At 34.5% G+C, this 72089-nt stretch overlaps 1 protein-coding gene, 1 non-coding gene and 1 pseudogene across 2 annotated transcripts; all 3 read left to right on the forward strand.

Annotated features, from left to right (window-relative positions):
- The first annotated feature begins 18789 nt into the window (after positions 1 to 18789).
- LOC126703769 (uncharacterized) lies at positions 18790 to 19571 on the forward strand (annotated as a pseudogene).
- Positions 19572 to 35366: 15795 nt separating this feature from the next.
- Positions 35367 to 37270, forward strand: LOC126702297 (uncharacterized). The gene is made up of 3 exons (XM_050400964.1): positions 35367 to 36078; positions 36165 to 36643; positions 36722 to 37270. Exons 2-3 carry the CDS (start codon positions 36176 to 36178, stop codon positions 37235 to 37237), a joined length of 984 nt encoding a protein of 327 aa, XP_050256921.1. The 5' UTR covers positions 35367 to 36078; positions 36165 to 36175; the 3' UTR covers positions 37238 to 37270.
- Positions 37271 to 56683: 19413 nt separating this feature from the next.
- LOC126704489 (small nucleolar RNA snoR86) lies at positions 56684 to 56784 on the forward strand. Its single transcript, XR_007648201.1, has one exon. It is a non-coding gene; the product is annotated as a small nucleolar RNA snoR86 (small nucleolar RNA).
- Positions 56785 to 72089: the final 15305 nt, after the last annotated feature.

The following is a 72089-nucleotide window of genomic DNA, read 5'->3' on the forward strand; positions in this document are numbered from 1 at the left end:
AATTTCCCAGCCAATCAGCCACAAAACACCCTAAGGACTCAGGCTCAACAGACCAGGGGCAACACAGATGCTAGAGGGGGCAATGTCAAGTCTCAATTTCATGTCCCTGATCTTAATTTCCCACTAGTACTGTATGAATGTTCCATTTGCCAAACACCTTTCCATTCGGAAAAGACTTTAGATGGCCACCTTCGTAAGCATCGCAACCGTTCATGGGTAGGGAGATATCCTCCTCCAAATGTGGTGAGTTTTAATCTGAATGAGACCCCAAAGAATGAGGATAAGTGAAATTTGAGCTGATGGTGTATGCTACCGCTTTTGGTTCACAGTATTCGATTTGGCTTGTTTTCAGTATGCTATGTGTAGTAAAGACTTAAGACTCTTAATAAAGTTCAGTCATGTTATCTACTCCTTTATAAGGATAGTTATGATTTAAATCCTTCTTTTACTATCTAGTTTTTAAGTTAAAAAGAATTCCATGTGCACAAAAAGACGATGTATTTGTTTCTTATTAAATGTTTGATTTTTTTTTTTTTTTTTTTTTAGGAAAATTTAATGTTTGTATTAGTTCTCCCCAAGGATGCTTATAGTATATTTTGTATTGTATCTCTAAAGGTTGTGGGTCATTCTTTTTATATTTTCCATCAAATTATGAAATTAACACATTAGGTATCCTACAATATTCATTCAACTATAACTAAGTAATAATATTCCTAAATCCCAAAAATATAAGAACTAAGTTAACTATAAGGGCATCATATTAATATCACATAACAACGTTCGTACGAAATAACCAAAAAAGAACACAATACAACTAGTTTCCTTCTAAAGCATTACAATAAGTTGAGTCTGCACCACTGAGAGAAATCCAGATGCAGGCACTGATGGAATGGATTGGATTTCCTCGTTGAAATAAGGATCTTGGGCATGAATTGCTTTAGTACGTCGCTGAGAATGAGGAACGTCCTTTCCCCATTTTCTGCTTTTTTCCTTTTTCTTAGAAGCATATTTATAAGGGTCGACTGTGTTTCAAAGAATTAAATTGTCAGGCACTTGAGGGTACTTTGCCTGGGAAACTTCCTTTTTGGACACATCAAGGATGAGGGAGCCTGCAATTAAAAAGAACTATACTTAGGAACCTATCATCATCACATGTGGATGTGGATGCGCCATGTGCAAGATGGGATGAATGAATCAGTTAATAACATACATTCTCATTCCAATGGAATAATCAAATAGGAAATAGCAAGGCAGACTCCTAATTGCAATTCTACAATTTAGTAGGGTTTAAGTGAAAAGGAAATGTTTAATTAACTTGATAGCTAGGTATGTCAAAAGAGTTCAGTATCATGCCTCATCATGCTTCCTAACATACAGCATTGAATTTCTAATACATCAAAGTTGAAAGGGGGTAAATTTGGTGACAACTAACTTAGATATACTAGATCAATTGAATTTTTAAGATCTTTAGAGGCAATTATTAGCGTTTCCCTTAGATCCAAGACATACCAGAGGAAGAAGAAAACTTTAGAAAAATAAATGGTGTTTCATCTGTAATTTAACGAATCTAAGAGAGCAAAGAAAGCAAGACCAAAGGAGAAAAAGTGGGGGAGAGGAAAGAAAGAGAGAACTACTTATGGCTGAATAGTGGTGAGTGGCAGTCCAATGAGCTCTGTCTGCAAATTTGTTTGCAAATTTTCCTTTCCTTTACTTTCTCTGGCTTCCCTTTTGTTAGGTTTTAAAGATTTAGATGTAAATGTTTAGAATCATATTTTTATTGTGTTGGCAAACCGAGAACAAAACATGTCTAATCTAGGTGTTAGGCAATGCTTAAAAGTGTGCGTTTCAAAATTTCAAGTCCAACTGATTGCAAAACAAGCGACTTTCTGCCTTTTGCTCGATCGATCGAGAATTAGATTCAACTAATATCGAAAATCGTAGGAACTGAATTCTGCAGAATTTTTAAAATAGGCTCAAGCCTGCAAAAACGTTTAGGGTTTCATTCCAACTTCCATATATAAAAGGGAAACCCTAGCCACATTCTGAAGACTTTAGAAGACTTGTGTGTTACTCTTTGTGAGATCTGAGAGGTTTTGTACCTTCTAACTACACAAGAATCTACCGAAGCAAGAACCACAATCAAGCGTTGGTAGAACATGCATCAAAATCATTACTAATGGTGATCTAAAACCTTTGAGTGAGATGTTAAAGTCACAAGCAAGGTGGCTTGTGTTAGTGTAATTCGGAGCTTGCACATGGTCGTGTTAGTAAGTTACTTTATCCAGGTTTTTTCCTGAGTCATCATATCGTGGTGTTATTTACTTTTCCACTGTCTTACATGATATGATTTATTTGTATTTAACCTAGATCTGAATAATTAATCTAAGTAATCACTTGGTTAATATATTATGTTAAACAATCTGCTTTAAAGGGTCTAATCGAACAAACAATTGTGAGGGAGGGATTGTTGGGGGATCACGATTTGACTCCCTACAACCACTCTAAAAACAGGTCCACGTGGCGTGATGTCGAATGCCATAAAAGATTTGAGTGTGTCTTCCTCATCACCAATTGGTTTTGAGATGGAATAACAGAGCTCACAATCCGACAAAAGGTATCAGAGCCAAGGTCATAGGTTCGAGTCACGGGAGTGTCATTGTAAGGGAGGGATTGTTGGGGGGACCACAATTTGACTCCCTACAACCACTCTAAAAACAGGCCCGTGTGGCTTGATGTCGAATGCTATAAAAGATTTGAGTGTGTCTTTCTCATCACCAATTGGTTTTAAGGTGAAATGGCATAGTTCACGGTCCGACACCTTTATTTCTCCTCTTTTCAATTGTTTTCTCTGCTTATATCGGCTCATTAATAAACAAAGACACAGAATTTGTGGCCTTGGAATAAAATCATAAATTCACTTTTGTGTATTTATATCTCTCATTCGTATAGATCTATATCTATAAGATACTATAATTTTATTTATTTTTTTGAGAAAGAGATACTACAAAAATTTAAAATGTCAAATTTTGTTTAAATTGGGAGAAAAAAAAAAGAAAAAAGAAAAGAAACCATAATACATGCATGATAAAATACATATTGTCTTGGAGAATTTTTGTTTTTCTTTTTGTTTTTTAATCTTTTTGGGATTTGCTAACCTGTGACCTTAAAGCATACATTAATATACAATTTTAGGAATTTTTTTATGGAAAACTGAAAAAGTAATTTACTATTTTGACAGTTTTTTTAATTTTCCATAAAAACTTTTTCAAAATGGATAGTTAATATGTGCCTTAAGTACCTTTTATTTTTTACAAGTTGATTTATTGATGAAACCAAAGCAATCATACAAAATAGTTTGTAATCACTAGAGAATGGAGTGAGCATTGCCATATATTGTGGTCCAATTTCTTTGGCAAAAGCTTGTAATCATTAATGGGGAGTAAGAAATGATTCTCTATTATCATATTTCTAGTTTAGGAGGAAGTACATCCGATTATGGGTGTACGTATTTTTGTGGTCCCACCAACTTTGAGGGAAGGAAACATTCACCCAAAACAAGGTGTATTTTTCCCTAGTTTAAGTTTGTTTTTATTCAGGCGGTCTCCTATGCCTTTTGTTATTCTCTAGATTTTTATTAATGTATTTCATCTTCTACCAATTTTTTTTTTTAAAAAGAAAGAATAAAAGGGAAAAAAGAGTCTAAAGTGATGTGATTTGAGTTCTTTATAAAGGAGTGATGTCTGATTGCCTTCTACTCCTTTTTTTTTTTTTTTTTTTTTTTTTTTTTGTTTTTGTAAAAGACTTTTTTTTTTTTTTTGATGAATTTTTTGTATAAGACTTTCTTTATGAAGGATCGGATCTTTTTATAATGATGACCTTAGCCGTTAGACCTAGGCTCACCCTACTCCAATAATGCAAGGGATTCAACACATATTCGCATGTAGCTATTGGATTATTTTTTATGAGGATGAAAAGTCCATTCATTAAAGGGAACAGTGGGCAATCTTCCTTCCGGGAATTCTAATATTTTACTCTTATTTTAAAAAAAATTTAGCAATATGTCCTTGTTTTGAAACTATTTAGATCCATGCCTTTGTTTTGAAACTCGATTTTAATAAAATCAAGTTTCAATCAAAAACTCGATTGGTTTGAGATCGAGTTATGCCAAATGAAACTTAAAAATAAAAATAAAAAAAAGATTGTGGAACTCGAGTTCATAGAGATCAAGTTCCATACCTATAACAGCATTCAAGGAGTCATATAGTGGCGTTTTAAAAGGAACTCGAGCTCCATGAACTCGAGTTTCATGCAAGTTTTTTATTTTATTTTATTTTTTTAACTTTGATCGCCCCATACCTATAGCTGTGTTCAGGGAGTCCTATAGTGGCGTTTTAAATGGAACTCGAGCTCCATGAACTCAAGTTCTATGCAATTTTTTATTTTTTTTATTTTAAGTTTGATTGCCCCATACCTATAGCTGTATTCAGGAAGTCCTATAGTGACGTTTTAAATGGAACTCGAGTTCCATGCAAGTTTTTTTTTTTTTTTTTTTTTTTTTTTTTTTTTTTTTTTTTTTTTTTTTTTTTTTAAGTTTGATTGCTCTATATCTATAGCTGCATTCAAGAAGTCCTATAGTGACGTTTTAAATGGAACTCAAGTTCCATGCAAGTTTTTTTTTTTGTTTTTTTTTTTATCGCTCCATACTCGATTTTCTACAAATCGAGTTTCTAAATAGAGACATAGACTTAAATAGTTTCAAAACAATAACATATTGCTAAATTTTAAAAAAATAAAGGCAAAATGCTAGAACACCTATTCCTTCCATGTAAATATTCTAAGGACTGACAAGATCCACTGAAAAAAGTTTTGTTTTAATGAGGGCAACAGTCCACGTTAGAACAGACTTCTTTAATGTGTATTGTCCTCATTAAAAACAAAAATGTTTGGATGGGACGTTGATCTTATGAATGGCCATTTTGTAAAAAAACAAAAATGCTAGTTTGTCAAAAACGTGAAAAATACATCCCATAAATCTCCCGCATGTTTGTTTCTCCATGTCATAACATGTCTTGCAATCAATCAAGTACAACTATCAATCAAGTACCGTATGTCGGTAGGGCCCTCCATTCGGTTCGGTAAATCATAAAAAAAATTAAAGTCATTGTCTCAAGAAAAGAAAGATCGAAGACTTCGAAGTCATATATATAAATGTCAAAAATATTCGAATCTCTCACCTTTTGTCATATAATAATCGACCATTGACTACAATTTGTGACTGCATGATACTGAGGGGTCAAAAACTCCTTGGATACCGTAGCTTTGATTGCACAACTAATTTATAAATTATGGGAAGAAAATTGTGCAAGGGAAAGCACTAAATGGTAGCAATTTTGGTAAGAGAAAACTTAGTATGTATTACGTGACATACAATTATTGTTGACAAATATCTTTGCTAGGATGTCGTTGTTGAAGCATGGAAACAAAAGGGATAACTATTGTGGAGACATAACTCATGGACAATCTATTGGGTAAGCAAATTTCATATATGCCTTATAGAAGAATTGCAAGTTTTAATGGTTATTTTTATTAAATAGATTTTCTTGATTGGTTACTTGATCTAAATGATTTATTTGACTATGAGAATATTTGTGATGAGGAAAAAGTTAAACTTGTTTTGTATAAACTTAGAGAGTATGCTCTATGTTGGTGGGAACGAATACAGACTAATAGAATCTAACAAAATAAAGACAAAATTCTTTCATGGCCAAGGATCAAAAAGATGCTTGCTATCAAATATTATCTTTTGGATTGTGATGAACTTTTGTCATACACAAAACAAGATTATTATTGGTCAAGAATTTCACACTTGAATTATTTTGAAGAACCATATATTCCACCATAAAGAGAAGAATTGTATGTTGAACAACATATTTTTCTTGAAGAAAATATAAAGATTTTTGAGGAAATTAATGAAGACATTGTTATAGAAGAAGAATCTGAAGTAAAGATTGTGGAGGAGGCTAATGAAGATCCTATTATAGAGAAAAATCTTGAAGTCGAGATGGCAAAGACAATTGAAGAAGAAATTGAAGATGAAATTTTCAAGGATCTCAATGAAATCAAATCATATGACTGTCAATCTCAAGATCCTTTTATTTTAGTAGTAAGCAATACGCTGAAGTTTATTGAATTTATTGGGGTTGATAGATTTGATTCAATTGTTAGTTCTTATTTGGTAAATCTCTAAAATTACATGAAGACCAAGGAAAAAGAAATTCAAGTTTATTGTTTATTCCATTGATGAGTTGCAAGTATGGAAAGAAAATCAAGGGGCTCAAGCATTCGAAGTATTTGTTTATTTGGAGCGGAAGATTTCAGATTTCAAAGATGAACTGAAGGACGAGTTTGTTTCAAGTGAAGGGGTTTAATGTAGGACAGAATCTTCAAATTAATTTATGCAATTGTTTATTTTTGGAATTTTTATGGAATTTTTGTTATTTTAGGTTTAGGACATTTATTTCCTTAATTTTAGGTGTTTTTAATATTTTTTTTAGGTTAAATTTGGTTCCTACTATGGTTAGGTATTATTTAAGAGTCATTTTAGAATATATTTTCTTGTTTGTCAAGTTTTATGGGGTCCTTACATAGGCCTCTAAGTCTATAAATGTTTTTAAAAAAAAACAATTATTCAATCAATAAAATTCAGACTTTTTTCCAAACTCTTTTTTCTTGTGGATTCAAGGAAATATTGTGGATTCAAGGTTATTTTCAAAAGAAAATGTGTTTTTTTTTCTTGTTTTCTAGAAGTAGACGTGTTCTGCTTCTTGATGCTTTCGCATCCCACATCAAAATTTTTTAAGTGGTTGGTTGTTTGTTTTGAGTAAAATTGGTTAATTGGACTTAAACTTTTTTAGCTTTGCTATTGGTAATTTTTGTTGTTGTGCTTATTTTGGGGGGGGGGGGGGGGGAGATTGCCCCCCAATGCCAATGAATAGTTCTGTCCCTGGCCTTGATAGTTGACGAGTAATGAATGAATTCTCCCCTAGTATGCTGGCACTACAACAAAATGTATTTTTAGTGTCGAAAATTAGTGAGGAAATATTTTTCGTCACTAAAAATATAGCTTTAGTGACGAAATATGAATTTCGTCACTAATAATGAAAAAAATTATAACATTTAGTGACGAAAAATAAATTTCGTCGCTATTGTGATCTGAAAAATGGGCGCCAATGGTGGGAAACTTTGGCGCAAGTTTAATTAATCTATAGTGACGAAATATTTCGTCGCTAAAAGTTGAAATTTTTAGTGACGAAATATTTCGTCACTGTAGGTATTACTATGGATAGTATTAGTAATGAAAATCCTTTCGTCACTATAAGAAAGAATTAGTGACGAAAAATATTCGTCACTAAAAATAATAATAGTTTTGCACTTATATGTTTTTAGTGACGAAATCACAATTCGTCACTAAAAGTATGCTTTAGTGATGAAATATGAATTTCGTCTCTAAAAATCTTAACAAAGCCGGTCTTTAGTGACGAAACTGGAATTCGTCACTAAAGACTTATAAGCCTAATTACAATACCCAGCACACCAAAAATAAAAACCAAGAGCCTCAAACATTTCAATACCATTTCACAAACTCTCTCTGAGCAACCAAAAAAAAAAACCCAAACAAAAAAAACAAAGAACCAACCAAAAAACCTAAACCACCATCATCGTTGAGCTTAGTCGTCGCCGATTAAGCTCAACGGTGACGCTTCAGATCGCCGTTGCAAATACCCACTCCAAATCGCACCGGCGACGCTTCAGCTCGCCGTTGCAAATACCCACTCCAACGGAGCTGAAGCGTCGCCGATTAAGCTCAACTGTCGCCAACGGAGCTGAAGCGTCGCCGATTAAGCTCAACGGCGACGCTTCAGCTCGCCGATCGCAAATATTCAGCTCCGTTGGCGATGATTTAGCTCGCCGTTGGCGACATTTCAGGTCGCCCATCATTGGCGACGCTTCAGGTCACCGATCGCAACGATTCAGCTCCGTTGGTGACGATTCAGCTCCGTTGGTGATGATTCATCTCCCCTTCGCGCCGGCGACCCTTCGCCTCCCCTTTGCACCGGCGACGGCGACGTTGGCAAAACCCTCGTCACTCGTACTCAGGGAACTAAGGTTAGCTTTTTTTTATCTTTTATCTTTTTGTGGGTTTTATTTATTAATGTTTTATTGATCTTATGCTGTGTTTGGTTAACGAGAAACTGTGGGATTAGAAACCAAGTTAAAATTTGCATCTGGGGTTTTTGTTGTTTCCATTGCTGTTTTGTTGTCAGCTTTCTCTGCAGCTGAAATATTGGTTTTTTATTTTGATTTTTGTGTTTGTTGTTGCTAGCTTGATTGGTTGATGTGGTTGGTTAAAGCTAATAATCTAGATGGGTTCTTATAGTGGTTTGGATGGTAATTGTTGTTTAATTTAACCCTGCTTTGTTTATAAGATGATCCAGTTGGATTTAATGGATATGAGCTGCTTTGGTGTGCTATTAGCCTATTAGTGTTAGAATTATAGGTTAGGCCAAATGATATTCTGTGTCATAAGCGACTTTGAAATCTATTGCTTGGTTACGAATTGTTGTAGGAACATGTGCATTTTGCATTCAAAGTATCATGACAAATGATGTTTAAATCTTTTGTGATGGTTTCAAGTTTGTGAATCAAGCCTCATTCCTTTCTCATTGTAAGGTGGATGAAAGTATGAGATCTAGTTTATGGAAGTATTGATTTGTAGTGGCAAGATTGCTTTAGCATGGCCTAATTTTCATTCTTTTTGAAGACCTTTTTCTAAGCAAAAATCTCTTTTGCTTTTTCATTATTGCTATGGCTAGATTTGTTATGATTTTTGTGTTTTCATTCATTTAATGGAAATGGATTTTTGTGTTTTCATTCATTTAATCCTTTTATGTCGTCCAAATTTATTTGCTTGATGTTTGACAAAATGCCTCAGAGAGTTGAGTTTGTTACATGTTGTGCTATATAGTTAACTAATTGAGTTTATGTTAAATTGTCAAGTCCAACATGGTTTAAAATTTATATTTGTGTAGTACCCTTTGACAATTTTGTTAGAATGGAGAGAATTGTTTGGTTGTCATTTTGCAAGAGAAAAATAAAAATGGGTATTGGAGTTTATTGACAACTTATACTTGTTTTCTTGGTAATGGTTTTTGTTAGTTTCAGAACTAGTCATGTATATGAAAATCTAATCATAGTTGATGGTTACAGATACTTTAACTATGATTTTTCATTGACATTTTTATTTCCTTTTCATTTAGCCTGAAATTCACTTTCTTTTTTATTATTTGATCAAATTTCAATTATAAGACAATTACTTTCTCCTTAACTATGTTGTACTTGTACTTGCAATGTCCCCTAAACTACAAAAATAAGCAATGTCCCATAATAAGTATTGGCAATAAGCAATTTGCCACCTTTATGAATGATGTCAATTTTGACATAAATTTCAAATTTCAATTTGACAAGTTCAAATGGTAGAAGACAAAATGCTTAGTACCAATAGTTGAAGGGGGGATATTGCTCAGTTTTGAAGTTTAGGGGACATTGTTACTGAACCATTGTTAAGGAATTTATGGCTTTATCACAATTTTCAAAGATGAAATATATTGCTGCTAACTCATGGAAATGATGCTAGTTATCACTTATTCTCAATGTGTAGACTAGTGAAAAAATAATGTGTAATATGTTGTATAAATTCACGTGTTTGTACATATTTTATGGTTGTTATAGTTAAAGCATTTGTGGAAGTTGAACTAATAGAGCTGGGGTTACTTATTCAAATCTCATTGTACCCCTCCCCTTGGGGTTTGACTTTTGAGGCTCCAAAAGTTTCTTATTACAAAAAAAGAAGCAAAAACTAGCTCCCTAAATGACTAAGTAAATAGACAGAATAACCTTATGTTCTACTTATGATGCTTAATATTATTTCTTTTGCCTCATTTGGGGTTTTGTTCTAGGGGTATTATCTCTTTATTTACATTTATAGGATGTGATGCTATACTACGTGGCGTCGTGTGTCAGTTTATTCTTCTGCACTGCTTAGTTTGATCATCACTCTTTCATATCTAGGGAAGTTTTTTTTTTTTTTTTTTTGGTTGATTTTGGTGATTGGTTTTCTCCCATAAACTTATTTGTTGTTAAAACATTGTGAAATGTGTTTGTGTTGACTAATGTTGTACTTTATATAGTTAAAATGTTTTGAGTTTTTTTCCCACTCTAACTGTCATCATTTTGGTGTTTGGTTCCTTTTGATTACAAAAATGTGGTAGCTTAAATTCTGTATCTGTTAATGGTGATTATTTGGGCACCACCATCAAGCTTCTTCATAGTCTCATAGTTGATGGTTAAACTCATTGGGTAATGTGTACCTCTTTGAGATGCTAACATATATTTATATGCTTTTTAAATATCTTAGTTTAAAAAGCATAAAATTAGCAAACAAGAAATTAAAAATTTTAGGCACCACCGGTGTGAAGGAAGTCAGTTAAGGGTCATATTCTTTGATTTGAATTACTACTAAGGTGGCTTGCATGGTGTAATGTTGTATTGGAGCAAGCGGGTGGCTTGCATGGTGTTATAAGGTGGTTTAAATTCATATTGGGAGTGTTTTTAGTTTCTTGCAAATGTGAATGGACCTTTTTAATTAGATATGATGAATAGTACTTTAATTGATTTCAATACTTGTAAACACTCTATATTTGTGATGTTTGTAATTGGTTTTGTGGTGGGTTGTTGTGTTGAAGCAAGCAGGTGGCTTGTATGGTGTTATAAGATGGTTTAAACTAATATTGGGAGTGTTTTTATTTTCTTGCAAATGTGAATGAACCTTGTTGATTAAATGTGGTGAATAGTACTTTATTTTAGCAATTGACTCACACTACATGGTGTGACTACTTTTTATAATGGATTATTTGAAACTAATTGTATTATATTACACTTGAAAATCTATATTTGCTTTCTACAACTTATACATTAGAAGTTGTGATTTTAATTTATTGGTGTGGCTACTCTTAATGCATTGTTAGAAATGTTTCTTATAACATAGTTAATGTTTTTACTTTACGATTTTAATGTAGTATTATTTTTATATTTGTGCAGATTTCTTATTGGTGGCTTTTAGGGGATTTACTTTTGGCATTACTTGAAGACATATGAGGACATCTTTTGTTAGTTCTAATTATATTATGCTACAATTTTTGTATTGTTATAAAACATCTTGAGTTATTGTATGTGTTGCAAACAATTATTGTATAGAAGGAGTTTGAATTGGATACTTGTTTTATTTTTTACTTATGGAATGTATAGATCTTTTTTTATAAATGTGTTGTTGAAATAAATGTGTTATTCAAATGTGAGGTTTTAATAATGTAATGACAGGTTATAGGTTAATATCAAAGTCATGAAAAAGATAAAAACTGAAAATAAGTTTTAGTGACGAATTTTTTCGTCACAAATATAGCAACAAAAAATTGTTTTAGTGGCAAAAATTTCGTCACTAAATATAGCAAAATTTTGTAAGAAATGGTTTTAGTGACGAAAATTTTCGTCACTATATGTGCTTGGATTTTCTTAAAAATAGTTTTAGTGACGAATTTTTTCGTCACTATATATATCCGAACATAGTTTTAGTAATGAAATTATTCGTCACTAAATATGATTTAGTAAACTAAAGTGTTTTTAGTGACGAAATATTTTCGTCACTGAATAGTGTTTTTAGTGAGGAAAACATTTAGTGACGAAATGTTTTCGTCACTAAAAGTTTTTTTTTTTTAAATCAAATCGGACTTTTAGTGATGAAATTTTTCGTCACCAGGACTTTTAGTGATGGGGATATAGTGAAGAAATGAGTTTCGTCACTAAAAGTCCAATTTCGTCACTGAAGGTCCTTAGTGACGAAAAACTGGACTTTTAGTGATGAATTTTTTCGTCACTGAAAATACATTTTGTTGTAGTGTGGTGAGGTGTGGCTTGGCTGACAAATGACAGTAGTAATAATAGACTAAATAGTAGGTAGGGGTGGCAATTCATGTTCACGTATTGATTCATGTCGTGTTGACTTATGAGTATTAAACGGGTCAGGATTCATCGACCTTAATATGACTTTTTTATTCAATTGATCAATCATGTTAACTCATTTACCAAATTTTATCAAAGTGAAAAAGAAAATTACAAATTTTATTATTAACCTAACTAATTAGAACTATGAATAACCAAAACAATAGATTTTTTAACACAAAATTCAGAACTAATAAGTATTTACATCACAAAAAATAATTCAAAATTAAAGCATATCTCAATATTACAAATAATTAATCACAATATGTCCAAAAAAATAAACTACAATAACTAATAAGTTTATATATTTAGAATTTTTAATGGTATATTGGTAAAATGACTTTTAGTTAAACGGGTCAGACAAATGAAACGGGTACCATGGGTTGAACACGAACACGATTCATTTATTAAACGGGTCAGTTGTGTTAATTCAAATATAAAACAAACTCGTTAAGCATTAACCCATAACATGCTAACTTTGTCGTATGTCGTGTTAGGTTTACTGGTCGTGTCGAATTTTGTCACTCCTACTAAATAGTAGAGAAATCTCGTATGGTTTGTTTGGCAAGCTAAGTTCGGAGAAATTATACCATCCTCATGGTAGACCACCTTACTTGTTCATAATTTAACAAAGATACATCCACATTTAAAATATTTCTGACTCAATTTTACAAGAAAGTCAAATTCTGTTTAATTTTTTTTAATCATAAACTGACTCTGCAATTTGAAACATGTGATAGTCTTTTAGTGGAATGGTAGATAAGTAACATGATCCACCATAGGGACAGTATAATTTCTCGTGAGCCTAGGAGACTCCTTCTCTAAGGCTCACACGTAACGAAGGGCATGGGTGAGGACCGTGATGTACGTGGCAAATATGGTTGCTTTGGATAGTTGACCCCAAAGTGTGTTCCCTTTGATTTCCTTCCCTTATTATTTATTAGCCACACTTTCATATGCAAATTAAAAATAAAATGAATTATAAAAATAAAATCTAAGCTAAAATGCAAAACATACTCTTTACACTTCACCATAACTCATTTTAGTTCTTTAACATTGATTTCGTGCCTTTTAGCCTTAAATCTATTAAAACCTCATTTAAATAGAACATGTCTTACCTATCTGTGATATTTGGATTGGCTTTAACCCAATCTAAATTTCACTTCATAAAAGATGGACTAGTGATCATCTTCTCAATAAAATTAAAAAAAGAAAAAATGAATAGGTATGTTTTATTTTAATTTGAAACAATTAAGGGATTAACAAATTTGTCATATACTGGCCATGTAAACATTTGGCTAGTATAATGCTATTGGGTATTGGCAATTGTAATATGAATCCCTTGCATAATTGCATTGAATGTTTGTTTGAACATCCTATGCAATCATGCAAGAGATTTAGACATAATTTTGCACAGGAGATATATAGGAGAAATTATTAGGTCCATCGGAGGATTGTTGATGCGATCCTCATTGATTGTCCTTGATCCTCCCAACCAATAAAATGTTGTCATTCATGCAGGTGTGACATCACTTGGTGGTTTATTATTTTATGCTGATTAGGAAGCTGACTCACACATGCACTTGCATAAATGATATCATTTCCCAAATTGAGAAAATTATTAGGTACTCCCGGAGTATCATAAATGCGTACTCTCTCCTCTCACATGAATGGTGGGTCCCACCATTCATGTGAGAGGAGGGAGTACGCATTTATGGTATTCCGGGAGTACGCAATAATTTTCCAATTGATTGAGAGGACCACTTCAACAATCCTCTTGGTGAAACTAATAATTTCTCAATAGGTTGTAGTGGGATTCTTTTTGACTTTCTTCGTTGTGGTTGTAAAGTAAACTTTTAATATACATGCCAGCTATAGACTTCATTTGTTGCATTTGCAATTAAACATGTTTTTCTATCTGTTATGTTTTTTTTCTCAGTTAAAATATTTGGGATTTTACACCCACTAGACAACCCCATATTATTAACAAAATCTGAGAACACATCCTCTTTAATTCTTGTATTGTTTTCATGCAGTGGTGAGAAAGGATGGGTGGGGGTGTTGGAGAGGTAGCCATATATGGTACTATGTAACTAGTCAGATTAAACAATCTTTTTTATTTTGCACCCAAAAAAAAAAAAATCTTATGGTATTGAGAATTTGAAATATGGTCTTGAATTTTTTATGAAACTGCCATTGTATTTAAGAACAACCTGAATGGATAACCTCAGTAACTGCCATAGTACCGTGACAATATGTGTAGATCTTAAGGTCTTCTAGTGATAAGGCCTGCCCTCATTTATGATCTCTGCACTGAAATTTTGGAACTGCTCTCATTTGTAATAAGTACATTAAAGCGCTTGCTTGTTTGGTTTGGTCTACAAAAGAACAAAATTTCTCTACAAACTAGTTTGAAAAGAAACCCTTCAAACTCTTCATGTATCTTTATATTGATTGTAAATTTTGAAAATCTAACCGTTAGATTGCATGTTCTTATTATTTCCTTCATGCTTGCAAAATTTCAAGAATATAAAAAATCAATTGTCATGTCATCAAACAAATGTTAAAATTTCAAATTTTTGTGATCTAAAATTGTGTATAAAAAATAAATCTATTGATTGAATAGTAAATAACATTCGATTTGAATGAAAATTGATATGCATTTTAAAAATATAAGGAACATGAAATCTAACGGTTAGATTTTCAAAATTCATACACAAAAAAAAATATATGAGAAATTTGAAGAATTTTTCTCCAAACTAGTTTGAAAAGAAATTTTATTCTTTACAAAATCCTAATTAACATACAAAATGGAACCTTCCAAAAAATTATAGAATAAGTATTATCTAATTCATTATTAGTTAGCAAGTCAAATCATATAAGAAAGTACAAGTAGATTATTATTACTATTCGGACACGTGCATGACGTACTTAAAAAACAACCCAAACAACATCAAGGCCAAGTGGTCAATTATCTAAGTAAAATCAGATGAGAAAGTAATAGATTATTTATTTATTAGGATAAAAACAACCCACAGTCATCAATCCAACTGAAAGAAAGAAAAACGACCCGAAGTACATCAAACCCAACTAAAAGAAAAACAACTCAAACTATAATGTCGATAATATACAAAACCTTTCAAAAACTTTTTTTTTTATTATAATAATTAGTTAAAATGACAAATCATGATCAGTGATTGTTTTCAAATAGACCCAACTATTTGTTCAATCACCACAACGTATCATCCCAACAATTATTATATATATAAAAAAAAAGTTTTAAAATTTTTTGTACAGTATAGACTTTATTAAAACCTAAATACACACCTTGCATATCCTATTAAAACCTAAATACAAACCTTGCATTGCATATCCTATCAGTTTAAATTTGATCATCTTCAGGGTCAGGAAGCTCATTCAGATCAGGAATATTACGGACATTCTGGTAGGGCTCCATGATCATCATATCAGCCTCATCAGGAAGCTCATTCAAATCAGGAATATTACGGCAATTCACATGGGGCTCCATTACATTAGTCCTTGGCCTCCTTGTAGAACCGGGTTGCTGCGAGCGGTTGGAATGAATTCTCATGTGGCCATTTAAAGCTTTGATCTTGGGAAACTTTTTTCCACAAACCCTACACAAGAATGAATTCTCATTGCCTTCATGAACGGCTTGAGGCCTGCTTCCTCCAGCAACAACATCGTTACGTCCACCATTGTTTGGCCAATGGATATGGGAGTGTTGTTGCAGAGAGAAGAATTCGTTATGCTTGTTCAACTCCATGGCTGAGAAATGAAAGAGAGGAACTTCTTTATTTTTTGAAGAAGGAAGAAAGGAAACTAGGAGTGTTTGTGTGACAGACAGTGAGAGACTGAGTGTGTATTTATAGGCAATCATACATAGGACTGCTACTCATCACGTAAATGATTAATCACCGGTTCTCATCTCTTTCATGAAAGAGACAGACGCTTTTAGTTGTAATCCCATTCCACGTTCACTATTTTTCCCTCAAAAAATAAAATGTAAGGAAGGCATGACAATGGGAGGCCTATCATTTTTCTTTTCATACAAAGACCAAATGTGCCTGTTCATTCATGTATCTTCATTGGAGATTACGTACAACGCTTTCCAAAACCTACATGAGATCTCTATAATTAACTTTTATGTCAAACCACTAACAAAAGAACTGCACTTTTTTTAATATATTATAAAAAAAAAAAATAAAAAAAAAAAAACATATGGTCAAAGGAGTGTACTTCTTTCGATAAAAAAGTTGTCTTCTAGATTCAGAGGCGGCTCTACTTGGAGTCCTAATGAACCCCTGAACAGTATAACACAAAGTCATTAAGAAACAAACATTCGTACAAGACTTCACTGCATTATTAAAAGATCGGGCCCTTTATATGATAATGGAGAGACTAATTATTGAGGAATCTTCTTTGATTTGTTTTTCTTCCTTGTAGGGCAGGCCGTTTGATATTTTTATGAATCCCACGTGCATGGACACTTGCATTTTGTGACATAAAAGTCGCTAGATGAAGAAACATTTATTTTTACATTGAAATGAAGGAAAACAGAAACGGCCTCCAAGGCTCCAATCAATTAACTTATAAGTTATAACCCCACACACACAAAATGAAATAAGATAAAATAAAATCATTGATCTAAGATGTGACTATGTTGGTGTAATTGAAGTCATCATCACGCATCGTGTACTCTCCTCTTGTTTTGTTTTGTTTTTTTGTTTTTTTTAAAAGAAGGATTCTCCACTTGCGATTACGATAGGATATTGTCCTTGTCTGCAGACACAATTTTCTTTAGACACATACTTCCAAACATTTATGTCAAATACTACCTTTACAATATTTTCACAACAAATACTACTAGTGACACCATAATTCAAGTATATTATTTTCAACGCCAGTGACTAAGGGAGTCAATTTCGTATCGAAAGCTATTTCGGTTTGACCAGAGGAATGAAATATTTCGGTACCAGTTGATATCAATGTACCGTTTCAAATTTACTGCTATATATATTTTATACATAAATATATATTTGTATTACTTATGTAAGTATGAATTTATGAAATTTTATGTTTATCAACATAAAATTCAAAATTCACATATTTTATAAGCCTACATATCAGCTTAAGTACTTTAACCAATATATTAGATTGAATAAAATGTTTTTTAATAATATTTCTTCATTTCTTTTTATTTTTTTATTGTACTGACCAAAACGCCAATATCGGCCAATGTGGGTCGATATAGGCCGGTACAGTCGAAATAAGCTTGTATAACCTGGTATTTTTTCCAGTACATTTTGGAAAAATATCGATACTGGTTTAAAGACTGGTATGACCGATACTTATATGGTATTGACTTCCTTACCAGTGACACTATGACCCGAGTATATCCTTTTCAGCACTAATAACTCCACACTATTTAGGGCTAAGTATGGACTCAGCCAACCCAACCCGACCCAAATTATTTTTGGCAAGTTTGTTGTATATCGGGTCAGGCTTTGTGTCCCACTTTCATGTTCAAGTCAGTTTTTGGTATCTAAACCCAACCTGAGACCCGATCTAGGGTTCTACGAGTTTGAGCCATATTAATTCTGCCCCTTCCCCCCGCCTGTGACAACTATGCTTAGTTTTCTTGCCTAACTGTTACGTGCCAAACATACAAATTTTTATGTAATATAAATTTAGAAAAAAAAAATTACATTTGAACCAAATAAATTAGATTCATCACTTTCTTGGAGTGCTTCACATGTAAACATTTCTCTATTTACAGACAAAATTAGAAACTCGTACCACGATTGACTTGTTCTTAAACTTCAAACAGCTAAGAGAATCCTCCCATTGAGAAAGATTTTAAAACCTATCATGATAATAGTCTCCATGATTGACTTTTTTTTTTCTTTTTTTTCTTAAATATAAGATAGAAATTCTATTCTAGTCTAATCTAAGTGTATATGTGTATAAAGTTTCCTTCTGAAGACTTGAACCTCGGCCCTTGCCCTCCCACACCCTACAAGCATTTAATACTTGTTGAGTGACTATCGCACCAAGGGTGCGCGGTGGTAAGTAGTTGTTGTTAGGGACTTAGGATACGTAGATGATGTAGGAAAAAATCTTCAAATTAATTTATGTAATTTGTTATTTTTGGTAATTTATGTAATTTTCGTCATTTTAGGTTTAAGGCATTTATTTCCTTATTTTTAAGTACTTTTAATGTTTTTTAGGTCAAACTTGGTTCTTGTTATGGTTAGATATTAATTAGGATATCTTTTAGATTTTTTTTTTTTGGCGAAAACATCATTTTGGTCCCTATATTTTGGTGTAACAGTCAATTTGGTCCCTACATTTTGGTAGCGGTCAATTTGGTCCCTATTATTTTTCACTTGCAATCAATTTGGTCCCTGTCGTTAATTCACTAACAGAAAATGCATATGTGGCAAACGTTTTGTATTGTTGGCGCACATGTGGCTAAAATAATAATATAAAATCAAATAATTAAATATTAAAAAAATCCATGTATGCATTTTAATAAAAAAAAATTCCACATCAAACAAAAAATTCTGAAAAAATTAATTGAAAGAAACAAATAAAGAAAATGATTTTTTTTTAATCCACAATTTCTTTTATTTTCTTTTTCTATTCTTCTTAATCTACTTCGACGCAACGGGTGCTTTCTTCAAGTTGTCGTTTTCCGTCACCGGCGTAACTCTCCCAGGTGGCGCTGCTAGGTTCGCCGCCGGCTTCACTGACTCCGTAACTGCTATCTCCACCATGTGCCTCTTCTTCGCCACCGCGAACTTCTTCTACTCGGCCGTCCTGCTCCACCATGACATGGCCCCCGGATGGTCAGCACGGTCAGCGACTGGTCAACGGTCAAACATGCCCCGGACCTGGGCTGCGGCCGCGGAATCCTCCTAATGTTGTGGCATCACAGCTGAAGAAAGAAGGGAGTTTGGGTCGGGTCGTCGGGTTGGACCGGAACAAAACGATGACGTTGAAGATGCTACGAACCGCGAAGATTGAGGGAGTAGGAAAGTACGTGATGTGCAAAGAAGGCGACGTCCGGAGCTTGCCATTCGGCGATAACTACTTCGACGTGGTGGTATCGAGAGTGTTCGTGCACACGGTGGGGAAGGAGCACGGGAAGAGGATGGTGGAGGTGGCGGTGGAAAGAACCAGAGGACGGTGTGGGAACAATTTCTTTTATTTTTCTATTGTGGATTTAAAAAAAAAAATTTATTTTCTTTATTTGTTTCTTTCAATTAATTTTTTCAAAATTTTTTGTTTTACATGGAATTTTATTTTTTATTAAAATGCATACATGGATTTTTTTAATATTTAATTATTTGATTTTATATTATTATTTTAGCCACATGTGTGCCAACAATGCAAAACGTTTGCCACGTATGCATTTTCTGTTAGTGAATTAACGGCATGGACCAAATTGATTGCAAGGAAAAAATAACAGAGACCAAATTGACTGCTACCAAAATATAGGAACCAAATTGACTGTTACACCAAAATGTAGGGACCAAAATGGTATTTTTGCTTTTTTTTTTTTTTTTGTCAAGTTTTATAAAGCTCTTAAATAGGCCTCCAAGTCTGTAAACATTTTTTTTTTTAGTATTATTGATATTAATAAAAATTCAGACTTTTGTTTATTGTTTCTCTGGTGAATTCTAAAACCCTTTCTTCTTGTGGATTCAAGGTTATTTTTAGAAATAAATGTATTTTGTTTCTTGTTTTCTAGAAGTAGACACATGTATTGCTTCTTGATGTTTTTGCATCCCGCATTAGTAGATGTCCTTTGCTATGATGTTGACTATGTTGTAATATTTTGTTTTTGTTTCAATGAACTTCCCTGAATAATCAATAAAAAGAAAAAAGAAAGGTGCCCAATCACAAGAAAGTTTCGTTTTTATTCTTTTCTTTTGAAGTTCAATATTAGAGGAGTCATGCCGTACTCGACATAAAACAAAAGGCGGTACTATAGAAATTTCACCTTTTTTTATTTTCATTTCATTTCTTTTATGAATAATAGAACTTTTTTAGATAGAGGGTATTATAGAACTATTTAATATATGGGCAGTACTTAAAAACAGCACCTAAGTACAATAAATGACAAAAGCGGCCTAAATTGCTTGGTATCATGAGTAACTAAATTACGAGTTCTATAGTGAAATAACCTCATACAAGAGAGAGCCAGAGATGGAATTTGCGTGTTAAAAAAAATAACTAATAAGTTCATAGAAAACGAGTAAATGACAAATTACACATTCCAAAAAAAAAAAAAACACCATAGAAAATGACTATCCTTTATTGAAGGAGAAAATAAAATCAAAGTACATTGATTTGACGAGACAGAAAACCTTAATAAGAGAAGAAACCAGAGACGCAAAAGGCAAAGCGAAAACAAAAAAACATAACAAGACAATAAAACCATGCACTCGATCAGATAGAAAGCAAGCAGTGATAGAACTTGAGATCCCATTATTATGAAGAAACCCAAGTACTTGTCAGGTCTCAATATATCTATATTCGCTCCACTGGTGCTGCAGGAACGTTCAAATCTGGTAGAGGGGGCTGGATACCACGCCAGCTACGATTGGGATGCGCTCTCATATGACCACCTAGAGCTTTTTTGTTGCGGAAATGTTTACTACAAACCACGCAGACGAACTCAGGGTTTGGAGCATTAAGAGCAGGAGGGTCACCGCGGACAAGAGCCGGAGCCGGCACTTCATTAATACCATGGTTGTTCATTGTTCTTACAACAGCTAGAAATGAAAGAAATGGGACTGTGAAGAGTGAGATAATCCTCGTTTGAGCCGTGAAGGCTAAGATCACCCCATTCATCTATTTATAGGCAAATACTGATCCCACTTTTACTTGACAGTGAGAGAGTGAGAGAGAGAAAAGTAGCAGTAATCCAAGGAGGCTGGCACACACATTGGACCAACTTTCTTTTTCACCAATCACACTTAATTATGTCACAATTATAATAAAGAAGTTGTGTAATAACATTTATCATCAAAGCAACGAAATCACACAAAAATGCCACGTTCTGTAGTGAACATTGTCGCGATTGATGTTACTGTCTACGATTGGGTCTACTTTCCAACAGTGGTGGATGACTCACTCACCCGACAAGTTTAGTGATTATTGTTTAGAATAATATTTCTTGATGTGTAACTTGAATAAGGTGCATTATCGTAGAGTTGTTCAGATTACATTAACAAGGTTTATTATCTTTTCAAAAATTAAAATATATAACTGCCAAGAGTCATGTAACATAATTTAAATTCAGTTGTAATACAAGAGTCAAGATTCATGCCATCCTATATGCTTGTTAACTAGTTTTAAATTATAAATACTTCAATTTAAATAATCTATTAATGATATAATTATTGATCGTAAGCATGAAAAATATACAAAAATAATATAATCCAAATATGGATTTATCACAATTTACATCTATTTAAAAAATATTGAGTAGTATGTTTCACCATATGTAACTTGAACCTAATCCTATATATATAAAATAAAAAAATAACCCAAAAAAAAAAAAGTTAGACTTGAAAGTAGAACAGTGCCCTAATTCCGTAACCGCATCATGCATCAACCTTCAACCAATATTTGACTTTTTAACGTACTATATTGGGTGCTTAAATCTCTTTCTTTCAAAAAGTTACAATCATCAAATCATATCATAAAGGGATCATAAAAAAGTCCAGAAAGAGAAATTGACAGGGTCCCACTTTAATGTGATCTTTTAGTGACTGAAAGTGCAAAATGCATGATTGCATGAGATTCATAAGATTACATCATGTCACCATTTGCAACAATAAAATCAATGGACACATGGTCAAAGATGCCATTTGATCTTAAGACCAGACTGTTATATCTATGTTGAATTGTTGATGACTAAAAAGATATAGCACTTCTCTCTCACTAGGATCAATTTTCAATTTTATTTGGGCTAATGCATGTTTGCGACTTTAATTATATATATATATATATATATATATTATTTCTACGTAGATCTTGATTACTTGAAGTAAAGAAGGGAAGGAAAAGGCAAATGGGATAGAGAGAGGCAAACGAGAAAACAAAGAGATTGTGGACTGCAAATCTACAGGTGGCAGTGGCATAATTTTTTGAAGATGAAGAAAAAAAAAGTGTGTGAAACACAACCTCCAACTATCAATACCAAAGTAAGCCAAAAGAGATTTTTTTTTTTTCTTTTCTTTTTTCTTTTAAACAAGATAGGGGCATTTTTTTATTATTTTTCTTTCTTGAGAAAATTGTTAAACCAAGAGTTTCTTTTAAAAACAAACAGAGGATGGAGGGGCCAAAACGGTACCTTCTTTGAAAAATATTCTAAAATTTTGGGATATTTCATTTATGAGTATATATATTTCAATTAAAAAAAAAATTTGGGGGGGGGGGGGGGGGTCATGGCCCCCCTCAGCCCCAACATGACTTTGCCACTAGAATAGTAAGTAAGATGTAGAAACCCTGGTACAAAATGAATGTTGTTTTTGACAAAAAGTGATATTAATATATCATGATTTAATCCCATTAAAAAAAATCATGCTTAAAATAAAAAACAAACAAAAGCAATAGTGATTTAGTTTGGCTAAAACTTGAAGAGAATTGCTACATCACAACATGTTCATAAAAATTTCACAGCAAATTCTAGGTCATAGATTATTACTAACTCTAATTTGAATTCACAATTGATATTACTTTTTTGCCAACCAATAATAACCCACCATATAGAAAAAGTTATAAACATAATATTTCTCAAACTTAATTAAAAGTTTCCTTAAATCTCTCAATTTTAGTCAATGACATGTAACTTTTTTGAGTTTTTCCCTTTTCTTCTATCTAGTGTTAGATTTCTTGTAAAGTAGGGACTGATTTTTAAAAAATAAATAAATTTCACATCAAAGTGGGCAAAGCATTATAAGCGTCTGTTTTTTTTTTAGGAGTCAGGTGAACAAATGCCCCATCATCGCTTGAGCCATCCTTTCCCATTAAGGACGACAAACAAACAACAAAAATCAAAAGTAAAGAAAAGAGAAGAAACGAAACAAAAATATGATGGTGTACTGACTATTGCAGCATGGTTTATACTATTGCAGCATCTTAATTAAGTGGAGCAATTAGGGAGGGCTTAGTGATGTAGAACAGATAGCACGTGACTTCTTGGAGTAACAGGGGTACCGAAAGTCACAACGCAAGATCAAGAGAGTGTCAGTAGAGACTATTGGTGCAATAGTGTCGGAATTGTATGAAATTTGGCAAGTTGAAGGGAAATGACATTCTGATCCAGAAAATAGTATTTTTGCTATTTATAGTAATATTTGTTTTTCCTTAATAACTTTTAGTTTAAAAGTCAGAATAAAACGCCGTTTGTTTTAGGTGACCCTTAAAGTCAGTAGTTTATGATTTTGCATTTAACTCAATTTTGTCATTTTTGGTAAATTTCGATATTTTTCAGCTAATCATGTAATTAGTGTAAATTAGGGTTTCAAACGTTTCCCAATTGTCTTAGGGTTTTACTTTCTCAGTATTTATATGTTTTGTAGCTATCAAAGGCAAATCAGACTATTATAAATAAAATTGTAGAATTTTCTTAAACTTTTCTCTGGTGGATTCCAGTTTACCTCCTTGTGAATCCAAGAAACTCCTCGTGAACTCGAGGTTTACTTCCCAAAATTTAACAGTATAGTTTTTGTTTATTAAAAAGAATATCGTGTGTACTTTATTCAAGCATTTGTGACATCACTTAGAGATAGTGAGCAATACTATTATCTCCTACTAAATGACTTTAACATTGATCTCTTAATTAACAAACCTAACTAACAGTCGCAACAAGGGTCGATTGACTAGTTCCCAAGCATCAAGAAGTGAGAGATTTGAAATTTATTTTTTCCATTTATGAAGTAAGAAGGTCTAAGAACCCCTTTGAAAATTTTTTCCATTTAAAAATAGACAAAAGTTTGGTAAGTATTGTCGTTATGAAAATCTTCCTTCTAGTAGTACTTCATTTGTCAAAAGTAGAAACTTTTTTAGGTTGACAAAGTGTCGCTATGTACGGAACAATTTTGGTGCATGACTAATTGACAGTATGACACAAAGTAATTAAGAAACAAGAATGTGAGAGACTTACATTGCAGTGGGGTCAGCCTAGTCTGGCCCAAGACTTCAATACATTATTAAAAGATCAGACCCCTTATTTTATGATGAATCCGGTTAATGCCTGACTTTGGACACACATTAATTATTTATTTTTAGAAATATTTTATAAAGAACTGAAAAAAAAAAAAAAAAAAAAAAGTCGGTGATTTTTTCATTTTTTATAAAAAATTTTATAAAATAATTTATTAATATATACTTTAAGGAAATACATTAGTAAAATTCTAATAATATAATGGAGAGAGACAAATTACTATTAAGGAATCTTCTTTGTTTGTCTTTCTTGTAGGACCAGCCCTTTTAATATTTTTATTAATCTCACGTGCATGGGCTAAGGGAGATAATTTTGTGCCCGAGATCGTTTCAGTTTAGTTAGGAGAACAAAATATCTCGATTTCAATTGGTATTGGTGTACTGTTTTAAGATTATAGCTATTATATATATATATATATATATATATATATATATAATCTGCATAAGAATGCTTAAAATTTATAATAGCATATTTCTCTAAATTAATTGCTTTTTTAATATGATTATTTCTTGCTCAAGTAATAACCCATTAATAAAATAATAATAAAGCTAATAACCTGACGTACTAGATGGTAATAAATTAATAATAATAAAAAGATAAAATTAATTATTTAAAAAACACATAAAATTGTTTATCAAATGTGAGTGGCAACCAACCTAAAATGTCTAAAGTGTATTTGAAATTTAAAATTTGCTTTACACTTTAATGGGTTCATGTGGGGTGTTAGAACTCACACAAAGCCACACACACAACTAAAACAAAAGAAACAAGAAGAGAGGTGCAATCTCGATCAAAACTGATGAAGAAAAAGAAGAAAAAGGAGAAGTAGATGGACAAAACAGAAGGAGGAATGCTGGGGGAAATGGCTAATGACATGGGAAAACAACCAGTGATGACAGCGATGTGAGCTTTCTGCTACAAAATTTTTCCATTTTCTTCAAGTTTTTAGTACCCCCGATTTCCATTTCTCAGCCGAGATGTCTGATATTCGACTGTACGTCTGATATAGTCCGGTAAGGCCCGGTATTTTTAGTTCTATAATACCCACAATAAGTAATCCTTAACATTTCTCATTATATTGAAATTAAGGATGAGAGAAACTGCCTTCAATCAATTAACTAATAACCCCACACACACAAAATAAAATAAAATCATTGAACTAAGATGTGACAGTGTTGGTATAATTGAAGTCATCATAATGTTTTGTGGACCCTCCACTTGTTTTTTTTTTTTTTTTTTTTTTTTTTTTTTCGAAGAAGGATTTTCCACTTGTGATTACGAAAGGATATGATATTGTCATTTTTGCATCATCGCTCTCATTTTTTTCTTTTTCTTTTTTTATTTTTCCTATGAATAAAACAAATTTTTTAAATAAAGGGTATTATAGAACTATTATATATATATATATATATATATAAATATATATTAGTCTCATCACACATGTATTTTATAAATGCGATGAAACTTTTTTTTTTGAAAAGTTTAGTGTCATAATTTTTCTTCTATCTTAATTTGAGGTTTATAAATTTGTCCATTAATATTACACAATTACAAACTATTAATACAGCTAGAAGTGTTATAAGGTTAGCTTCAAAAAATAAACACTAAAATGACATCAAAATCAACATAATTATAAACATTAAATAAGAAACTAATGCATCATCTCTTCCGAATGCACATGGCATTCTTTTAACTTAAAAATTCGATAATAAAAAAGAACGATTTATATTCTCATTATAAAGGAGTAGATAACATGACTGGATTGTAACACTCTTAACCATACATAACATACTGATTAAAAAAAAAAAAAAACACTCTTAACCATCAACTCAAATTTCACGGTCCTCATCCTCAGGGCGCTCGTTTTTATAAAAACACACCACATTTGAAGGCGTCGTCAGCCCCCTGTATGGACGGCGGTTATGCTTTATCAAGTGAGAACTTATAACTCTTAAGTTATCAAACTGTTTCTGGCAAATGGAACATTTGTACTGTACTGGATGCACATTCAGATCACTAGCTCTGTCGTCATTGCCCCATCTAGCAAGAGGGTTACCCCTTTTCTGCTTAGCCACAGCCCTCACAGTGTTTTCAGTCTCTGGTAAAGTTGAACCATTGCGGCGGCCATTGTTAAGCCCACGGTTGTGTTGTGTCCGATTGGCTGGGTTTTCCATGGAGTTCCTGTTAGTTGGTTTGGAAATGGAAGAGAGAAAGTTTAAGTGTATCGACGAATGTGAGGCTTTCTGGGTATATTTATAGCCTAGACTGTCTGGGTATATTTTCTGCACTTCCTTTTTTTTTTGGAGAAGTCAACACTCAATTTGAAGAATAACTTTTAGACTTGATAAAGCGTACAGTTATTTGTCCACTTTACGAATTCAGAACACATGGACCCACAATCAATGAGAAAAACAAAGAAAAGAAAAGTAATCGACCACCGAACAAGTGAACGGACAAGATGAACTTACATAAAAAAAGAACATTCTTAATGATCAAGGGAATAATCGTAATTTCAAAAGGAGGGCCCTACCTACGTACATGATTTGATAGAATCAGTCGATCTACTTTATGTTTTTTTGGAAAGGGACTGATTTTAACATCCGTACCAGACTTTACACTGTATTGGGGTCAGCCTAGTCCTTTATAAGATCATGTTGAGACAAATTATTAAGGAATCTTCTTTTGTTTGTCTTTCTTGAACGTAGGACCAGGCCTTATAATATAATATTTTTATGAATCCCACATGCACGAAAACTTGCATTTTTTGTGACATGATAGTGACCCGGCTCCATGAAGAAACAAAGTTGATAGGATATTGTTTGTTGGATTCCTTTTTGGGTTGGGGGATTATTGTCAAAGTACCAAGAAGATTAATCATAACATTCACAATCTACTTTATTTTAGTAAAACGCATTCTTAATGATATAGAGAAAAGTAAATTTGAATTAAAGGAGTAGATTCTCACAATAAATAAAATAAATTTTGGGGTAAAGGGTTGGCATTTCACAATCAACTTTATGCAAATTCTCTTTATTTCAATTAACAAAGTTGTTCATCATTTGTGTCCCATCAAAAGTCTCTTCATACCAGACTTGCTGTGTAAATATTTGTATATATAATCAATTATAGGAAAATGCTAACTAGCAGATGCCTTTAAAATAATGGTTAATAATTAAATCATTTAAAATATTTCAAAAATATATATCTACATCTTGCCATGAATAGTAAATAAGATATGGAAACCTTGTACAAGATGAATGTTGTTTTTTTTTACAAAAGTGGTATAAAAAATATCATGCTTAAATCCCATTAAAAGAAATCATGCTTAAAAAAAAAAAAAAAAAAAAAGCAATAGTGATTTAGTTTGGCTAAAACTTAAAGAGGATTACTATGTCACAACATGTTCACAATATTTTCATTACAAATTTTTTGTCGCAAATTATTACCAATTCTAATTTGAATTCACAATTGATATTACTTTTTTGCCAACCAATAACAACCTGCCACATTAGGGGCGGCCCAATATAATTTGGGGCCTAAGGTGAAAATTTTATTCTTGGCCTTTAATACGTAAATATTAATTAAACAAAAGTATTGAATACTAATCAAATCAAGGTTAATTTGATACATTAAATGCATAATTTGATGAATAATACCAACTAAACTAATGTTAATTTCATATAGAGAATTGAATATCATAGTTGAACTATAAATATTAATAAAAATAAATAAAAATATATTTTGATTAAAAAAGATACTTTATTTTGAATATATGATGACGCATAGTTAATTAAAGTTGTAATCTTTTTTTTTTTTTTTTATATCTTGTTTTTAAGAGAGAGAGATAGATATTATTTGGTGCGTGACTTTGTAGGATATCAGTTTACAAAAATTAAAATCTCAAACTATTAGGAGAGATTAATCTATAATTGATGATTTAACACATTTGCAACATCTTTTGGAAACATTTTATGGTTTCAATTAGGTTAAGGTTTTATTGGTCTCGTACTTTGAGAGTCTTAATGGAAATAAAATAGAAAAATGTGCTAATTAAAAGCACTATAAAATGTTCAAAATATAATGTAACATTGACTCTCATTGATGAATTTCATCAATTTAACTAATGAATATTTATATCACCTTTTTGCGATTAATAACATGGTCATTTGTAAACCAATAATAAAATATGTAGTATCCTTGACATGCCTAATAAAAAAAAAATGTACAACCTTTAAAAAGTATATATAATTTTATAAAAACTTGGACCTCTAATCATGGGAATTGGTACATTTTTCCCTAAGGGAAATTTTGTTTTCTAGTAGGGCCTTAGGTCTAGGACTAACTTGCCTAGGCCTTGGGTTGGCCATGTGTCACATAGAAAAAGATACAAACATGGCATTTCTCAATTTTAATTAAAAGGTTCCCGAATCCCTCAATTTTAGTCAATGACATTGGTGTATATCTAAAAGGATCCTAACTCTTGGATACACAGTTGATAATACAGATTTTGAACCTGTTTAACTCACACTCATTTTTCAATGTTAAAACCCTTTTGAGATATACACCAATATCAGTTTCTTTAAGACCTCTTCTTCTCTTCCTTTGTGTGTCAAAAAAGTACGGAATAATTATGGTGCATGTCAGTATGACACAAAGTCATTAAGAAACAAACATTCGTACGAGACTTCACTACATTATTAAAAGATAAGACCTTTTATAAGATAATGGAGAGATAAGGAATCTTCTTTTCTTTGTCTTCCTTGTAGGACCAGACCGTTTAATATTTTTATGAATCCCAAGTGAATGGACACTTACATTTTGTGACATGATGGTGGCTATATGAAGAAACATTTATTTTTATATTGACATTAAGGATGACAGAAAGTGCCTCCAATTAATTAACGTATAACCCCACACACACAAAATAAAATAAAATAAAATCGTTGATCTAAGATTTGAATGTGTTGGTGTAACTGAAGTCATCATCATGTTTTGTGGACTCTCTGTTTTTTTTTTTTTTTTCCTTGAGAAGAAGGATTCTCCACTTGTGATTACGAAAGGATATTGATATTGTCATTGTCTGCATCATCGCTCTCTTTTTTTCTTTTACTTTTTTATTTTTCCTATGAATAAAACAACTTTTAATTTTTTAGATAAAGGATATTATAGAACTATTATACATATATATATATATATATATATATCAGTCTAATCAGACACATTTTGTAAGTGAGATGAAACTTTTTTTTTTGGGGAAAGTTTAGTGTCATAATTTTTCTTTTATCTTAATTTGAAGTTTACAAATTTATCCTTTAATATTACACAGTTAAGAACTATTAATACAGTTAGAAGTGTCATGAGGTTCACAAGTTTCTTTGAGTTATAACATTAAGATAATCATAAACATTAAATAAGAAACTAATGCATCATCTTTGCGGAATGCACATGGCATTCTTTTAACTTAAAAATTCGATAATAAAAAAGAATGATTTAAAAAATAATTCTCATTATAAAGGAGTAGATAACATGACTGGATTGAGGATACATAACACACTGATCTAAAAAGAAAAAAGAAAACCACATTTGAAGGACGCAGTTTTGACCATCAACTCAAATTTCACGGTCCTCATCCTCAGGGTGCTCGTTTTTATAAAAACACACCACATTTGAAGGCGTCGTCAGCCCCCTGTATGGACGGCGGTTATGCTTTATCAAGTGAGAACATATAACTCTTAAGTTATCAAACTGTTTCTGGCAAATGGAACATTTGTACAGTACTGGATGCTCATTCAGATCATTAGCTCTGACTTTGCCCCATCTAGCAAGAGTGTTTCCCCTAGTCTGCTTAGCCACAGCCCTCGCGGTGTTTTCAGTCTCTGGTAAAGTTGAACCATTGCGGCGGCCATTGTTAAGCCCACGGTTGTGTTGTGTCCGATTGGTTGGGTTTTCCATGGAGTTCCTGTTTGATGGTTTGGAAATGGAAGAGAGAGAGTTAAGTGTATGGAGGAATGGGAGGCTGTCTGGGTATATTTATAGCCTAGGGGAAGCCCAAGTATCAACTATTAATGTATGGGCATGGCCGAATGGATTTTCTTCCGTTTGGACCCACATACTTTTCTGCTTTTCTTTTTGGAGAAGTCAGACTCAACACTCAATTTGAAGAATAAATTTTGGACTCAATAAGCAGTGTACAGATCTCTGTCCACAATATGAATTCAGAAATATTGGACCCACAATCGATGAAAAAATCAACGAAAAAATACAAAGGTCAATAAAGACAAAAACTTTTGTCAGAATAAATACAAAAATATTGCTGTTAACGGGCACTGTGTCCGTTAATAGAAACCTTGATAATATAGTAATAAAATATATAAAAAAAATCTAAGATCACATAATTTTTCACAATTTTTTATTATAATTGTGATGTAACAGAGTGTGATTGGTAAAAAAAAAAAAAAATAGTGGGTTTATATGTAAGTGATAGTTAATTATTCATAATTTGTTATGTCAAAGTTGTGGGAAAAAAGTTATAGAATAATTTGTAATTCTAAAACTATTCTAAAGTACAAGTTTGGTTAATGTATATCCTTAGTTTATATATTAACTATCTATTTTGGAAAAAATTTTATAAAAAATTGTCAAAATAGTTAATTATTTTTTTCTTTTTTTTAATATTTTTTTTTTCAAATAATTTATACTAATGTATACTTTAAAGACTCACGTTAGAATTCTATGTTCACATATTCATAACACATGAACCCACAATCCAAAAAAAAAAAGTACTGGACCACGTAACAAAGTGAAAGGACACATCGTACTTCACAATGATTTGATAGAATCACTATGTTGGGTAGTCGATCAACTTATAGTGTACGTTTGGATAGAAATAATTTCTTCTGTGTTTGTGTTTGTGTTTGTGTTTGTTTTTTTTTTTTTTTTTTTTTTTTTTTTTTCAACGCCTCTTGCACTGTATATGGAACATGAACACTTCATTTAGGCTTATAAACAATAACATGGATATAAACATTAATTTATTATTTATTATTATTTTTAGTTTTCAATTTTTAATTTTCAACCAAATAAATGAATATACATGGACACCGAAGAAAGGACAAATTATTAAGAAATCTTTTTTGTTTGTGCGTAGGACCAGACTTACAAAGAGTCAAATTAAGACAGAGTGAAGACCCGTTTTTTCAATTTTCATCCCCACATGGGCACGTGTACCGATGATGTATGTGCATTTTTCTGGCCATTTTTTTAATGATTATCTTTATGATATAGTATGATGATCCTATCATATATAGAAGTCTCTTTGTAATTGTAGGGAATCTCTTTCTCAATAAAGAGAACTATCAAAGTTCTCAATCTTTTTCTTTTGATTGAACAAAATAATATAGGGGTTATTCAGTATTCGCTTTTAAATAACAATTTTCAGTATTTAAACAATAATAATATTTTTAACATGTATTTTTATAGCATACAAATATATATTTTCACAATATTAAAAACTAAATATGTTCATGTATAGTATAAATATAATGTTATTTGTGTGTGTAATATGTGCGTTATTTTTTTCTTTGTTATAATGTTATTTGTGTGAATATGTTCCATGTATAGTATAATATAATATAACTTTATATAATTTAATAACTAGAAAAATATAGAGGGTTTATCACACTTGTGTATATTGTTATCATGTTATATTAACTTTTTATTATAAAGTTAGTGATTGTTCAAGAATTTGATTAGTTAAATAGAAACCTAGTGTTTTATTAATGTATGGATGAGTGTGACTTTGTTGATCAACAAGTAATATGGTGCAAGTGAATTAAGTTTTATCATTTAGATTAAAATATTTTTATAAAACCAATAAGAAATAGATAATGGAAATTGAATAAAATATATATACATATAAATTTAACAAAATAAAATGGCTACACTTAGTTACAATGACAATAGATAATAATAACAGATAATAAATTATCATGTAACAATTTTAAAATATGAAAACTTGCAGAAGAAGTGTTTGAGTTATGTTATTCAAGATATGAAAATGAACAACAGTTGAACCATTGCCGTGGGCATTGTTAGGCCCACGGTTGTGTTGTGTTGTGTCCGATTGGCTGGGTTTTCCATGGAGTTCCTGTTTGATGGTTTGGAAATGGAACAGAGAAAGTTAAGTGTATCGACGAATGGGAGTCTGTCTGGGTATATTTATGGCGGAATGGATTTTCTTCCGTTTGGACCCGCATACTTTTCTGCTTTTCTTTTTGGAGAAGTCAGTCAACACTCAATTTGAAGAACTTCTACAGTTCTATGTCGGCATGTCCACTTTTTTGAATTCAGAACACATGGACGCACAATCAATGAAAAAAACAAAGAAGAAAAGTACTGGACCATGTAACAAGTGAAATGACAAGATCGATAATGATTTTATTAATGTGTGGTCTAAAGACATATAATAATTAATTAATTTTAAAAATATTTTTTTGAGAATTGAAAAAGTATTGATAACCTTTTTCAATTTTCGAAAAATGTTACTGAAAATAAATAACTTAATGTGTGTCTTTAGGACACATTATCCCGACCCTTTTTATAATAAACATTCTGATCAAACCAACACAAACCTGTACGGTACACATCATACTTCACAATATGGTAATTTTTCGCCTCAAGGGAATAATCGTAATTATCAACTTTATGTTTTTTTTGGAAAGGGTTTACAATGGAGTGGGATCAGCCTAGTCTGGCCGGCCCTTTATAAGATAATAATGGAGAGAGATAAGTTATTAAAAATTCGTCTTTTGTTTGCCTTCCTTGTATACGTGGGACAAGGAGTTTCATTTGTCAGTATTATTTTCAGTCATTTTATTAATTTATATCAATTTTTTATTAGATAAACTTTATAATAAATCATTCTTAGTAAGTATTTTACAGTGTCCATTAACATTTTCTTTAATATTTTTATGAATTCCAGTGCACGGAAACTTGGTGTTTTGTGACATAATAGTGGCTACATGAAGAAACAAACTTGGGTGGATATTGTTTGTTGGATTCCTTTTTGACTTTTTGGGTTGGGGGGTTATTGTCAAAGTACCAAATGGATTAATCATAACGTTCATGATAGTGGCTACATGAAGAAACAAACTTGGGAAGATATTGTTATTATGTTACTTTTGACTTATAAATTTATTTAAAATCAATTAATTAAATATTTGTTTGATGTTTTCTTTTTCAAAAAACTTGATTTTATGTTGACCACTTTTATAAAAGCAACAAAGAAAGTTAAAATTCAGAAACGAATAAAAAACGGTAAGCCAACTTTTTCCAAAAAGAAAAAAAAGAAAAAGTAAAAGTAAAAAGATAAGCCAAAGGAGATTGTGGATCACACTGTAATATTGTCATTTTTCATGCCTCCATAATCATGTAAACTATAACGAGACTCTCTTTACAAGGTTTAAAATAAGGATCTTTATATGTTTACATTATATTTACAATATAAATTTACATTGTAAATACATAAAAATTGGTAAATGTTGTACATTTTTAGAAAAAGTTTACAATATTATTATTATTTTACCACTAAATATGTGGATGTGCATTTAATTAATAAAGCTTTTATAGTCCTTTTGTTTTCATTTGATGATGTTTGAAATCAGTAAGGTAGAATGGCCTGGCTTCGGTGGGCTGTTCAAGCGGTTGATGGCCTGCAAGGAAGAGAAGGCGATCAAAAGAGGAGACCGGAGAAGACCGGTCGAACCCCCTCCGATGGAGAAGTTAGATTTGTAGGAGAGTAAGTTCCAAGTGTTTTGGAAATGTGTCTGAGAGAAAAGACTTACCTCTGTCGGGTCCAGACCGGTCTCTTATATAGGGAGCCAGGGGCGGTTATTTGTTCGATAACCTCCCCAGGTTTTGTGGAATCCAACAACTCCGGAGTAACCTCCCTCAACGGATATAAAGTGGTAACTGCTAAATGGAGGTTAATTTATTCGAAGGGTTTGTCGAGATAGTTGAGGGTTGCTGAAAGTCTAAGTGTTGAGGGTTCGTCCGTCTGGTGTAGGGTGGTTTAGTCGTCCAAGGATATTTGACGACTTCTCATGGACGAACCTCATGGACGATCCTCATGGACGATCTTTTCGTCCATGGGAGACTTAAACTTATGGAGTGGTGCTATTATTTAATGGACGTCTCTCCTTCTTCTGGGTTGACTCTTGGATCAATCTGTGCTGTAGGCTCTGGACGAACCATTTGGACGAGCTGGAGATGGATTATTTTCCGCTTCTCTATCAGTTGCCCCTTTGTTCAAAGGGTCGTCCAGGACATCGTTGTGATTTTGGCTAAATTTCACTTTTTCGTACGCCACGTGTCGCGAGACTGTTGGTTAGCCAGTCCTGTCGATCTCGTTTCCCAAAAGAATCGCCACGTGTCTGTATCTGAGTGGTGAACGTCGTTTCGTTGACCCTGTTGCTGGGGCCTATAAATAGTACATTCTCTTTCATGCCCCTCACTTTTTCTCTCATTCTCTCTTCTGCCAATTCGTCCAAGATTCTCGTCTAGCTCTCGTCCTAGTTTCATCAGGTATTTCTTCTTTTCTTTTTTTTTTTTAGGCTCTCATTTTAAGTCTTCTACATTCCAAACATGTCTTCATCGTCTAGTTTAGAGAGAGAGATAGACGACTACCTGGACGGCTCTGAGAGTGAGGGTAGTATAGGTAGTTCGTCCTGTAGTGATTCCTCAGACGAGCATTACTCGTCTGGGGTTCCTGGCATTCCTTTAGAGGAATTTCAGGAGCAACGACGTAGGGCAGCTTCTGGATCTAAGGCTAGTTCGTCCAGAGAGCCATCTAGTCCTCCTCAAGACGAGGAGGAGGACGAAGAGGATGTGATCTATAGTTGTGCCCCAGAGGTAGCATCCACCTTAGACGGCGCTAAGTTGAAAACTCTTGTAGATAGATACCAAATCCCTAAAGAGCTTAACCCTCGTCTACCCCAGCCTGGTGAATGGTGTTGTTCCCCTTCCTCTGGCTTAGGGGTATATACTTCTTACCTATTAGCTGGCCTTAGGTTTCCCTTAAACTCTTTCTGCAGAGAACTCCTCCAAAGGTTGGGTATTGGGCCAAACCAGCTCAACCCCAATGGCTGGAGGACGATTGTTGCCATGCAAGTATTATGGCGTGAGGCACTGGAAGGGAACCGTCCAATTACAGTGGACGAGTTCCTTTACTGTTATAAGCCCTCAGAGATCAAAAAATCTGCTGGGTTCTACCAGTTTTCGTCCAGAGGTACATATTACAGTTTAATAACGGGCCGTAGTTCGTCTGACCGGCTTTGGAAAAAAGAATTTTTTATTATTTCTGGAAATTGGGCTGGGGACCCAGCTGATGTGGGTATTCCCCTCTTCCCACCTTTTACCAGCCCTCTAGGTCGTCTTCGTCCTGAGGGTATGTCTTTCTTTCCATTTTACCCTGTTTGTCCCTTAAAATTTCTTATCTGTTACTCGTCTAACCATTTATCTTGGTGATGCAGCTGTTGTTCGTCCACGCTTGGACAAGTTTTCCTTGGACCGGATAGACGTGGTTCGCACCTTTCCAGGAAGGACTTTTCACGACTTAGTTACTCTTAGTCGTCTAGCAACTTGGGGACTTGGTCCACTTCCTACGGCTGAGAACCTAAGTCACGAGGAGGTCACTCGTCGAAGTAAGTGTCGTCCATTATATTCTATTATTTCAGCTCTCTTTTTTTTTTTTTTTTTTAATTTTTCTGATTAATTTTTCTCGTCATAGGGATAAGCACAATGAGGGAAAACAAGGAAAAAACAGTGGCTAGCGGGGACGAGGATGTTGCTGCTCCAACTCCCAAAGTGGCTTCCGTCCAGGCTGGGAAGAGGAAGTCCAAGGGTATTTCAAGCAATGTGGACCTGGACGACCTTCCCAGTCGTCGTGGCCACAAGAAGCAAAAACCAAGTAAGACTTCCCTTCCCAAGGTTCCAAAGTTCGTTCCACCAACAGTGAACTTGGACGAGCCTGTGGACGTGGAGCCCGTCCAAATAGTTCATCCTGTCCAGTCTGATCCTCCCCCTGCTCCCAAAACTTCTTACAAGCCTAGCCCGTCTGAGCCCTCTGATCGTCCCTCTAATTTGGTTCTGGACGAGGGTTATGCATGGAGGACGTTCAAAGGGATCGTCACTGATCATGAAGTTAACGAATGTTACAACATGTCAGTGAAGGAGTTTGAGCGTTCTGGCATCCATGACCTTTTCAAGGTAAGTTTCTTCCTCGTCCTTGTGTGTAAACATTTAACTTTTGAATGAAATGTCTAACTCCTTTTCGTCCAAATGCAGGCTATGTCAAAGTTTTATACAGCGACTTGCCAGGCCAAGGAGCTTGCTACAGAGGCCAAGACTGCCAAGGATAAGGCTAAGGAGCTAAGCCATGAGGTCTTATCCAAGAAGGGGGAGGTCATTAGGTTGACCGAGGACTTTAATCGTCTGCTGGGAAGCGAGACGAAGCTGAAGAACGATGTTGAGGAGCTCAAAGCTGACAACTTAGAGAAGGATACCCGCATCGTCCATCTAGAAGGACAAGTTGCAGAGCTTACCTCGTCCTTGGAGAAGGCACGTGAAGAAGCAATTGCTGCTTTTAAGAAGTCTGACGAGTATAAGAATCGTCTAGACAGTCATTATGCAGCTGGTTATGAAGACTTCCGTGCTGATGCCAAAGACGCGTATCCTGATTTGGACTTTAACTCGTTCAAGCTTCCTCTTGCTACCGAGAGTTCTGTGTTGCAGACGAGTTCCGAGGACGTCAACATCATGGACGATGCTAACACTGAAGTTACTCAGGACGAACCCAAGTGAAGTCTATTTCTTTAGAGAATTTGTTTTTATTTGCTTTTCATGGAAGTGCCCGTTGTTTTGGGCTTTTTACCTTTTTTTTTTTTTTTTTAAAAGCTCATGCAAGTACAATCATCTCGTCCAGGATTGTGGACGAGCTTTATATATTCAAAACTAAATGGGTTTTTGGACGTTGGTCGTCCACCCTTTAAATGAAAGAAATGAATAATTCTATTTTCACTTCCATTGTTGTTTGAATATATATGTTTTCAGCTTTATGTATGAACTTTTTATTATCATATCAGCAATGTGATTCGTCCATCTAGGAATTCAGTTCTCCTCGTCTTGGTCATGAGGGTGAATTTTACTACATCACCAAGATAAAGTATGTTGATCCCTTTGGCTAGATTTTCCATCACTCCGAAATTATGGACGATCATTTTGTCGTCCTGGATGATTAGACTTTTAGCGTTTCTCGTCCAAGGTAATGGATTGTTAAGCTAATTTTGAAGTCTTGGCTCGTCTGCGTTTCGGACGAATACTTTTGGGAATTCATCTCGTCTTGGGGTCTAGACGAGTATGCCCTTTTCATCTCGTCCCATGTTCTGGACGGATGAATCATGCTTTATTTTTCGCATGGGTTTCATCTCGTCCTGTGTTCTGGACGGATCGACTTATGTATTTGGGTTTCATCTCGTCCTATGTTCTGGACGGATGGACCTCTGTATTTAGGTTTCATCTCGTCCTATGTTCTGGACGGATGGACCTCTGTATTTAGGTTTCATCTCGTCCTATGTTCTGGACGGATGAAACTTGCTATGTATTTAGCTTGGGTTTCATCTTCGTCCTATGTTCTGGACGGATGAACCTCCGTATTTTAGCTTAGGTTTCACCTCGTCCCATGTTCTGGACGGATGAAACTTTTCATATTTCCTTTGGAGAAAGGTTCATGGACGATATATCCTTGCGTCCAAGGATTTCATTCGTTCATGCTTTCTTTTTGCGGATCAATCTGAATGAACATATAAGGATTCCAATAATATATTTGAAAACAATATATATATATTTGAAAACCCAAACTTATGTAATCATTCGTCCACAGGCATGGCACATGCTTATTAGCTAGTGCCTTATTGAATTTAAAATACAAACCAATTCGTCCATGAATAGCACAAAAGTGAAAACACTAATGTACCTTCTAGGGGATTATTAAAATACTTAAAAACACTTAACAGTAGTAAAATACTTCTTCTCGTCCATACATCTCGTCCAAGGACACCGGTGAAGGGTCAGCACTTACTGATGGTACTTCCTGAGGTGCTCAACATTCCAAGGGTGTTCCAGCCTCCGCCCATCCAAAGCTTCCAAATAATAGGATCCTTGCCTTTTGCAGTTGACAACCCTATAAGGTCCTTCCCAATTTGGGCCAAGTTTCCCGTAGGCCGGGTTTCTTGTTGCCAAGGTAACCCTCTTCAAGACGAGATCTCCAATGTTGAAACGCCTAGGCTTTACCATAGCATCATATTGTCTTGCCATGAGATTTTTGTACCTTGCTGTCCTCTGTTCTGCATCCATCCTGACCTCGTCCATAAGGTCAAGGTTAAGACGGAGCTGTTCGTCGTTTTCTTCAGTTTGGTACTTCCTGACCCTGTGGCTCGTCATGTGTACTTCTGCTGGTATAACTGCCTCGCTTCCGTAGGCTAGCTTAAAAGGAGTTTCTCCTGTTGGAGTTCTCGCTGTAGTTCTATAAGCCCATAAAACACCTGGTAATTCATCCGGCCATATCCCCTTTGCCCCTTCGAGCCGAGTCTTGATGATCTTTAGCAAGGATCGGTTCGCTACTTCTGCCTGGCCATTGGCCTGTGGGTGGGAGGGTGAGGAGTAATGGTTCTTCATTCCAAGCTGTTCACAAAATTCCCTGAAGGGTGTGTTGTCAAACTGTCGTCCATTGTCTGACACTAGTACTCTAGGTACTCCGAATCTGCATACAATGTTCTTCCAGACGAAGTTCTTGACATTCTGCTGTGTAATTTTGGCTAAGGGTTCGGCTTCCACCCATTTTGTGAAGTAATCTATTCCCACCACCAGAAACTTCATTTGCCGAGTTCCAGTCGGAAAGGGCCCCAAAATATCTAGCCCCCATTGTGCGAAAGGCCAAGGGGCCATCATTGGCGTGAGATATTCTGCTGGCTGTCTGGGAATGTTGCTAAAGCGTTGGCATTGATCACAGACTTTGACATATGCTTTAGCGTCAGCTTGGATGGTTGGCCAATAGAATCCACTTCGGATGACTTTATGGACGAGTGACCTGGCTCCCGAATGGTTCCCGCATGCTCCTTCGTGAACCTCCCTCAACATGTAATTTGCCTCGTCTGGAGCCAAACATCTTAAGAGAGGCTGGGAAAAACCTCTCTTATATAACACCTCGTCCATAAGCACATACCTTGCTGACTTGACTCTGAGCTTTCTAGCTTCATCCTTCTCTTCTGGAAGCATTCCGTCCTTTAAGTATGACACTATCGGGGTCATCCAATTTCCTTCTCCCTCTATCTGCATCAGTTCTGGAAGGTCTATGCTTGGCATGTAGTGTACATCATTCATCTCGTCCAAGGCCTCATTCGCAGATGCTTCCTTCGCCAGAGTATCTGCCTCCACATTCTCTTCCCTCGGGATTTGAACAAAATCTGCTTTTTTGAATTTCTTCACAAGGCGTACTACCTTCCTTAGATATTTCTTCATTCTGTCTTCCTTCGCTTCACATGTCCCATTGACTTGGCCTATGATGAGTTGAGAATCTCCCAAGACAAGTATTGAGTCTGCTTCTACAGACTTGGCCAGTTCCAACCCCTTTAAAAGGGCTTCATACTCCGCTTCATTGTTAGTAGTCTGGTATTGCAGACGGGCCTTGTATTTGAATTTGTCCCCTTCTGGCGACTGCAAAACAACTCCTATTCCTCCAGCATATAATGTAGACGATCCATCAACATGGACGACCCATTTGTTGTACTCACCTTCCCCCAGGTCTTCATAACGTGGAGTGAACTCCGCAATGAAATCTGCCAAGGCTTGAGCCTTTATTGCACTTCTCGGTTGATACCGAATGTCGAATTCACTAAGTTCAACTGCCCACTGAACGAGTCGTCCTGCGGCTTCCAGCTTGTTCATTGCCTTCTTAAGCGGATGGTCCGTCATGACATTAATGATATGAACTTGGAAGTAATGTCTTAACTTCCTTGAAGCCGTTATTAGTGCGAAAGCCAATTTCTCCATGAGCGGATATCTTCCCTCTGCTCCTCTGAGTGCCCGGCTAGTGTAGTACACTGGCTTTTGTATTTTCCCTTCTTCTCTGATTAAAGCTGAACTTACGGCATGTGGGGACACCGCTAAGTATAGGTACAGTTCTTCTCCTTGCACAGATGGACTTAATAATGGGGCCGTTGTAAGATAATCTTTCAGGTCTTGGAAGGCCCTTTGACATTCGTCCGTCCACTCAAATGCCTTCCTGAGGACTTTAAAGAAAGGTAAACACTTATCTGTGGCTTTTGAAACAAACCTGTTCAAAGCGGCAACTCGTCCTGTGAGGGATTGGACTTCCTTGATACTCTTCGGTGGCTCCATGTTCAATATAGCCTGGATCTTATCCGGATTTGCTTCAATTCCCCTTTGCGAGACCATGAACCCCAGAAACTTTCCCGACGACACTCCGAATGCACACTTGCTTGGGTTCAACTTCATCTTATATCGCCGAAGTGTTTCAAAGGTTTCCTGTAGGTCATCTAGATGGCTTCCTTCGTCTATGCTCTTCACAAGCATGTCGTCGACGTAAACCTCCACATTCCGTCCTATCTGTGGACGAAACATGTGATTCACTAACCTCTGATAAGTTGCCCCTGCGTTCTTCAAGCCGAAGGGCATTACTTTGTAGCAAAACAAGCCTTGGCTGGTAATGAAGGAAGTTTTCTCCTGATCAGCTTCATCCATCTTGATTTGATTATATCCTGAGAAGGCATCCATGAAACTCAGCAACTGATGGCCGGCAGTAGAGTCCACCAATTGATCAATGCGTGGTAGAGGATAACTATCCTTGGGACATGCTTTGTTTAAGTCCGTGAAGTCTACGCACATTCTCCACTTTCCATTAGCTTTCTTCACCATCACCACATTGGCTAACCAATCCGGGTAATAGACTTCCTTGATGAACTTTGCTGTGGTCAGTTTTTGAACCTCTTCCTTGATTGCTTTGTCCCTCTCGGGAGCGAATACCCTCTTCTTCTGACGAATGGGCTTAAAAAAGGGGTATACATTCAACCGATGAGTGATCACACTTGGGTCGATTCCAGGCATGTCGTCATGACTCCATGCAAAAACGTCGATACTTTTCCTCAGGAACTGGATGAGGTCTTCTCTTGCCTTATCCTTCATACATGTTCCAATTCTGGTAAATTTCTCTGGATCATCTTCCTGCAAAATAACATCTTCCAACACTTCCGTGGGCTCTGCAATAACTCTTCTTTCTTCGATGCTCATTGTCTGCACCTGTTCGTCCAAAGCCACCATGGCTAAGTAGCATTCTCTAGCTGCCAACTGATCTCCTTGTGCTTGTCCTATCCCGTATTCCGTAGGGAATTTGACTGATAGATGGTAGGTCGAAGTTACCGCCTTCCAACTATTAAGAGTGGGCCTTCCAATAATGGCGTTGTATGAAGATGCACAATCTACCACAAGGAAATTGACTTCCTTGGTTATCTGCTGCGGGTACGACCCTACCACAACTGGTAATGTAATGGTACCCACAGGCTGCACCTTCATTCCTCCAAATCCTATCAGTGGCGAGCAGACTGGACGAAGTTGATCTCGTCCAAGCCTCATCTGTTGGAAGGCGGGGTAATACAATATGTCTGCTGAACTTCCGTTGTCAACCAACACTCTCCTGGTTGTATAATCTGCAATGAGCAATGTAATGACGATCGCATCATCATGCGGGTGATGGATCCTCTCAGCATCTTCGTCGGTGAAGGAAATGGTTGGCTCGTCCATTGATCTCGTCCTTGGTGATCGTCCAGAGAGCTGGACGCTTTGTACCGCTTTGAGATACGTCTTCTTTGACTTGGAAGACTGCCCCGTCGAGTTCCCCCCAACGATAATCCTTATTTCTCCTAGTGGGGGCCGGGATGATTCCTCCATTTTGCCTTTCAGCTTCTCATCTGTACGATCCCTTCCAACAAAGTGCTTCAACTTTCCTTGTCTGATAAGGTTCTCTATTTGCTGTTTTAGGTCATAACACTCATCCGTGTCATGCCCATGGTCCCTATGAAAGCGACAATATTTGTTCTTATTGCGCTTGTTGGGATCCCCTTTCATCTTCTCTGGCCATTTTAAAGCAGGATCGTCTTTGATTTGCATGAGCACCTGATTAAGTGGAGCATTCAGGGGCGTATAGTTCTGGCTTCTTCCCGAGGGACCTGTCTTCCTGCTATCTCGTTCCTTCCTATCTTCCGTCCGTCCCTTCTTTGGACGAGGGGCTTGTTCTGAGTGTCGAGCTGGGTGCGCTTCCATCCTTTCAGTTCTTTTCCTCTTCTTGGCTATGATTGCATCTTCTGCATTCATGAAGTTCTGAGCCGAATGGACGAGCTCGGCCATGGTTTGAGGCTCCTTCTCATATAGCTTGTGGATAAATAAATCCGAATTAATCCCGTTGTGGAAGGCTGCCAGTAGAAGCTTGTCGTCCACCTCGTCCACACTAAGGGCTTCTCTGTTGAAGCGAGTGATGAATGACCGCAAGCTTTCGTTCTCCCCTTGTTCTATGGTCAGTAAGCTGGACGAAGAGCGCTTGTGCCTCTGTCCCCCGATGAAATTGTTAACAAACAATTTGCTTAACTCTTCGAAAGAACTTACGGAACTTGGGGGGATTTTACTGAACCAAACCCGTGCCGGGCCTTTAAGGGTAGTAGGGAAGGCTCGACACATGATTTCATCAGGGACCCCCTGAAGGTGCATTGTTGTCTTGAATGTTGCAATGTGATCGAAGGGGTCACGCGTCCCGTCATACGAGTCCAGGGAAGGTAGTTTGAACTTTGATGGTAGAGGGTGGCCATTGATGGAAGCCGTAAAAGGAGAGTCAGTCCTGTGGACCAAATCCTCTATAGGATTCGTTCTTCTCATGTTTTCCTTCATCTCCTCCATGACTTTCTTCATTTGATCCATCTCCTCTTTCAGGTGTGGCACTGTCCGTGAAGTGGTGCCTCTAAACTGACTTCCAATCTCAGTATTCTGTGTGTCACCATGGCCTTGCGTCTGCCCTGCATGCTCCTCACGTGTCTGTCTCCTGTGAGTGATCTCCATCCTTAACTCCTGGTTTTGGCGAGTCAATTCCGCCATTGCAGCCGCCATGGATTGCATATTTTGAACGGAAGACGTTTGCATGACTGGTGCGGATTGGCGATCACGCTGAGGATCACTTGAAGCGCCTCTGCTTCCCTGACGGCCAGGGCTAGTAGCCCTCGACCTGGTCCTGACCATCCTAACCTTTTTGTCGCGGAAAAGAAAATCGCAAAACAACCTTCGATTTCCCACAGACGGCGCCAACTGATGATGTTTGAAATCAGTAAGGTAGAATGGCCTGGCTTCGGTGGGCTGTTCAAGCGGTTGATGGCCTGCAAGGAAGAGAAGGCGATCAAAAGAGGAGACCGGAGAAGACCGGTCGAACCCCCTCCGATGGAGAAGTTAGATTTGTAGGAGAGTAAGTTCCAAGTGTTTTGGAAATGTGTCTGAGAGAAAAGACTTACCTCTGTCGGGTCCAGACCGGTCTCTTATATAGGGAGCCAGGGGCGGTTATTTGTTCGATAACCTCCCCAGGTTTTGTGGAATCCAACAACTCCGGAGTAACCTCCCTCAACGGATATAAAGTGGTAACTGCTAAATGGAGGTTAATTTATTCGAAGGGTTTGTCGAGATAGTTGAGGGTTGCTGAAAGTCTAAGTGTTGAGGGTTCGTCCGTCTGGTGTAGGGTGGTTTAGTCGTCCAAGGATATTTGACGACTTCTCATGGACGAACCTCATGGACGATCCTCATGGACGATCTTTTCGTCCATGGGAGACTTAAACTTATGGAGTGGTGCTATTATTTAATGGACGTCTCTCCTTCTTCTGGGTTGACTCTTGGATCAATCTGTGCTGTAGGCTCTGGACGAACCATTTGGACGAGCTGGAGATGGATTATTTTCCGCTTCTCTATCATCATTATTTTGGGGTGAAGTTATTTTCCCCTATAATTTTTATAGTATTTTTATTCTAAATTTCCATTCTTTTTTACCTATTATTTTGGGCATATGTTAGTTGATGGGGGGCCGTTTTTGTACGTGGCCACGTATCTTCCTCTGAAAGGGTGACTTTGCTAGGTCCGGATTTGTTTTGGAGAGTTCAATTCGGAACTTGACATTAGACCGCATTGATCAATTGAACTTCATTATTATGTATATTAAGTGATGTCCAATAGAATGATTAATTAAGTGTCATATGTCCAATAATAGAATGAGTCCAATAGTCCATATCCAACTGTGGTATAGTTCATGTTCAATATAAAAAGGTATGTCCAGCATCAGTCCATGTCTAAATAATGTATGTCAAGTAGTTTAAGTCCAGTTGTGGTTCATATCCAAATAATATATGTCCAGTGGTGATTTATGTCTGAATAATATATGTTCAACAGTGGTTCTTATCTGAATGATATACGTCTAACAGTGGTTTATATCTAAATAATATATATCCAATAGTGAGATGGATTCAATTTATTAATACATATGTTAATTACTAAAGTATTAGTGAATCCATGTTTATTAAAAAGTGAGATAATGGATCCGTTTGGATTGAACTTATTGTTGCTGAAACTGAAAACTAAAAATACTGTAGCAAAATAATTTTTAAATGTGTGAATAGTGTCGTGGGACCCATTTTTAATATTTTTTTTATGAATAAAGTGACTATGGGTCTCATGAACAGTACTGCTACAGTGTATGAACAGTACTGCTACAGTGTTAATGTCCCTGCCTTTCTGCAAAATGCGTGAAATTAAAAAAAAAAAAAAAAAAAAAAAAAAAGCTAAAACGCGGACGCAGACGCAACATTCAGCCGAATTCAAACGGCACCAATGCTGATTCTAAAACTAAAACGTACTTTTACTTGACAGAGTGAAAGTGTGAGAGAAAGAAAAGTAGAAGTAATCCAAGGAGGCTGGCACGCACACATTGGACCAACTTTCTTTTTCACCAATCACGCTTAATAATGTCACAATTATAATAAAGAAGTTGTTTAATAACATGACATCATCAAAGCAACGTAATCACAAAAAAATGCCACGCTCCGTAGTGAACATTGTCGCAATTGATGTTACTGTCTACGATTGGGTCTACTTTCCAAAAGTGGTGGATGACTCACTCACCCAACAAGTTTAGTGATTATTGTTTAGAATAATATTTCTTTGATGTGTAACTTGAATAGGGTGCATTCTTGTAGAGTTGTTCAGATTACATTAACAAGGTTTATTATCTTTTCAAAAATAAAATATATAACTGCCAAGATTCATGTAACTTAATTTAAATTCAGTTGTACTTAATTTAAATTCAGTTGTAATACAATAGTCAAGAGTCATGCCATCCTATTTGCTTGTTAACTAGTTCTTAATTACAAAAACTTGAATTTAAACAATTAATTAATAATATAGTTATTAATTTTTTTGTTATTTTTAAATTTTGTAAGTATGGAAAATATACAAAAAATAATGTAATCTAACAGTAGAATTATTAAAATTTACATCTAATTAAAAAAAATATATATATATATTACATTAAATATAACTTCAACATAACCCTATCTATATATATATATATATATATATATAAAAAGTTAAAACTTGAAAGTAGAACAGTACCTTAATTCCGTAACCGCATCATGCGTTAATCTTTATTTAGAAAAAGATACAACCATCAAATCATATCATAAAGGGATCATAAAAAAGGCCAGAAAGTGAAAATTGACAGGGTCCTACTTTGACGTGATCTTTTAGTGACATTATGACTGAAAGTGCAAAATGCATGATTGCATTTTGAAATTAAGGATGACAGAAACTGCCTTCAATCAATTAACTTATAACCCCACACACACAAAATAAAATAAAATCATTGATCTAAGATGTGACCGTGTTGGTGTAATTGAAGTCATCATCATGTTTTGTGGATTCTCCACTTGTGTGTGTTTTTTTTTTTTTTTTTTTTTCTCCTTGAGAAGAAGGATTCTCCACTTGTGATTACGAAAAGATATTGATATTGCCATTGTCTGCATCATCTCTCTCTTCTTCTTCTTCTTTTCTTTTTTCTTTTTTTTTCCTATGAATAAAACAACTTTTTTAGATAAAGGGTATTATAGAACTATTATATATATATATATATATATATATGAGTCTCATTATACGTGTTTTATAAATGCGATGAAACTTTGTTTTCAAGAAAAGTTTAGTGTCATAAGTTTTCTTTTATTTTAATTTGAGGCTTACAAATTTGTTCATTAATATTACACAATTGTGAACTATTGAAATAGTTAGAAGTGTCATGAGGTTAGTTCCAAAAAATAAACATTGAAATGATATCAAAATCATAAGTTCCTTTGAGTTATAACATTAAGATAATTATAAACATTAAATAAGAAACTAATGCATCATCTTTTCGGAATGCACATGGCATTCTTTTAACTTAAAAATTCGGTAACAAAAAAGAACGATTTACAAAACAATTCTCATTATAAAGGAGTAGATAACATGACTAGATTGTAAGACTCTTAACCATACATAACACACTGATTAAAAAAAAAAAAAAACCACATTTGAAGGAGGCAGTTACGTGTATCAAGGAGTGGGAGGTTGTCTGGGTATATTTTCTGCATTTCTTTTTTTTTTTTTTTTTGACAGTAAAGCGATATATTTTCTGCATTTCTAATTTTGGAGAAGTCAACACTAAATTTGAAGAATAAATTTTAGACTCGATAGTGTACAGTTATATGTCTACTTTATGAATTCAGAACACATGGACCCAAAATCAATGAGAAAAACAAAGGAAAGAGAAGTAATCGACCGCCTAACAAATGAATGGACAATATCAACTAACACATCATACTTCACAATAAATAAATATATATATATATATATATATATATACACGGTACTTGACTAAATCGAAATTTCAAAAGGAGGGCCCTACCTGCGCACATGATTTGATAGAATCAGTCGATCAACTTTATGTTTTGTTGGAAAGGGACTAATTTTAACTTTCGTACGAGACTTTACACTGCAGTGGGGTCACCCTAATCCTTTATAATATAATAATGTTTGAGACAAATTATTAAGGAATCTTCTTTTGTTTGTCTTTCTTGTACGTAGGACCAGGCATTTTAATATTTTCATGAATCCCACGTGCACGAAAACTTGCATTTTTGTGACATGATAGCGGCCCGGCTACATGAAGAAACAAAGTGGATAGGATATACTTCCCAAAAAAAAAAATTGTATAGGATATTGTTTGTTGGATTCCTTTTTGGGTTGGGGGGATTATTGTCAAAGTACCAAATGGATTAATCATAACATTCACAATCTACTTTATTTTAATAAAACGCATTCTTAATGATACAGAGAAAAGTATATTTGAATTAAAGGAGTATATTCTCACGATAAATAAAATAAAATTCAGAGTAAAGGGTTGGCATTTCTCTACTTTACGCAAATTTTCTTTATCTCACTTAACAAAGTTGTTCATCATTTGTGTCCCCACCAAAAGTCTCTTCATGGCAGACTTGCCGTGTAAACATTTGCATATATAATTAATTTTAGAGAAATGCTAACGGATACTCTTAGAGTAATGGTTAATAATTAATTTAAAGAAAATTTTTATGAGAGAGAAAAAAAAAGCAATTAATGTTTTAACAGTTTTTTCCATTAATTTCCTATGAAAGTAGTGTCAAAACTTTCCTAAAATGGATTATTAACCAGTGTCCTAAAGGTACTCATTAACATGACCCTTAATTCTATTACATTTCATATTTGTGTTTGCACACCAAAGATTGTTATAATGTTTACTGGTGCGTCCACCCTATGGGGATTTGATTTATAGGACATCTACTACACATTAATTCAGTGACTATCTTTTATGTGAATCCCATAATAATCAATGTTTCATTTACATCATTTGATGTAAAGACATATGTGCTGGACAATCAACAAGGACACAATGCTTATATGCCTGACATTTATTTTTATATTGAAATTAAGGATGACAGAAAATTGGGGTAGTGACTACTGACTAGCGACTCGTGAGTAGTGACAGTATAAACTAAAGAAATAGAAAAAGTAAGATTATACAAAATGGATAGAAGAGAGATTAAAGGGTGTCTCTTGCAGGCTCTAATACATAAAAGTGGGGCATTGTCAATACAGAAACAAAAAAAGTTGCAAATGGTGTTCAAACTTGGAAGTTTGTGACAGACATTTTAGAGTGCATATGGGTTTTTTTGAGGGGGGAAAAAATAGCCACTCTGTGTTTTTGACATTAGGGCTATAAACAAGTAGAGCTTTGTGGAGTAGTGCATGTTCAAACTTGGCTCGTCAGGAAAATTAAAAAACTGGAGCTTGGCTTAAGCTTGTGACTAGCCTAAAAATAGTGTTTGAGTTTGAGCTCGTGGGAAAGCCAAAAAACTTGAGCTTGGCTTGGCTTGATTAATTAGTGGAGCCAAACTCAAGCTTAATATCAAGCTCAAGCTCGATCAAAAAATCAAGCCGAATTCACGGTCACAAAATTGTAGACTCCTAATTCTTATTAATAGATCAATGATTCCTTCTGTTCTACTTCTAAGTTGAATGATTGGGATCGCATTCATTAGAAAATTAAGTTTACTAACTAAAAGCGCTATAAATCTCTAAATATATAGTTTTCTAAGACCTTGCCTTAATGAGGAGTATCGACCCTTATTCTGTCTCTTACTTGAGACATTTTAAAAAAATGTATTTACAATATGCGGATCCCACTATAACATTTTTGTCAACAGTAAAGATTAAGTTCACTGTTTGCACAAATTTCAGGTCCTTTTTTGTTTAGTGCAAGTCCGACCTTAACTTTTTTTTTAATTACAATTTAAAATGTTCGGGAAAAAAAATCAATCTATTTTATTTATCTTTAACAATTTTTTGTTAAAAAAATTTATTTTACAGTTCTTAATTTTTGCAAAAGAGTAGGTAGTCTTTCTGTTCTAACTTTAGCGGGAACAAACGGGCAGTTCTTTTGTTAGTGGTTTGACAAAAGGGAAGTTACATATATATATTCTCGCAAGTCTTGGAAGCATTACGTAAATTCCCAATATAGAATTCAAACGATTTGAGTTTGATATATATATATATATATATATATATATTAATTGACAACCAACTATATATATGTAGGGAATTAAGCCGAATTCCCAACCTGTGAGAAACAAAAAAATAGAGAAAACACATGCCAAAGAAAAAAAAAAAACAATCACACGCACGAGACAATATTTACGTGGTTCGGCAATTTGCCTACGTCCACGGAGTTGCAGGGATTTCACTATTTTCAGGGAAGAATACAATACAACATGCGGCTACAATATTTTCTCTATATTCAGTAAATCTCCCATTAAAAACCACGCAATATTATTCAGGTCAGGTCGGGTCGTCAAACCGGATCAAACAAAACTAGGCTCCACAAAACCCAACAAATCTCCCACTTGGAGACTAGTTCAATCACCAACATCAACTGCAATCCTCCAAAAACAATCCCTCATCCCTGCAACTCATCCTCCTGTCCTCAAGCTAGAAGACCAATTAAAGCTGCGCACAGCTTCAACTTCTCAATAGTGACACCCTTAGTCAACATGTCTGTTGGGTTCTTAGATCCACAAATCTTCTCAAGTATTACCAGTTTATCTTCAACAAGATAACAGATAAAATGGTATTTTGTTTGTATATGCTTCGACTTTGAATGAAAAGCCGAATTTTTGGCAAGAAAGATTGCACTCTGACCGTCACTGTGTAGAATGCCCATCTTCTGCTTCTTATCCAATTCATCTAAGAAACCATGTAGCCAAATCATCTCCTTTCCAGCTTTAGTTGCTGCAACATACTCAGCTTTTATAGTAGACAAAGTAACAATCTTCTGTAGATTTGAAGCCCATGATATAGCTGTACCACCCAAAGTAAAAACAAACCCAGTAGTACTCTTTCTACTATCAATATTACCAGCAAAATCAGCATCTACATAACCCTGCAGTTTCAAGCTTGCACCTGTGAACCAAAGACATGTATCTGATGAACCCTTCAAATATCTTAGAATCCACTTGACTGCCTCCCAATGCTGCTTTCCAGGCCTACTCATGAATCTGCTCACAACTCCCACTACATGTGCAATGTCTGGCCTTGTACACACCATAGCATACATCAAGCTGCCAATAACTGAGGCATAGGGCACCTTGCTCATGTGGTCCCTTTCTTCTTCTGTCTTCAGTGACTGTTCTTTGCTTATTTTGAAATGACTACCCAAGGGTGTGCTCACTGGTTTAGCTCCATTCATGTTGAACTTGCTGAGAACTTTCTTTACATACTCTGACTGTGAAAGTTTCAATGTACCATTAGCCTTGTCTCTAATGATTCTCATACCAAGGATTTGCTTTGCAGCTCCCAAATCCTTCATTACAAACTGTTTGGACAATTGCTTCTTCAGATTATTAATCTCTTCAATGCTAGACCCTGCAATAAGCATATCATCCACATACAACAGTAATATAATGTAAGAATTGTCAAAAGACTTAGCATAGCAATAGTGATCAGTTTCACATCTCGTGAACCCAATTCTAAGCATAAAACTGTCAAATTTCTTGTACCATTGCCTAGGAGCTTGTTTTAGGCCATACAAGCTCTTTCTCAGTTTGCAGACTAGATTCTCTTGTCCCTGAACAATGAACCCTTCTGGCTGAATCATGTAAAGGTCTTCCTCCAAGTCACCATAAAGGAATGCTGTCTTCACATCTAACTACTCAAGATGTAAATTTTCTACAGCTACTATTCCCAGTACCAGTCTGATTATTGACATTTTCACAACTGGAGAAAATATCTCTGTGTAGTCAATGTCTTCCTTCTGCTGGAACCCTTTAACAACTAATCTAGCCTTGTAACGTTTGCTACCATCATGCTCATTCTTTATTTTGTATACCCACTTATTGTGCAAAGCCTTCTTTCCTACTGGCAATTCAGTCAGTTCCTATGTCTAATTCCCCAACAAGGAATCCATCTCATCCTTCATGGCTAACTCCCACTTGCTTGAATTCTCATCTTGCAAGGCTTCATCATAACACTCTGGCTCACCACCATCAGTCAACAGGAGATAATTTAGAGTGGGTGAATAACGCTGTGGAGGTCTAATGTTCCTGGAAGATCTGTACTCGGATCTACCTATGAATTTACATTCTCCTTATCTTCTTCACCCCTTTTCTAGACAATACCTTCAGTCAATTCATCTAAGTTGACAAACTCAGATTTCTTTTGATCTATCTCTGTCACATCTGACACTACAGTTGACCTGTCCTTGTACATAACCTGTTCATTAAATATCACATTTTTACTTCTAATGATTTTCCTGTTTTGTTCATCCCAAAACCTATAGCCAAATTTCTCATCACCATAGCCAATGAAAAAACATATTTTAGATTTTGCATCAAGTTTACTACGAGCATCAGAATCAATATGAACATAAGAAACACAACCAAAAACTTTTAAGTGTGAAAATTTTACCTCTTTACCACTCCAAACCTCCTTAGGAAGTCTGAACTCCATAGGAACTGATGGTCCTCGGTTTATCAGGTAAACTGCAGTGCTAACAGCATCAGCACAGAAAGTTTTTAGTAGTCTAGCATGCAACCTCATACTTCTAGTATGCTCATTGATAGTTTTGTTCATGCGCTCAGCCACACCGTTCTGCTGTGGTGTCCCAGGAATGGTCTTCTCCATCCTAATTCCCTGTGCAGCACAATACTCACTGAACCCTCCATCTATATACTCTCCTCCATTATCTGACCTCAAATATTTTACTTTCAAAACTGTTTCTGTTTCAACCATGGCCTTCCACTTCTTAAAAGTTTCAAATACATCAGATTTATTTTTCAAAAAATAAACCCATACCTTTCTGCTTGAGTCATCAATAAAAGTGATGTAGTACCTTGAACCTCCAAAGGATACAACCGGAGAAGGCTCCCACAAATCAGTGTGTACTAACTCCAATTTTTCAACCTTCGGTGTCCTGCCAATTTTCAAGAAACTCACATTTTTCTGCTTTCCTAAGATGCAGCTTTCACACATGTCAAAATCAATGGATTTCAATTCTGGTAGTTTTCCTTTTGACAGCAGCATTTTCATCCCTTTCTCACTCATGTGACCAAGTCTGTGGTGCCATAGGCTTGTATCAGTACTTGTATCAACAACTGTAATTGTGTCTCTTGGACATGAGGTCATATACAGAGTACCAATCTTCTTTCCACGAGCCAATACCCTAACTCCCTTTGTAACCTTCCAAGTACCACCAACAAATAGTATTGCATGTCCTTCATCATCAAGTTGTCCAACAGAAATTAGATTCCTCCTCAGGTCAGGAATATGTCGAACCTTCTCCAGTAACCAAACAGACCCATTGGGCAACAATATCCGGACATCTCCCATACCAACAACATCCAAGGCTGAACCATCAACCAAATACACCTTACCAAAATCACCTGCAACATAATTCTGTATGATTTCTCAGTGTGGAGTGGTATGAAACGAAGCTCCTGAATCCAAAATCCAATCATCAAGTGGACTGTCTACTGCAAGAAGTAATGCATCCTGTACCTCTTCTGTTACAACATTAGCAGAATCATCTTCATTCTTCTTCTTAAGACTTTTGCATTGATTCCTAAAGTGACCTGTTTTCCCACAATTCCAGCATTGTACTTGTTGGCCTGATCTAGATTTACTTCTGTTTCGATTAGAATTTCTAGATTTTGATTTGCCCCGATTTGAATTTCTATTATTACCTCTGCCTCTTGTCTCAAGGTTTAGGGCAGAACTAGATCCTGAGGTTTCACCTGCATCTCTTCTGCGAATCTCCTCAGCCAGAATCAAATCTCGTATATCATTGTACTTGAGCTTTTCCTTTTCTGTAGAGTTGCTTACTGTCATTCTCATTGCCTCCTAACTGTTAGGCAAAGAAGCCAAAACGATCAGAGCACAAATCTCATCATCAAAATCAATTTCTACAGACGACAATTGATTTGTGATAGTATTGAATTTGTTCAGATGTTGTGCTACTTCTCTGCCATCTTCAAATTGAACAATTTCTTCATCAGATACACCTTGTTGTTTGCAAACGGCTTCTCATACATACCGGATAAAGCCTTCATCAGATCTGCTGTGGTCTTCTCCTTTACAATATTGTGTGCAACAAACCTAGACAGAGTTAACCTAATAACTCCTAAAACCTGTCTGTCAAGAAGCGTCCATTCATCAGCCTTCATAGCCTCAGGTTTTTCCCCTAGAAGCGGTAGATGCAACTTCCTCCCATAAAGGTAATCCTCGATTTGCATCCTTCAAAATCCAAAGTCTGTGCCATCAAAGCCCAACAATATATTCTCTATCTACATCGTCATAGTAATCTAATAATAATAATTACTAATTTTTAGAGGAAATATAATAATTAATAACTGATGTGTCCTCTGTGTCATGTGAAATTTTCAAATGGTTATAATTAGCAATGAGATGTTATAATTTTTTTCAAATGGTATATACTTATAATTCATGCTTATCTTTGTATGGATTGGAGTCATTATTTATTGACTTAATACCTGAAAATTTTACTTCTTTTTGTCTATTTATTTTATGGGAAATGCTAACAAGTGCTCTTAGGGCACTGGTTAAGAATCTAATTAAAGAAAGTTTTGACATCATTTTTATAGGAAATGAAAAAAACTGTCAAAACATTAATTGCTTCTTTTTCTTTTCCCATAAAAACTTTCTTTAACTGGATTCTTAACCAGTGCCCTAAGGACACTCATTAACATGACCCTTATTTTATTTATTTCAATGAGTGATCCACTACTTTATATTTTGGTTAACTTTGTGATTCGTGTCTCTATACATTAAGTATTATGGCTTTATTAGGCTTACTAAATTGCCTTTGTCATATAAACAACAACAACAAACAAAGTTTTATTTTCTAAATTTTGAGAGTTGACTATGAATCCTTAACATATTAATTATGGTTGGCTATATGTATTATTTGGATCCATTCTATTTTATCTAAAGTCATATTTTCTGTTACTTTGTTAATTGACATGTCATTTTTTATTAGCTCTACTAATTTGATTTTTGAATTAATTAATATAATGAAATCTAGTGTAGATTCAAAAAAGAAATTTTTTAATTATTGTAGCATATTCAATATGAAACTAATTATTAATAGTGTGGATGTTGTCCTCTATTTTATTTAGTACTAGTGATGAATTATTGTATGTCAAAAAGGAAAAACAAAATCTGGTAGGACATATTGTTTGGTCCATGTGTAAAAATGCCTTTCCTGAAGTTTGAGTTATCCTCTATTTTATTTAGTATTAGTGATGAATTAGAAAAAACAAAATCTGGTAGGACATATTGTCCGGTCCAGGACCACACCGTGTCACATTTTTCAACCCTCTAAATCATATCAAGAGTTATGATTTAGAGGGTTGAAAAATGTAAACATTTTGATGCGAAAACTCACCTACCTTTTTTCACATTTATTTCAAGAATGTTTTAATTTATTATGAGTGTACTTATAACCTCAGAGATAAAAGTTAGTAATCTAACCTAGCCGCTATGTAGTTTAGTGATTGTATTGACAGAATTTAGTGAACCAAAATAACCCAAATTTTTTTGTAGTGGTTGTAGACATTCAATTCTTAATAGATCAATCATTCCTTCTTTATAAGTAAAGTGATTGGGAACAAATTCCAGCATTCATTATAAATTTAACTTTTCCAGCCAAAAGTTTTATAAATCTCTAACGAATTTCTAAGATCTTGCCTTTATGAGGATTATCAACCCTAAGACATAAAAAAGGAAATTACGTTTTCACCTACCATGTGAATGTAGTTATTAAAATAAAAAATAAAAATTTAACCGATGCTCTAAAGTATTGGTTTATAAAATATTTGTATAAACATTTTATGAAAAAAAAAAAGGTTGATTTTTTTTTTTTTTACAATTCTTTATATTTATCGTGAAAGTAGTATTAAAAAAATTTAAAAATGATTTATCAACAAATGCCCTAAAAGTTTTCATTTACAAGATTCCAAATAAAAATAAAGAGGTGATATACTCAACCTTGGGTTTTGTAAAATTGAGTTTATTTAAGTTATAACTTTATCTTAAAACTAATAATCCTTTTAGGATTGTGATAATGTCCAACAGTTTCTCAATGATTGAGATTAATATTTGAAAAAAGTTACTATTAATTTTAACCATTAGTAAATAAAAAAAAATTGAAAGAAAGTAAAAAAAGTTAAAATTATAAAATAAAAGTGGTAAAAATATTTTGTGCGGGGATGGGATAATTTCATTGGGTGTGATATCCATCCATTTTTGTTTTAGCGGAAAAAAAAGGGTACTTCTTTTGTTAGTGGTTTGACCTAGAAGTTAGATATTAATTCTTAATCAAAACTTGTTTGTAGTGGTGCTTGGCCCAGTGTGTGAAAGAGGAGACTTTCATTTCGTCATTGAGGCCCAAGAAAAGAGCATACTTCCGAGTTGGATGCGAATGCTTGTTTCGTTTGCCAATTGCAATGGTTTTCTGTACATGACAATAGAATGGCCACTTTGAGTAGGCCTGTATATTATGATTTGAAGTAATTGGACCAAAACAGGCTCTTTTTAAGGGCTCTTAGCAATTCACTTGAAGCCATTTGAGATCTGCACCACTCTACGGCCACATCTCTTGTGCTAGTGACATTTTAACAAAGCTGAATTCTAGGCCCACCCAATCGTAAGCCCATTTCGTTACCAATGGATTCAAGCCCAATTCTCAACCGTGCGGCCCAACTCAACTTCACCTCCTCAAAATAAACGGGGGCATTTATGCCATTTCACACCCACACAAATTAGGGTTAGGGTTTTAGTTCCGTGGCCTATCAAAGCTACTCTAAATCATCGTATTCTAACCACAACACACTTTTGCATCTCCTCCTCAAAATCTAAGGTTTCCAATCTCCTAGGTTGCTAGCAAATACGAGTAAAGTGTGGTTCTCTTTGTTTTGTTTTTGTTTTTGGTTTATGTTTCAAAACTTTTTGTGAGATTGAATGTGAAAAAAGATTGTTTAAAAAAAAATAATAATAATAAAAAAAAGAAGAAGCCAATTTGCAGAGCAAGAGCGTCTATAATAAAAATGGCGCAAATTGCATTGAAGGTTGGCAATATAAATATGCAGTGAATTAAGTAACTTTTTAAGTTTATTCACTTTTTTTTTTTTTTTTTTTTTTGAGAAATAATTACAACATGCTGCTAATCCCACACTTCAAATTCTTTTCCCTCCTAGACCTCCAAGCACTTTGTACATGGGGAGGTGTCAATTCAGCTACAAGACCTTTGACTTAAGTTTATTCACTTAATTAACTAAAACTACTATTTTTTTCTAATCAAAATTATCAGAAAAAGAAAAAAGAAAAGTAGTTGTACAATGAAAAAAGCTAAATTTACGTGACTTTGACCAATTAGTTGTATAATATATATTATAATGTTTTTGAGGAAAAGTAGTCGTACAATGACAGTGTGTCAGGTAAAGAAAAAACTAAAAGTAAAGTCATAGTATAGGCTTAAAAGAATATAAAAACATGTGGTTCTTTTTACTTAAAAGACCCTAATATATTGTTAAGTTGCTCAAATTATAGACCAAAATTTAATTTTATTAGAATAAAAAAAATAAAAAAACCTCAGGGTGTTTCCATAATTTTTTTTAAAGGAAGATAAATATAAAATTTTAAATTATTATATATATAATTTTTTTTTTCAGGCCAGGGTGGTGCCATAAGGTGGTGCCGCCCCTGACAACCACAATTGAACTCCACAAGTTTTATGTAAGGACTCAATTTGTAACGATCCCAAACTCGTATTGGGTTCGAATGCTAAAGGCCTAAACAATAAATTTGTAGAGCATGGATGTCAAAGAACTAGATTAACTTCAAAAGAAAAACGATTAAACTTAACGTTTCTAGATGGATTAACATAAATATCTCGATCAATTTATTATTGAAGCAAGCTAAGTTCTTTATTTCATGAGATTTTCTTCTAGGCATCAATTGTTCAAAAGTTCCGATCTCTTCTCTTGATGCATTCTTCCATGTTATATACTGCTCTCTTGGTGTCATCTTCACCACACACATGTAGGTTAGATTCGGGGGATCCCTTCCTGTCCCATCCAACACTTTCTGGAACCTTCAACCAACAGCTGTAAGGCTACTTCATCACTGTTCAAGCATCACCTCCGCATTAATGCGGCCAGAGAGTTGGTTGAGAGGCAATTAATGCAAAGGCAGCAGTTGTTAAAGATATTTGTTGATCTTTTCTTTCTTACCCCTGGTCCCATGTCCCACCTTTAGTGGTAATGTAGCTCTAAAGTGTATTTGTAACAATATGGCGTTTAGGTCGTCCTCGAACACATATTACCGAGAAGGACTTTGTCCTCAGACGAATACTGGACCCATCTCATGTGATATCTACTCCTCTTTTCATTTGGTTCCCCTTATAACCTCATATGGGCCTCCTCGGATGGTTTAACGTCCTCGGATGGGCCACAGGCCCAGTTAACACGGTTTCAATAATTATTGATTAACCGGCCCCCACACTTTATATTGTAAACTTTATATATTTGCGTGTTTTTTTATTATTATTGTTGTCAATATATAAAATTTTCTTTTTATTAGATTATGTAATTTACGCTTTTTGAGGAAAAAATTCCTAGAGCTGCCACTATGCACCTTTGATCAAGCCCAAATTGCTTGGTTGCCAATGAAGCTGCAATCACATTAGCATCAGAATCATGCGTTGGGCTTTATGGAGCCTAATTTTGTTTGATCCGGTTTGACGACCCGACCCGACCCGAATAATATTGCGTGGTTTTTAATGGGAGATTTACTGAGGCTTAGTCCATGGAGTGGAGGCTTGGGTTGATAGGCTATTGTGGGTTTGGTTGCCGCGTTTTTATAGTGTAGAATAATTGTAGCCGCATCTTGTATCTTCTTCTTCCCTAATAATAGTGAAATCCCTGCAACTCCGTGGACGTAGGCAAATTGCCGAACCACGTAAATACTGTCTTGTGCGTGTAATTGTTTTTTCTTTAGCGTGTGTTTTCTCTATTTTTTTTTTTTTTTTTTGTTTCTCACAGGTTGGGATTTCGGTGAAATTCCCTACATCATGGACAGCTACTTGATACCATTTAGACTGTTAATTTTATATTTGAATACATCGAAATATCAACCTTATAAACAATTGTGAGGTCGGGTACCCCCATTTGCCTAGCATCTGATCAGACACAAATAATTTCTCTGGCTGTGCTTCAATATATTCCAAAGCATAAACACTTCTTCTTCTCGCCAACTTTGCTTCATTTTGTGCCATGCTTATACACTTAACCTCATTTCTAAACGGACATATTCTCCTAGCAACATACTGAATGACAGCCCAGAAATCGTCACCAAAACACACGAGTCACATGACCTATCATCATTCCAATGATGAGGCAAAGGGCTGGATTGGTTGGGTTTTTGGGGATTTCTCTATATTGGCCTGGAGAATAATTAAACCAAACCATACCAATCCTCTAGTGGGGGATTTGGGTTGTCAGTTTGAGCCCAAACCAGTTATAGTATTTGGACCTTGTATCTTTAGTCACATATCGGATCATTTTGAATGAAAGATTATTCATTGGAGCATCATCTATACTGTTTTGAGGCATTGCACGTGACAAACATTATCAAAAAAGGTTGATAATAAAAAAATGCTACAATTATATCTTGACTGACTTTAATTAAAAGCTAATAGAAGATAATTAAAAGCAATACAAGGTAACAAAGTTTGTTGAGGACACAGAGAGGAAACGAATTTATGACCAAAGTATTGGTGTCCTTAAGGATTGAATTATAGGGCCAAGGACATAGCTAGGATTTTGAGCGGAAGGGGGCAAGATACACTCAAATCCAAATGCTTAAAAAATTTGTTTTTATCCAAGCTACTTATAAAATTGCATATATGTGTGTGTGTGTGTGCGTGCGCGCGCGCACGCGCGTGTTTTTTTTTTAATCCCAAACTTCTTTGGGGAACTTAATCAAACACTTAAGCTGCAATTATCTTATGTTAATGCTTTAAGATATATTTCATAAATCATTTAGAACCTAAATAGAAACTCAGAAAAAGAATCAAAATTTAATGAAAATTTGAATAAAAAAAGTGTACTTTTTGGGAAAACATGGGAGTACTAAACAAAAATGAAGCATAAAAATTCAAAACCAGGTTTTATATATTTTATATTTTGGTTTTTCTCTTTGAGCCAGGGGCGGCCATTGTCCCCCTTGGTCCAAGCATAGCTCCGTCCCAGTATAGGGCTAGAGCATGAGACAAATGTAATCTATCATGTAGAGGGCATTTCCATAATTTAAGTGAAAAGAATACATAATCATTCTTTTGACCAAAAATTATATAAATAAAATCGCCCACCAAAAACTAGCCAAAATAAATTTCAAATTATAGACAAAAAGGCTGTAAATAGTAAGTACAATGATATTTAGAGAGAGGTCATAAAACCCTTAGTAATAATCATTGTTGTAAAGATTTCAGGATTTATTTCACCTAAAAATATATATTACTAAAACTTTTTTTTTTTTTTAAGTTGAAATAAAAGAATCAGAAGGTGTAGGAAACTTTATTTTATTTTATTTTATTTTATTTTTTATACAAGATAGAATTTCTACTCTAGCCTAATCTAAGTGTATATGTGTGTGAAACTCTCTCCTGGAGACTTAAACCCTGGCCCTTGCCCTCCATACCCCACAAGTACTTATATTCGTGGAGTGACCATCGCACCAAGAGTATATAGTGGTAAGATGTAGGAAACTTGAAAATTAAAGGTTTTGATTAAATTCTCAATTAACATCACATTAACGATGTCAATCAGGTAAGGCTATGATTCATGATAAATGAAACAAAAATAAAGTTTTTGTAAATCAGCATATCCAAGACCCATAAATTTTGAAATCTTCATAACAAAATCTTCAATCCAAACCCTCAACACCCATAAATCCCAAATCAACCACGTGAATAAATTTCCAAGTGATCAATCTATACATAAGCTCCAAAAAACCAAAATTCATAATCAATTTTCATATTGTTTGTAAATCTCATACCAATTAATTAAGATTTAAGCCCAAAATAAAGTTACAAATTTAAAAATTTTCTTTCTTTTTTCTTATCTCTATCCCTCATTTTATGTCTATCAACAAAGTTGTTGGCTAAACAAAAAATCAACAAAGAAATAAGGAGAAGCAGTGGTGTGGTGGCTGCAAATTAAAGTATAAAAGACAAAAAAAAAAAATACACAGCAGCACTTAAGACTTCAGAACTTTTTAAGGAAAAAAAAGTAATTATGTTTCACATAAATAGAAGTCTACCATTTAAATCCTTCCTAAGTTGTTTTGTCAAACACAAGCAGCTTGCTAGGGACATAATGTATGTAATTGGCTAATCCTTTAACAAAACGTACTTTACTTATAATCGGTTAGATCTAGGATGTGTTTAGTACTTCAAGAAACAATTGTATAAGTTAAGTATTAAAGCCATGTAAATCTGACCAAGAAACAAGTGAAAGAAATGCTGATCATTAAAGCTCGAAAGAAGTCTCGACAAAATCCCTTCTATCGAGATTTAATGCTGAAGCTTGACAGAAGCTCAACACAAGCTGTATCTGTCGAGAATTATGAAACCAGAAATTCCAAATTTGATTACACTCACATTCCTATTTATTTGTGTAGGATTTCTTTTCTTACAACCCTGGACATATATAAGGATTATTTTAAAAGCCGTTGCGCATGCATTGTGTGACCAGATGCAAAAAGTGGCCTAGTTCATTATTCTCTCTGTAAAAGTTATTGCGTCTTTACGCCAAGGGTTTTGTGACCAAGGAGTTTTCTAATTTTCATTGTTGATGAATTGAAGAACTTTGCAGCCAACATCTTCTTCAAGTTGGTGAGTTAGTCATGTACTGGGATCTGTGCATCATTAGTTAGTCACGTACTGGGATTCGTGCATTGAACGGAGAGATTGCCGCTACAATACAAGTCCAATTAGGTATTGGGGTAAGGGTTCAACTGTAGGTTGGTATTTCAGGATAGGCCAATGGGTTTGATAAGATTCCTTATACTTGTAACTGCTTGTGATTGATAATAGTGGATTTTCGGGAGTGGTGACCTTAAAATCACCCGGTTGGGTTTTACCTCGATGGTTTTCTCCATTCATAAACAAATCACCTGTGTCAAACTTATTTTCCACTGCATTTAATTACTTGGTGATTTGTTTGTGCTATCACGTTATTGCATGTAATTTGACTAATTAATTAACTTGGATAATTAATTAATTTGTAAAAGGGGTCAATACATTTTTGCCCTATCAAGTGGTATCAAAACAGGCATACTCTGATTAGGTTTAATATTTGCTGTGTGATACATTGACCCCTATTGTCATGGCTACAAGCGGCAGAAAATGATTTTTGCTTCAAATACATCTTGCTTTTCTAATATCCATTTGATCGAGTGCTTTAGGAAATGCAAGTCTAAAAGTTATTTGAAAGCTATCTTGATGATTGTTGAAAAATGTCTTAGTGTGGTAAAGAAGAAATTAGACTATCTCAAAATGAAATATGCAACGGAGTTCATAAAAATTAAAGGCTTTGTTCATAAATGGCAGCTGAAAGAGAAAACCATTCCTACTGATCTGCCAAGCAAGCATGAAGTGTGCTTTATAATGAAGTTTACGTTTAAAGTAATGGGCACATGTTCGTGGTACCTTGACAGTGGATGCTCAAGACATATGATTGGAGACCATTTTCTCTTTAAGGTTTTCGAGTCTAAGAAAGGTGGAAATGTCACTTTCGGTGATGGGAGCAAATCACAAATAAAAGGGAAGGGAACCATCTCTCTATCTGAACTACCAGACATTACAAATGTATTGTATGTAGAAGGTCTAAGAGTGAACTTGTTGTGTATAAGTCAAATCTGTGATCAAGACTTCATGGTGTTATTCTCAAATGGGAAATGTCTTGTTTTGAATGAGTCTGGTAAGAAACTCATAAGCAGAGTCCGCGCTTTGGATAATTGCTATGGATTAGTACCTAATGCTAACATTGTGTACAATAATATTCGTTTACCAAATGAAGACCTATGGCACCAATGGATAGGACATGCTAGCTACAAACATCTGTCAATTGTATCTAAGCATGAATTAATGTTGGGAATACCAAAGCTCAGCAGGGTTAGCAATGTTGTGTGGGGACTGTGTCAGCTTGGGAAACAAACAAAAGCAAAACATCCAAGCACTCAGACATTAGCTACATCCAAACCTTTGGAGCTTACTACATATGGATCTTATGAGTCTAACTAGAACAAAATCCCTTGGAAGAAAGAGATACATCACGGTTGTAGTAGATGATTTCACCAGATACACCTGGGTCATTCTTCTAAGATCCAAGTCAGATGCTCCTGAGCACATTGAAGCTTTGTGTACAAGATTGCAAAATGAGAAGAACATGAAGATTGATCGAATTCGTAGTGATCATGGTGAAAAATTCGAGAACTCATACATGGAATCTTTTTGCATTAAATCTGATATATCTCAAGAATTCTCTACTCCTATTACTCCTCAGTAAAATGGTGTAGTAGAAAGAAAGAACAAAGTCATTCAAGAGATGGCTAGAGCTATGTTACACAATAAAGATGGGACAAAGTTTAGCTACAAAACCATTTGTAGCCTAAGGCTACAAATTGCTCTAATAAATTGACATGTGTAAAAAATGGTATGTGCATTGCACATGATTACTTAAGTAAACTTAACCCAACTAACCCTAGTTAACTACACCACCTATTAAAAAAATAAAAAATAAAAACTAAAATAGATACGTCTTCTCTCTCTCTCTCTCTCTCTCTGGCTTCTCTCTAAACCTAGAAACCAAATCCCTCTCTATTTCATCGACTTCTCACCACCGATCACCCCCTAATCTCCATCTACCGTTACCACGTGAGTCTCTCTCTCTCTCTCTCTCTCTCTCTCTTATTCTGTTTTGCATTTATTTTTCAATGCCCACTAACTGTTTTTCAATGCCCACCAACTGTTTGAAACAATGTCTAAATCAACCTGTTTTTATTTTTCACCATTGTTATTGATTGAAAACCTTTTATAAGGTGATTATGACTTTGTTAGTATCATGTGGGTTAACCTTTTCAAATTTTGGATAAGGTTTTGATAGGCTTAATGGATATTGTATTATTGTTGTAGAATGGGTCATATGGTTGCTTCAAGGGTGCAGAAACTAAATTAATATATTACTTTGGGAAGAAACGAAAATCATATACACTGAACTTTTAATTGATAAATGTTGCTAACATTGAAAACTGAAGCCTCAATGCTGATTTGTTATTTTGTATACATAATGAGGAAGTATTAATTGCAATTTAACATCTTATTACTTGTGAGGATTAAATGATTCAAGAGTCAATAGGAAAATGCTACTCTTATTTGACTCACAATGCTCGTGAAATTTCTACACTTGCAGTAGAGAATGAGATAATGTATGAACATACCAAAAAATGTTTTGAAAAATTAATGAAGGAATTGCAAGAGATTAGAGAAAAAATGTCATTCAAATAATATGGAAAGTTGCATAGAGGTCCATGATGATGTTACTACATATGTTTTACAAGGTGATAGCATATGTAGAATTAAAACAAAACCTACTGTTGGGCATCCAAAGAGAAGGTTGAAATCTGCATTAGAGAAGAAAAATGGTAAATCTCGAAGCAAAACAACGCATGCTAAAAAAACATGCCAGTGGCTTGCAAAAAAAGGATTGTGAGGCAAGACAAGTTGAATTGCTTGGAAGCCTAAATAAAGTAAGATATGTTACATTCCACTATAATATGTCAAATCTTGTAGGCACATAAATTTGTTTATAGTCTGTGACAATTATTCTTTGCTATTATTTATAGGTTTCAATAGCTACTTTTGAAGTTATCCAAGAAGAGCACCATATTGGCAAAAGCACTAAATAGACTGGAGTTAGGGTGCAAGAATTTTATTGTTAGACCATTGGCAGATTGAAGACTATTTTTGTTAGACAATTGGCAAACTGTTAACTTTTTAGTATTTTTTTTATTGTTAGACCATTGGCAGATTGAAGCTGGTTTTTTAGAACCATTGGCAACCTATTAACTTTTTATTATTTTTTATTGTTAGACCATTAGCAGATTGAAGCTGGTTTTTTTATTGTCAAACCATTGGCAGATTGATGACTATTTCTTATTGTTGTATCATTTGAAATGCATCAAGTTATTGTTTGAAATAAAGTTTATAGAGAAAAAAGTTACGTATATTTACAATTTAGGCTAAATTTATTTTGGCTATTGTGAGAGATAAAGTATGTGGTGCAAAATGGTACCACTTTTTCTGCTTCCCTAGTTTACATTTGATAGTAAACCAAGAAAACTCTATTTTTGTTTTTTTGATTTCCCTACAAATTACAATGTTGTCTTTATGTGCACATGACTTGGTGCAGATTATTGGCTATTTATTTTATCATATAGCTGTGTGGATCCTCTAGAATCTGTCAATTTATTGTTTGTAGATTAATCAGAATTGGTCTAGTTTTATACCACAGAGGCTATGTGTTGTGAAACGGTGAGTTTGAAAGGAATTAGTTGTATTCGAGGCCACAACCCTCCAAGAAATTAATAGACAAGAAGAGAAAAGTTTAAATGGAAAATATTTACTGCCTTTTATTGCTGAAGTTGTAGCTTAAATACAACCATGACTAATTCTTGAAACATAGCACTATGGAGGGTGCATTATCATAAGTGTTATCTTCAATCTAGAAATATTACAACCATTCTATTATCTTCAATATAGAAATACTACAACCAATGCTACAACCAAAGCATGATCATCAGATCCAGGAAATATGGTTAGTCGAAATTTATTCCTTTTAGCATAAACTGTCGCAACTTGTACCTGCATCAAAACATAAGAGTGAGACCTTATGTTGAAAACCACAATGAATAAATTGTAATTATAAAATTAAGAGAAAAAAAATATAAACAATCTACAACATTTACAGCTAGTGGCTCTTAACAAATCTATGAGACATAATTTTAAGGAATGAAAAAAAAAAAAATCATGCATGAGAAATTAGATGAATCTATTGAGAGATGAACAAGACCTAAAAATCATGTCATTCTATAACCTATACATATAACTAATTCCCCAACAAGAGTAATGTAGTTCAACTGTTCAAGTTGAGAGATCAACAAGATAAATTAAAGCCACAAAAGAAAAGCATGGTTCAAAAGCTCATAACATAAAGCAAAAGTCATGTATCTTATCTTAGAGTAGCTAACTAAGCAACTTGTTGAGCTCTTAGCAAAAAAAAAAAAAAAAAAAAAAATTGTGTTTAGCAATGCTATTAAGTTTGTACCTAGTACATATTTCTTTGTCCAGTCATCAAATGTAAGCTGTTGTTAAAAATCTTTAATAATTTCTAGTCTATACACAAATCACACACGCTGAACATGTACTTAAACCTCTGGTAAATAACAAAATATGGTTCTGTCAAGTTATTGATCAAGCTTAAAACAATATATCTTTGTTGCAATTTTTAGTAAATTCCGCAGAACACAAAGCAAATCTGAATCATTAAGGCTTCAGTTTTCAATGCTAGAAAAATTTATCAATTATTTGTACCTGAGCCACAATATCATTGCCTCTGTAGATAGTGCAGTTGACTTCTAGAAAGGAAAACCTTTCACCTTTAACTTAGAGGCTGAGTCTTCCCCATCCTCACCAATAGCCGATTTTTCTTTCACATTTTTCAATGTATATTCAGTGTATATGATTTTAGTTTCTTACCAAAGTTAGATATTAATTTAGTTTCTGCACCCTTGAAGCAACCATATGACCCATTCTACAACAATAATACAATATCCATTAAGCCAATCAAAACCTTATCCAAATTTTGAAAAGGTTAACCCACATGATACTAACAAAGTCATAATCACCTTAGAAAAGGTTTTTAATCAATAACAAAAGTGAAAAATAAAAACATGTTGATTTAGACATTGTTTCAAACAGTTGGTGGGCATTGAAAAACAGTTAGTGGGCATTGAAAAATAAATGCAGAACGGAATAAGAGAGAGAGAGAGAGAGAGAGACTCATGTGGTAATGGTAGATGGAGATTAAGGGGTGATCAGTGGTGAAAAGTCGATGAAATAGAGAGGGATTTGGTTTCTGGGTTTAAAGAGAAGCCGGAGAGAGAGAGAGAGAGAGAGAGAGAGAGAGAGAGAGAGACGTATCTGTTTTAGTTTTTTAGTTTTTATTTTTTATTTTTTTAATAGGTGGTATAGTTAACTAGGGTTAATTGGGTTAAGTTTACTTAAGTAATCATGTGCAATGCACATGCCATTTTTTACACATGTCAGTTTATTAAAGTAGTTTGTAGCCTTAGACCACAAATGGTTTTTTAACTAAACTTTGTCCATAAAGATGTGGCTAGAAATTTATGGGGAGAAGCAGTCAACACAGCCTGTCATACGATTAACAGGGTATATTTTAGACCCGGTACAAAGAAGACTCCCTATGAATTGTGGAAAGGAAGAAAGCCGAATGTAAAGTATTTCAGAATCTTTGGAAGTACTTGTTTCATCCTTAAGGATAGAGAAAATGTGGGAAAGTTTGACTCCCGAAGCGATAAAGGAATATTTCTAGGATACTCATCCACAAGTAAAGCTTATCGGGTGTACAACAAGAGAACCAGGCAAGTGATGGAAACTGTCAATGTTGTAATTGATGAAGCTTCAGATTTTGGTTTCTGAGAAAAGTAGTGAGGAAATATCTAAGGCAATTCTTCCTTCAGAGTCTAAGGTAGTTCAAGAAGAAGTTGATCAAGAGCTTGTTTCTCCAAGTACTCCAAGTGCTGTAGAAGTCTCAACAGATATTCTTACATCACCTAAGATTGAATCTCATGAAGAGAAAAAACCTTTCTCAAGGATCAAGCTGAATCATCCTTCTGAAATTATTATGGGAAATATGAATGAACTTACACTAAGAAAGCGTATAGTTGATAAATGTGTTGCTAACTTTGTGTTTTATTCGTGCTATTTGTCGCAAGTTGAACCCACCAAGGTTAAGGATGCCCTCTAGGATGAAAGTTGGGTTAAGGTCACGCATGATGAACTTCTCCAGTTTCAAAGAAATGATGTCTGGACCTTGGTACCTAGACCAGAAGGAAAGCACATCATTGGCACAAAGTTGATATTCCACAATAAAACTGATGAGGAAGGAAATGTGATCTGCAACAAGGCTCATCTAGTGGCTCAAGGATACTCTCAAGAGGAAGGAGTGGATTTTGATGAATCATTTGCTCTTGTAGCTCGCATGGAATCCATTAGAGTTCTTCTAGCCCTGGCTTGTCACCTGAAGTTCAAGCTTTACCAAATGGATGTGAAGACTGCATTCTTGAATGAGTTTCTTAAAGAAGATGTCTATGTTGCTCAGCCTAAAGGATTCATTGATCCGTACTTTCCGGATCATGTGTTGTACCTCAAGAAGGCTCTATGTGGACTAAAGCAAGCACCCCGAGCTTGGTATGATCGGCTTACAGAATACCTGGTCTCACATGGTTTCATAAGAGGACAAGCTGATAAAACTCTTTTTATCAAAAAGGAGAATGGCGAATTGATAGTAGCTCAAGTCTACGTTGATGATATCATCTTCAGGTTTACAAATGATGAACTCACTCATGACTTCTCAAAAGCCTATGCAAGCCGAGTTCGAGATGAGCATGATTGGAGAGTTGAATCACTTCCTTGGATTGCAAATTCGTCAGTAAGAGTTAGGTATATTCATATCTCAATCTAAATATGCCAAAAATATCGTGAAAAAGTTTGGTTTGGAATCTGCTAGTTCTATTAGAACCCCCATGAGCCCTAATGTTAAACTCACTATTGACTTGTTAGGTAAAAGTGTTGATTCTTCCTATATAGAAGTATGATAGGTAGTCTCATTTACCTCACTACTAGTAGACCTGACATTAGTTACAGTGTTGGAGTGTGTGCTAGATATCAGGCAAACCCTAAAAAGTCTCATATGATTGCTTTAAAAAGAATCATAAAGTATGTCAAAACAATTGCCGATTTCGAAGTGTGGTATAGCAAGGACACAAATGATGTCTTAGCTGGGTATTCTAATATGGATTGGGTTGGGAATGCTAATGATAGAAAAAGTACATCGGGGGTTGTTTTTATGTGGGTAATAATCTTATCTCCTGGATGAGTAAGAAGCAGAATTCCATCTCATTATCCACTATTGAGGCTGAATACATCGCCGCTGGTAGCTGTTGCACCCAACTTCTGTGGATGTAAAAACTCATTCTTATGGTATTTGTTAAGAACTTCTTACCATTTATTGTAACAATACCAGTGCCATTAACATCTCTAAAAACCCTATTCAACATTTTTGAACAAAACATATAGAGATACGATACCACTTCATTCGGGAGCTTGTCGAAGATGGCACACTCACTCTTGAGTTCATCCATCAGAAGGCCAACTTGTTCACTAAGCCTATTGATAGCAGACATTTTGAATTTTTGTGCCAAAACATTGGTGTAATCTCTATGGAGTGATCTCTCCTCTTTCTCCTCCTTTCTCATGCATTTGCATCTAGTTTTATGCTTTGTGTGTTTCTTTACGTTTTTGTTTGGTTGTTTTTCAGTTTTCGTTTTATTTTACTTTTTATAAAAAAAAAAAAAAATTGAAAAATACAAAAACAATGTGTGTTTGTGTATATTGGTACTTGTGTACCTTAAAATGGCCTTTGAAACAAAGTTTTCTAAACTTTGTATCTCTTGTAGCTTAGATGAGCATCTTAATGCACAACTAAGCAAGTGAGCTCTGTGGCTCGTGTTTGTGATAAGTATGATTAAGATTGTCTCTTATATCTCATTCTCATCATTCTTTTTGACGGGAAGGACTAGAAAATCCTAAGAGAAAATCATAAATAATCATCTCACCACTAAAGCCCACCAATCATAAAAAACATCTATGTGATTAGACACAGCAAAATTAGGATGTTTTAGTTTACATAAATGGGTATTTCTTCTCTCTCTTATATTGCCTTAAATGTAACTTAACTAGTATTTTTGCAGTATAGCCTAGATTTGGCTCTAATGTTTTAATTGTTTGTGGCAAATGGTATCAATGCCAAACAAGTAATAATACTGTGTGGTTTGGGGCACTATAGTACAACTTGAATGCTAAGTATTTCAGTGAGAAATTATAATACCCCCAATTGTGCGAACTTTATTGAATTAAATCGTATGAGTGTATAAATTGGCTTACTTAGATGTTCAAACTGAAGGTTTCTCAAAAAATAAAAATAAAAAGATGTTCAAACTGACAATGAAGACATTTTCGGCGTCGTTCTCAAGGGATTACCAAGTGAGTTCAATTCAATTCAAGTAGCTATATATTATAACTCATAAGGATCCTATATTTCATTTTATAAACTCAGAGTTTTAACTCAATGTTGAAGAGAATTCTCTAAAAGGAAGCTCATATCATAGCAAGGATATGCCTATAATGGCTATGCTAAGCACTGGGAAATAAGTACAATGGTGTTACTTCTAACTTCTAACATACCAATGGTGTTACTCAAACAAATAGAGTTTCGTTCTAATTTTTATTTATTTATGTATCTCTAATTGATTTTTGTTTTAATTTTGAGTTTCTCGTAATTTAAAATTATATTTAGTGTATTATCACAAGTATTAATAATTAATAACAAAATTATAGCTGATTTAAAAAAAAAAATATTATAGTTGAAATTATATAGTCTGAGTTAATTAGATAGAATAATTTTCATTTATCAATTATTAAAAAAAAAAAAAAAACTTGCCAATGTTCTTATTTTTGAATTTACTACAGAATGGACCACTTGTATTATAAACAATTACAAAAAATAATTTGATTTTTATTAGCTTATTTGTAAATTTAAATAATCTAATCTCAAGTCTATAGAAAACTAATTTTCATACATGTTTACATATAAACTTGTAATTTTTTTTAACTAAAAAAAATTTATATTAAATTTTTAGATAAAAATAACATCTTATTTGGTCTTATCAACTTTTCTTCCATTGATTTATCACTTATTTGGATAAAGTTAAGTTGATAATAACTTATTCTTCTTTGTGTGTTTTTTATTTTATTTTTTAATTTCTACATTGATAATTAGGTTTTAAGAAAAAAATTATATCCTATTTCCTTACAACCATCAATCACGTTTTCTTTTTTCCTTTATTTATTTATTTATTTTTATGTAACACCCATATCAACATTTCTTTTCCCTTTCATACTATTCATATGACTCTTTTAAAAAAAAAATTCAAATTGCAACAATTCTTTTTAACTCAAAACAAATTGTAAATAAATCATTTTCTTTGTTCTTATCAACTTTTCTTCTATGACTTTATCACTTTTTTGGATAAAGTTATGTTGAGTTTAACTTCTTCTTCTTTAGATAACTTTAAACCTCTAAGCTGATTATAATTGAAAAAAAAATTATATAAAAAAAAAAAAATCTATCCTATTTCCTTATTGGTATCATTCACGTTTACTTCTTTTTTATTTATTTATTTTTTTAAACATTACATTCATGTCATTGTTGTCAACATTTTTTTTTTCCAATTCAATCTATATGAAAAAAAAAAATTGGGATAAACATACATCCTAAATTAATTCTTCTTTTCTTATAATTCCTAAAATGATTAGAAATATAACTTCCTCACAATTAAAAATTCTCTATATCATTTACTATATAATAAAAGTTGGGCTTAGACGCCGTGGTTGCGCCAAGTGACTTTACCATATTTCAGAAACTCGATGACCGAATCAGAGAGTTTTTTACTCTTTCTCTTCTCCCCAGCAGTCTCGGACTGATCATCTTACTACAACAAAGCAAGCTTAGGAATGAATCTGATGGAAATTTAGGTCTCTGTTCGCTTGGAAGATTCTTCTTTCCTCTTCGGTGAAAGAGGGCAAAGATGTGTGGGAGAAAGAATTCTAAAGGGAGAGAAGATTTCATCCACCAAGCGGCAGGACAGAGTGCAACTCCTAAGCAATTGGAGGTTCTCGCTCATCCCTTGGGGGTCCATATCATCTAAAAACTTTTCATGTTCCATTAGTATAGTTAAATTTGAATAGGATAACTCAGTATAAGGAAAAGTAGGCCGCCCCTTGCCTTGATTGAATTTGGCTTCGCTACGCCCTAAATCAATCAAAAAACTTATTGATTTCATTTAGACAAGAGGGAGGCTGTGAGTCACCTAGGCTACGGATTTGTTGGTTGGTTGATTCTTGAAATCGCCTCTTGAGAAAAAAAGGCCCCCGAGTTCCGACCCACAAATGAATAGGAAGCAAAGCGAGGGTCTATCATTAAAGGGGGGAAAAGAGGGGCGGAGCTTA

This window comes from Quercus robur, chromosome 10 (assembly GCF_932294415.1).
Source record: "Quercus robur chromosome 10, dhQueRobu3.1, whole genome shotgun sequence".
NCBI classification, from domain to species: Eukaryota; Viridiplantae; Streptophyta; class Magnoliopsida; order Fagales; family Fagaceae; genus Quercus; species Quercus robur.

Excerpts from the sequence above, each read along its gene's own strand:
- LOC126702297 (XM_050400964.1), top strand. The coding sequence starts at position 36,176 with ATGAGGGAAAACAAGGAAAAAACAGTGGCTAGCGGGGACGAGGATGTT. Across the intron at positions 36,644-36,721 it reads GCATCCATGACCTTTTCAAG|GCTATGTCAAAGTTTTATAC; the intron begins GTAAGTTTCTTC and ends GTCCAAATGCAG.